This window comes from Pyxicephalus adspersus, chromosome Z, assembly GCF_032062135.1.
Source record: "Pyxicephalus adspersus chromosome Z, UCB_Pads_2.0, whole genome shotgun sequence".
Classification (NCBI taxonomy): domain Eukaryota; kingdom Metazoa; phylum Chordata; class Amphibia; order Anura; family Pyxicephalidae; genus Pyxicephalus; species Pyxicephalus adspersus.
Window position 1 is genome coordinate 79,729,815 of NC_092871.1, and position 72,089 is coordinate 79,801,903.

At 37.9% G+C, this 72,089-nt stretch overlaps 3 protein-coding genes across 7 annotated transcripts in view; 2 read left to right on the forward strand and 1 right to left on the reverse strand.

The window, feature by feature from the left end:
* Positions 1 to 9,626: 9,626 nt before the first annotated feature.
* On the forward strand, positions 9,627 to 23,096 carry LOC140343222 (blue-sensitive opsin-like). Its single transcript, XM_072429786.1, has 5 exons — positions 9,627 to 10,151; positions 11,586 to 11,754; positions 16,371 to 16,536; positions 18,309 to 18,548; positions 21,088 to 23,096. The coding sequence occupies exons 1-5, from the start codon at positions 9,764 to 9,766 to the stop codon at positions 21,211 to 21,213; spliced, it is 1,089 nt and encodes a 362-aa protein (XP_072285887.1). The 5' UTR covers positions 9,627 to 9,763; the 3' UTR covers positions 21,214 to 23,096.
* A 13,245-nt stretch (positions 23,097 to 36,341) lies between these two features.
* Positions 36,342 to 45,931, forward strand: LOC140343234 (red-sensitive opsin-like). Its single transcript, XM_072429808.1, has 6 exons — positions 36,342 to 36,597; positions 40,605 to 40,901; positions 42,071 to 42,239; positions 42,994 to 43,159; positions 43,638 to 43,877; positions 44,549 to 45,931. The coding sequence occupies exons 1-6, from the start codon at positions 36,489 to 36,491 to the stop codon at positions 44,660 to 44,662; spliced, it is 1,095 nt and encodes a 364-aa protein (XP_072285909.1). The 5' UTR covers positions 36,342 to 36,488; the 3' UTR covers positions 44,663 to 45,931.
* A 7,025-nt stretch (positions 45,932 to 52,956) lies between these two features.
* HUWE1 (HECT, UBA and WWE domain containing E3 ubiquitin protein ligase 1) overlaps positions 52,957 to 72,089 on the reverse strand; it is an 87,110-nt gene continuing 67,977 nt past the window's right edge. For 3 of the 5 annotated variants that reach the window (XM_072429806.1, XM_072429804.1, XM_072429803.1), the window contains 20 exons: positions 70,898 to 71,186; positions 70,107 to 70,209; positions 68,994 to 69,537; positions 67,304 to 67,823; positions 67,047 to 67,153; positions 66,199 to 66,355; positions 65,962 to 66,094; positions 65,676 to 65,878; positions 60,242 to 60,369; positions 59,768 to 59,849; positions 59,502 to 59,660; positions 58,817 to 59,062; positions 58,360 to 58,477; positions 58,088 to 58,228; positions 57,289 to 57,576; positions 56,822 to 56,927; positions 56,571 to 56,688; positions 55,769 to 55,950; positions 55,122 to 55,312; positions 52,957 to 54,387 (listed from right to left, as the gene is read on the reverse strand). In XM_072429806.1, the coding sequence (XP_072285907.1) occupies positions 54,285 to 54,387; positions 55,122 to 55,312; positions 55,769 to 55,950; positions 56,571 to 56,688; positions 56,822 to 56,927; positions 57,289 to 57,576; positions 58,088 to 58,228; positions 58,360 to 58,477; positions 58,817 to 59,062; positions 59,502 to 59,660; positions 59,768 to 59,849; positions 60,242 to 60,369; positions 65,676 to 65,878; positions 65,962 to 66,094; positions 66,199 to 66,355; positions 67,047 to 67,153; positions 67,304 to 67,823; positions 68,994 to 69,537; positions 70,107 to 70,209; positions 70,898 to 71,186 (3,918 nt within the window). In that variant the 3' untranslated portion in view covers positions 52,957 to 54,284. The remainder of the gene's footprint in view (positions 54,388 to 55,121; positions 55,313 to 55,768; positions 55,951 to 56,570; positions 56,689 to 56,821; positions 56,928 to 57,288; positions 57,577 to 58,087; positions 58,229 to 58,359; positions 58,478 to 58,816; positions 59,063 to 59,501; positions 59,661 to 59,767; positions 59,850 to 60,241; positions 60,370 to 65,675; positions 65,879 to 65,961; positions 66,095 to 66,198; positions 66,356 to 67,046; positions 67,154 to 67,303; positions 67,824 to 68,993; positions 69,538 to 70,106; positions 70,210 to 70,897; positions 71,187 to 72,089) is intronic. The other 2 variants (XM_072429807.1, XM_072429805.1) reach the window with 1 other exon arrangement.

Genomic DNA, 72,089 nt, shown 5'->3' on the forward strand with positions numbered 1-72,089 from the left:
TTTGAGCCCCTGAAATGAAGTGATTGTGTAAAAAAAAGGCTTTAGTTCCTCACATTTTATGCAATTTTGTTTGTTAACCCCACTGAATTAAAGCTGAAAATCTGCAGTTCAACTGCATCTGAGTTGTTTCATTTAAAATTATTTGTGGTAATGTACAGAACAAAAACTAGAAAAAGTTGTCTCTGTCCAAATATTTATGGACCTAACTGTATATCATTGTGATATACAGTACAGATGTTTTACTGTCGATTGTAACTGGTCATACTCTGCATATACTGTGCTGCTTTGCTTTTGTTTCGTTATCGATTTATTATATTAGAATTTTTAAAAAATTTTTAAAGCAGAAACTACACTACCGGATAACGGAGTTTACTGTAGGACAATACAATAATTTTTAATGAATATCAATCGTATAAAAGAACTTTACATAAGATTTCAGAATTTATTTGAAAGGATTACAAGCTGAGTCTCTGGACAGCTGGGTAACAAAGATGTTGGCATGTGATACTAAAACAATCACATCTTTATAAAATGTTGAAAAAAACCAAATTTTAATATAGAAAGCCCTACGCAATTAGGTTTTGTTCAAATAAGTCCTACATTCCAGGGTACTTTGTGATACAAAGCCTGAAAATTTGACCTGGTCACTGACTCTGACCTTTTCCTTCCCATGTCATGGTTCACCTCAATAATGACCAACCTTACTTACCTAATAAATGCAATTTGCTAATAAAGAACAAATCCTTCCTTCCTAAACTGATCTTTTTAATGAATTGGGTTGATCATTGAAACCTTCCTATAGTTTCAAGGTCACACACTTACTAAGCCTTAGAATACTGTTGGATCATTCATACATTTTATGGATAACTACTATACAGTTTTTGATGAAGTCTCCCACTTCTCTGAAAAAGCCAATACTGTGAAACATGTTTTTCTCCAGCTCATGAATAATTATCACTTTTATTTATTCATTTTATGTTTTTATTATGTGGCAGTGGAACTCTGTTTAGTATTTATTTGATTTCCGTTAAATTAGTGTTTTGCTGCCAAAGTCCCTGCTTTCTGAACCAATTTATGAATATAAGTATAAACCTTTTGGTTTAATACCATACAAAAAGCATATTCTCACCTAACGCCGCCTTAAAAATGTAGAGGTTGAAGACACACATGACCTGTCATTTATGACGACATCCTTTCACGTAGCAAACTGAGGATACTGTGAATGTGGGATGTCATGATGCCTCTTACTCGCAGTGCATTAACATAGAGAGTGGCACATGCTGCTTTTTGCATTGAAGGACTTTCCACCTCTGGATAAGACTGAGGAATACACGGCAGATCATCTGGCTTCAAGACTGTAAAAATGGTTACCATAAAACAAAAAACATGCAGTGGTGGGAACTGTTGAAAAAAATAGGACAGCTACAAGAGTTAAGGCTTAAGTACTTAATCAATTTGCTTATAGCCATGGGAACAGAATTTTCATTTCTTTTCTTTTCTGCCTTTCTTTTATGGATTTAATCTAAACATTTTAGTAAAAAATCTTTAATAAAAAAACAATAAATTACATATTTTTAACTTTACAAGTATAGCTTTGTTTAAAATTTCCAGGATTGTACAACAAGCAGCCACATTAACTGGCTCTATTTTTCCACACCTCAGCTAGTACTGGCTATGCAGTCCACATCTTCCAGATACCTGAAAACATATTTAAAAAAAATGCTAAATATACAAACAAGAAAATTATTTTCTCTACTTTAGATTTAGTTTTTGTGGCAGTCAGTGTGATATAGAATGAAGAAAAAGACAATAGGGTATCAGGTGCAGAGAAGCTGCTCCTCTACGGCAGGGGGGAGTATGTTAATATGTGACTTAAATTTTTTAATCATTTTAACATTTCCTCTTTCATAACTATTTTTAGGACCCTGCTAGGAGGTATTCCAACCACTTCTGCTACTCAAGAGTCCTTTTAGACTTGAACTCACAGCTGCTCCAGAAGGTAGACAAACTGAAGCCTGCTCTTATAGGTTCTTATAGACCATTCCTGAGGTTCTAGGCCACATTCCAACAGGGAAGTCATGCCCATGTCCTGCATGCATGCAGTCCAGATGGAGATTTCTTACTACAAGCCATTCTCCTGTTCTCGTGGAATTCTTCAGCCTTGCAAGTAGTATGATAAACACAGAATAAAGAGTCAAGATACATTAGGTAAAAATATTAGGCATTTTGGGTTGCTCTCTTAAAAATATGAATTCACTCAATTTCTTATTCTTGTTTTTTTTGTTTATTACAAGTTATTGTTTTCCCCTCTCAAATGGGAGGTTCAAACTCCCAAGAGAAATCCTGCTCATCCACAAGAGAAAACATTAGTTGTAAAAGTCATTGACGTGCAAGTTGAGGACCTTCTACTTTTATCTCCAGCTCCAACTCTTTCCCTTCATCTTTAGTCACTTCCTACTCTACTAACCATAACAGTGATGTAATTTCCTGTAAGAAAATTAATTCCAGAAAGATATCACACCCTTTTAAAGGGGAACTAGTTTATATATTAGAGAGAACACTAAAAGAATACACCTCTTTACAAATTATAAACATTTTAACTATTCAAAGTAAACACCAGTCAACTGTAAGTTGTAGCACAGCCTATCCATTTATTGGTTTTCATTTAATTCCTGGAATTTTTCTGGTACAACTAGCTGGCCTGTTGGATAAATTCATATGATGTAAGTATTCTTAACTATTTACAGTCCCTCAGTCTGAGCTAGGGAAATTACAAAAATATAGGTAAGTGTTTACAGTACCTCTTTTGTACACTCGCTAAAGCTAAATCTACACACCCTGAAACATATGGAAGTAGGTAGCATATTGAAGAATTGTGTCATGATGGCGGACCATATCATGATGGTGTATTCCCCATATGGCTACATTGCATTCCAGAAAGTTGTTCCTTTGGTAATCCAAGTTCCTGCAAGTATTTTTTGGAAGTGAAAAATCTGCAGGGAAAAAAATTGACAGGCAGTTAAGTTAGATAGTTCTTTTCCTACCCCCAGCAATCTGTGTAGTTGGATTCATTTCATAAATTATTGTTTTATTTCTGGGAGCCTTGAAAAAAATAAGAAGTCATTATGTGATTCAACATTAGTTTGGTTGCAAAGGTAACCTGACCTTATGATGGGAACTTCTGTACATGAGGTTTACTCCTGAATATCCTAATTGCTTGGTTGCCATGCTTGCTTTGAACAGCTGCCTTTGGAACAAGTATTATAATAAATACTTTTTCCTGACTTGCCTGGTCTTATATTTGCTCCAATACTGTGAATAAAAATGATTTAAAATATAGTCAGTATAACAGCTGGTCAACTAGTAATTTCAGAAAAAAATTATAAATGGCAACCTTTGTAGTTTCATCATGATACATGTACCTAGATTGCAAAACCCCTACCACCAATAAAGGGGTAAATACAATTTTTTGTCTTGTGGAATTGAAATACATTGAGATTCTAAAAACTTGCTACTGCAGACTTCCTTCTCTTTGTACCATCAGTCCCCGGGAGCTCCTAGGAACATAGAAGAGTGTAAAATAGCCCTATATCAAAACGAGTATAAAACCTTTTCAGTGGCAATGCTGACCTTTTCTTGAGTCATAAGTGCAGAAAAGGACCTCTGACTTTTCTTCTTATCCTTATCTGCTCACTGACTCTGGTTAACAATGGCTACTACGCATATACTACCCATTTTTCCTTCATTTTCCTAATATGGTTACATGGTTACAATTTCAGTATATTTGAGGCTTTGCTTCCACCTAGTGTACATGTAAAGAAAATTATTTAAGAACAATTACTAGAGTTTAGGCTGTTCACTTAGCAAAGTGAATTATAACTCTGCAAGGGATTAGTCACTTAGCGTAGTAAATGTGGTGAAAATTACCTTATATATCCAATCACATGCAGGGGAATGTCATTTGCTAAGCAAATTTTTTGCCAGGTATTATTACACAGTATTTATATAGCGCCAACATATTACGCAGCGCTGTATAAAGTCCATAGTCCTGTCACTAACTGTACCTCTTAGGAGCTTACAGTCTAATATCCCTACTATAGTCATATAACATTACCATAGTTTAAGGGCAATTTTGTGGAGAAGCCAATTATCCTAACTGCATGTTTTTGGGATTTGGGAGGAAACCCACACAAGCATGGGCAGAACCTGCAAACTCAATGCAAAAGTGTCCTGGGCAAGATTTGAACCTGGGAGCCAGCACTGCAAAGGCCAAAGTGTTAACCATTGAGCCACCATGCTGCCCCGTTTTATTATAGCCTATATTTTAGTAAATCATCCCCACAGTGTGCATATTGATGTATAAGAATATGTACACATTTGTCAGATTGCTTATGATAAAGTATTTTTAACCACAAGGACAAATACCAGAATTCTTGTCTGTGTAAACTGTAACAACACTAGGTTGCAGTTTGCCCTGGAGAAACCCTTGAAATAATTTACAAGATCCAGTGATGAAAATGACCTACAGCTTGAGGTACATTAGTATGATGAGTAAGTTGTAGAAAGTTTGTCCAGAAGGAATAAAAAATGGAGTACATGTGGAGTATTTGACACTTTTTAACACTTGCCTGCCGTTTATGACAATTGTTTTCCAAAATTAATCTTATAATAAATCGTATTGGCAAAAGAGATGTCGAAAAGACAAAGTGTTATCCCCTAACATTATGGCTAGGTTCAGGACGGCCCTGGGATCAGTGACCCTGTGCAGCCCCCAGGGACTGGCACCTTGGTAGTTACTCTCTGTCATTTGCACTGCAACTCTGTTCTTTAAAGAAATCTCCAGAAGAGATTCTCACTCCACCCTAGGCATTCTTTATTGGACTGCTGTGGGTAGATCCTGCTTGTTGTAGCGTGTCCCTCAAGGCAGCAGGTTACAGGCATGAGGAAGAAGTAACTGCCCTGCAACCTTATTGCCAGTCTGAACATAGCCTAATGGTTGACACTGAAGTAACTTCTTGTATTGGTGATCAATAGAAAACTGCGCCTCTAGCACTGCTGCTTCATACAGGTGGGAGAACATTTTGCCACTGCTCATTATTCAAGGAACCCCTAGCAAGTTCAGGATGCTCCTATGTAAACACAGAGTTGGTGCACAGAAAGAAAAGATGCTAAGGGTTGACTTTGGTTCTCACAAAAAGTGAGGTACCAATCCAGATTACGATTTGAGAATGTGTTGAATGTGTTTTTAGCTCACATTGGGATTCTTGTAGTCATCTTAAAAACCTTACAAATAACAAACAGAGAGATAAAATGCAAATACCTTTATTTACATCAAAGATAAAAGATAGACACATAACTACAGATAACCAATGCAAATAAAAGGAACATAACATGTACTTTTTACTAATGCAAAAAATGATCCACAGTGCAGCACGGTAGTAAAGTGGGAAAGACAATCGCAATGTGTTTCGCTTCTTATGGAGTAAGTACATGTTAAAAAATTGTAGAGTTGAAAAATGTAACTACAAAAAAAGTTAATAAAACTAGACGCCAACTGACAATCCTACCACGTTTGAAAAGAGTATTGAAGGTGCATCTGCCATATATTACAAAGCAAGAATGTAGGTAGAAACATAGTCAATCAAACAGAAAACTGGCCGAAGAAAACACTTGTATAGTCAAATGTAGACCAAGTAGAGAAATGCCTGCATGCAGCCAGGCTTGCAGGGTCTGTACAAAAACTGGTGTCTCTAAAGAAAAAAGGGAATTTTTTTTGGCAAGAACCAGAAAATAGAAAAATCTGAACTACTTTTTTCATGTACAAGAAAACATTCAATAAAAATTCAGTTTAAAAAAAAAAAAAATCTGAACTACTGAATTTTTTAATTTATTCTAAATTCATGTTTCCCATACAGTTTAACAATGGTCTTTAATGGTTTTAACAGTCATCACAAGAACAGAATAAAATATAAATAACAAAGGGATAGAGAGGAGGATTAATAAACATAGGGGATGAAGGGATAGCGAGTAGGTGACAGGTCGACCAGGACATCTCGTCGGGGAGTTCAATGGCGAAGTCCACAACAATCTATGTGAAAGAGTGTACGTCAGGATTAGGAAGCATGCCTGGGTAAAAAAAGAGTAAATTATTCCTGGTTGTACTTCAATCAAACATGGGACCAAAGGTAGGGTGTGGCAAGGTTGGGGCCGATCCACTGATGGGAATACAACATGGGGAACAAACAAACATGAGAGGTATGAAATAGACATGACAAAAAAGGGTAAAGATACTGGACGAAAGGAGGGGAGGAGGATCAAGAAACAGCCGAAATCTGGGGAAACACAAGCTGTGGCTTCCCAGACTTTTTAATGCCTCTCATCTCTGTACACCTCCTCACTTGGTAATCTCATATTATCCTTTGGTTTACAGTACCATCTTTATGCTGATGACACTCAATCTATCTGTCAACCCCTGACCTGTCTCCCTCAGTCCTGGACAGGGTTTCATGCTACCTGTCAGCAACCTAATCATTAATGGCTGACAGTTTTTTGAAACTCTTCTTACATAAACAAGATAACAGAACTCGTCATCCCACCTTAAATTACAAATCTTCCCCTGACATATTTCTACCTGTTATTTATAACTCCCTCCAAGCACATTATCTTAGCATCACCTTCAATTCTGCCCTCTTATTTAACCCCTATATTCGGGACGTTTCCAGGTCCTGCCACTTTCACCTGTGCAACATCCCCAAAATCCGCCCCTACCTGTCCCCTGAGACCACCAAACTCCTTGTACAGGCTCTTATCATCTCCCGTCTGGACTACTGTAACCTCCTCCTCTCTGGTATTCCACTAACCCGACTCTCTCATCTACAATCTATTATGAACGCTGCAGCCAGACTCATCCATCCTTCCCTCCGCTCCTCTTCCGCTACATCTCTTTGTAGTTCTCTCCATTGGCTTCCATTTCACCTTAGAATCAAATTTAAGCTCCTGTGCTTTGCCTTCAAATCCCTACACAGTTCTTTTCCCACTTACCTGGTAGAAAATACTCCCCTAGCCGTTCTCTTCGCTCCTCCAATGACCTACTAATGATTTCCTCATTAATTACATGACACTCATGTCACACGCACAGATACAAGACTTTTCTAGAGCTGCCCCGACTCTCTGGAATGGTCTTCCTCATGCTATTCGGCTTGCTCCTACTCTTGCTCATTTAAAAGAGCACTCAAAACCCATTTTTTCAAACTTGCCTACCCATCTTTTTCTGTCTCTTAAAACTACAACTCACTCACTACTTTCCACCACTACATATCTCCCCTCCTATTATGTGTAAATTCCCCCACCTTCTAGATTGTAAGCTCTCCTGGTCAGGGTCCTCTCCTCCTGTATCATTGTCTGTATTCGTCTGTCATTTGCAAACCCTATTTCATGTACAGCGATGTGAAAAATTGTGGTCCTATATAAATACTGTTTATTGTTATTATTAATAATAATAATAATATTAATTTGTAAGGACTGCTTCATTTTTGCCTTCCTTCATTATCCTTCTCTTTAAAAACACATCCAGCAAAAAAATAATAACAATAATATTACAATAGAAATCAGTACCAAGGTCTTGGGCTGTTTAAGGATTTATATTTTTTGACATTAGGTGTTTCATCCATGAGTGGGTGTAATCTATTATCAACATGTAAAGTCTGGAAACCTTTCCTGTTGTTAACATTTACAGGTAGTCCCCGGGTTACATAAGAGATAGGGACTGAAGGTTTGTTCTTAAGTTGAATTTGTATGTAAGTTGGAACAGGTACATTTTTTTAATAAATGTAATTAGGACAGATGTTTGTCTAGACATATTATTAGGCAGCATGGTGTCAGTTACTGTATAAAATTCTCACATGTGTGTTAATCACAAACAAAGCAAAAAAAAAAAAAAAACTTTATTGAGCCTAGACATTTATTACAATTCAGTCCTTATGATCACCCACAACCTCAGCTGTGTTTAGCAAAAAGATTTCTTCTGCAAGTCATGCAAACTTTTCCTTCCCCCCATCCAGCCTCTGTCCTGCACACAGGGTATCTAGGAGTTGTCTGTATGTCGGATGTCCTTAACTCGGGGACTACCTGTACTCCTGTGGTGAGAAACTACTAGAAGTAAAACTAGCACTTCTCATAGGTTGGATCTTTACCATTCTAGCTGGGAATTGTCCCAAAGACCACACACAGTATCGGGCTTGAGCTTTTTTAGCTTTGTTTCTGGCAAAAAAACATTAGGGTCTTTTCCTAGATGCAGAATAAAAAATGGCTAGACACTAAAGTGTCAATTTTTTATTTTATCTTCCAGTTCTATATGTGACCCTCGGTCAATAAAATATTAGGATATTTGTTGATACTGAACTGTTGATAATTCAAATCAGTTTAAATTGAAATCAGCAGTTGTTCAAATTCATTGAAGTAACAACCCTCTAACAACCTTACTTCCATTTCCACTTTCTTGTAATTAAGTATGGGCATCCTAGCAGACACAAGGGTGTAAACTATTAATCTAATAGACTTGGTCCGATGCCCCCCTCAACTTCCTCCATCTCTTTGTGTTGAATTGCTTGATAATATTCGGGGCTAGCATAGAACACTGGTTTGAAAGCACTGCAAGAAGAACATTTTTCACTAAACGAAAATTATATTTTAAACTTCCAAGCAAAATCATTATTTATAATGACATACAGGAGTACAGAATTATAAAAGGAAAAAATGGGGTAAGTCTTTTTTTGAGGTTTAAAAAGGGTCATTCTACCTATTTTCATTACACATTCTTTACATATTTGTATAATGCACCAGTACATTTGTAACCTGCCCCTACTGAATTTCCGAAGCAATATTTGGAATGAATACAGAAAAAATTAAAAAGTTCAACATGCAGCACTTCCCTGGGTGGTATTAAAAAATATTATTAGGAAATATCCCAAATGGGACACAGAATGCAATAAAAGCTATACAGTAGCATAATTCTTTAAATATTACAATATAGATTGTTTCATGTCAAAGGGTATCCTGGTGGATTAATTTTCTTTTTAAATTCCTTTTAAAAATCCTTTTAAAAATCCTTTTAAATTAATTTCCTTTTATATCATATCATTTTAACAGACATCTGTATTTTATATGTATCAGCTTGGTGCAGTCAATGACAGCTAATTGTTTTACTTCTATAAATACAGTATATGCAGTATACATTTATATGGTTTGAAGAACAAATAGCTTTATATGAGGCCAATTTATAATGGGTAAACTGTTTATATATTTTAACTGATTTATATTTTGTTAAACCTTATGTACCCTATATGGTTCACTTATGTGTTGTATAGATATGTACATATGTGAGAGTTCAGGATAATAATCTTAAAATACTAGATTAAAGCTTTCCGCCTGTGATTAGGTGGCTTTACAAGAGATTGTCTCGAAGATTATCCCTTACCACCTTCCCAAGCAAGTCCATCATAACAGTTGGATAAATCACTGAGCTCAGCTTTTTGTCGTCCAATGAGATTATGAAGAAGTTAAAAATTGGGGTCCATGCCAGGCCTTTTTTTTCTTTGCTGGACTATAAAAGATGGTTTTCCATGTCAGCTGCATTGTACTGTAGGGGAAAGGTCCTCTGTCTGCACCAGTGGACCATCGACGGTTGCAGCTCAGAGGGTTCCAGTTGCATGAGCTTGCAATCATCTTTTTTTCACCTGTCCAGATAACACCCCTAAGTTCCAAAATGAACAAAGGCCGACCAGATACAAGGATGGAAATGCCAGATGAATTCTTCATCCCCATTCCTCTGGAAACCACTAATATTACTGCTCTTAGCCCATTTCTGGTACCCCAAACGCATCTGGGGACGCCAGGCGTTTTTATGAGTATGTCAGCCTTCATGTTGTTCACCATAATCTTTGGCTTTCCCCTGAACATGCTGACCGTCATCTGCACCGTCAAGTACAAGAAATTGCGCTCCCATCTTAACTACATCCTGGTAAACTTGGCTGTAGCCAACCTTGTTGTAATCTGCTTTGGCTCCACCACTGCCTTCTACAGCTTCTCACAGATGTATTTTGCATTGGGCACATTGGCGTGCAAGATAGAAGGTTTCACAGCCACCCTTGGAGGTATGTTTTTTTTAATTGCTACATACTTACATACATCAACCTGTATACATTGTTGTTTTTAGATATACTGCTTTATCATAAAAACAATATTTTTAAAAGGAAAGAGCTCTATAACATGCAGAAGTACCTTCACTAATATCATAATCATCTGTTGTCTTTTTCACTCAGTCTTGTTTTTGGACTTCTTAGGTACACTTTTTGAATGGAGGTGGGAATTATTTAGGGTATTTTTCATTCAGTGTTTTTGCATTTGATTTATGTATTAGACAGCCGTTTTTTTTACTGTTGGTTCACTTTTATTTATTTTACCGTTTTCTGTGGTACGAATATTCTGATAATAGTCTGTTTATTTACAAGGTTTTTTTTATGTACAGGACTAAGATTGCGGAAAAAAGATACTGCAACACTCAGGATCCATTTAATGTCTTTTAGCAGAAATTTTACCAAAATCTCACGATTTTAGCTGAAAATATTAATTTAATTTATCCTTAGTTATTAATACATGCATTTAAAGCCTACATTAAAGCTTTATGCATTTTTATATAACATACAGGAAAGACAAATATCTAAATGGGTAATATTGGTAACTATTTTTGTAGTTTGATTAAATAAATCTGCCAAAGGATTTGTATTTGTCCATCCATGAAATATACATAGCTCTACCACACTTCACAGCCTTGTCTGGCATGGCACGCAAGAAGATTTTTCTTTACAGTGGACAGGTAACATTTACAGGTCACCTTCCCACCTCTATCCTGTGACTAGATTTCTCTTATCTTCGGTCACAACACAAAGGGACATTCCACATGTTCATATTGGAGCAGTGTAGGAACATTCACTTTCTGTAAAAAAAAAATTATTGAAATAAAAAGAATATATTGAATAGGATTCAAGACTGTCCAATATTTTGTTTTAATTTGTTTTAAAAGCAAAAGTATCATAAAATTCTTAGCTTCCACCTTCAGTGGAAGACAAAGTAGAAAGGGCCTTCAGCAGAATGCCAAAATGTTTGGTAGTAGAATGGTTCCCCTAAAACTTCTACTAATCAGAATATTGTTGGCAACAAGCCGTCTGACTACTCTTGTCTTGTCATATGGCTGGGAATAAACCCTGTAGCTATGACCTTTTAAACCCATATGTTGATATTTGCAAAGCAATGTTTCTGTGCACATACTAGACTTTTACCCGAGACAGATGGTCTTACAAATCTTGTGCAAAAATCGAGCATGTGAATGGCAGTTCCTGGAGATTAGACAACTCTCTTGCTCTCGTGTCTCTATAGAACAGAACAGTGCTGTGTGTACAGTGCTTGTTCATTCTCCTGTCACTGAAATTGATAAAAGAATAAGATCATCATGTGATAGGGCTTTAGACTATTCTCTTATTTTTGCACTGTGGAATACTTATCTTTGATTAACCCTTATTTTTTTTTAGGAATGGTCAGCCTATGGTCTTTAGCTGTTGTGGCATTTGAAAGATTCCTGGTCATCTGTAAACCCATGGGCAGCTTCACCTTCAGAGAAAACCATGCCGTTCTTGGTTGTATTTTCACTTGGATTATTGGGATTGTAGCAGCTTCCCCTCCTCTGCTGGGCTGGAGCAGGTCTGGTACTTTACAATTGCTTTTATAGTGTTAAAACTTTAGTTCTTGTTAAGATCAGATATACCAAGAGCAGAATTTATACCAACATTGTAATGGTATATTACATTTATGTAATTCTTTGCAATTGTTATCACAGCCTAGATACAAGGGGGAATATTTTTTGTCTTCCCATAGTCTTAACTCCTAATATTCACTGTATTTTAAACTAGGAGGGCTAAAAAAACTAGAATATTGTTAACAAGTGTGACTTCCCAGTGTCATAATTTGATGACTTGGCCATTTAAAGCTTTCTTGGAGGATGGGGTTAATGTCAAGCAGTAGAGGCACTATCGGCTTAACAAAGGTACAGTATAACGTTATATTACTTTTACTTCGATTATATTGATCTTGGCTGATGTAGAGAACTGTGCACATAACTGTGACTGTCAATGTGTGTAAAAAAACCTACCGGTAATCATTTTCTTTTCCTCACACGCTATTTTTAAAGCATACCTAAACTCCCAATTTTCACTTTACATAAAAGGGTCGACAACACTTTTATGTAAAGTAAAAATTTCTGTTTATTTGTTTTTTTGCAACACCCTTTTTGTGCAGCACTGCCTCCTAATTTTCAATCACCTAGGCGATCAAGAATGAATGGGAGCACAAAGCCTCCGGGATACCTATGTCATGCATCCCGGGAGGCTCTTGGGTGCTCCTTTTTGTGAAAATAGAAAAAAATTGCAGATCTAACGCACACGGATAGTTTTTTTCCCATCTACGTCACCTGATCTTGCTCCTGGGTTGGGTGACGTAGGAAGAAGAACCAGGAAGAAGAGGTGAAGATGGCGGTGCCCAGAGTGCCGACACGAAGACGGATGCCAGAACTACGCATGACCCGATGGAAGATACCTCTGGACTGATTGACTGCACTGCGGGATTAAAGGTAAGTGAATTTTTTTGTTTTGGGGGACTTTTGAGTGTAGTTCCTTTTTAAGCTGTTTTTAGATCTTTTAAAGCAAGATTAATTCTCATGCACAAATGCCATTTACTTACCTGTGAAGCTAGAACATTAGTTTTGGACTCCAAACTAATGAGATTCCACTGTGGAAATAATGTCATTCTGGGACACCAAATTATACTTTAGGATTTTATTTGTCTTCTAAACCACAGGTTTTGCATTTTTTCCCCTTCTGTTATTTTTTTTTCTTTCAATAGATTTATATTATATTTTCAAAAAATAAAACCAGTAGATATGACACGAGGGGTGGTACCAATCACGTGATGTCTGTAAGCTCATCAGATTAGATGTAAAACATTTTTGAACAGGGCACCCTCATGGAACTCATAACAGGCAATCCTGCTAACAATGAAACATCTAAGCCCTAGTGAAAGGTACTTAGCGGTCAACTTTAGCAACCTGACGAGACATGCATATAGGGAAAAAAGAGAGAAGAGGACATCAGGACGCTAATTCTCACATGTGTGTATTGCCAAAGAGGAAATGCATCCAACTGCAAAGTTCATATAGTAGGAGGAGAGACATCAAAATCTTCACCTGTGCCACGGAAGGCATGCCAGACCACCATGACTTAGCCAATGTCTGCTTCACAGCTGTGAGTACAAATGATATGAGTCAAAACTGACTTTTGGAAATTCCCAGGGGGCACAGCATCAAAAGAGCCTCAAACGGATACCTCTGCCCAAAAGGGTATATATAATTTGGTAAACATCTGTCCAAAATTCTCTTAATTTTAGGGCATTGCCACTAAATGTGGTATAGAGTGTCTGTCGACCCATAGCCATGAAAACAACTTCCAGTCAGTACAGTCAGGGCGATATGCCGCCAATCTTGTGGGAACCATATACTAGCTTATAGTTAGCTTCGTGGAACGGTACATTAAGGGTCGCCCAATACCTGTCCCCCATTGGGAGATATACGGTAATGTGTGCAAGTAACTTGCCGTGAGCAAAAAATGGTAAATCAAGGAAAGAATGCCTTTGCCTACAGGGACTCTATCACAAATTCGCTCATATTGAGTGGTACTCCTAGGGGTTTTGGCTCAGAGGATTTGACTTCATGCTTTTCTTTAATAGAGTCAAAGGGTCTTATTCCATTAATCGCCACCAGATCTTTGATGTTACCAAAACCTTGTATGATCATGGGCTGTAGACTTGTCATGGTTTACAGTGAGCCCAGATACTCCAGAAAAGTTATCAAGGGTCTTAGACAAATTAGGCAGCGATATTACAGGGTTGGTTATAAACAAAATAACATCGTCTGCGAAAAGGCAAAATTTTTTGCTGGTTTCCTGCGACCTCCAAGCCCCAAATAACTGGACACTCACGGATCGAGATAGCTAGGGGCTCTATAGCCAGAGCAAATAGCAATGGCTACAGGGGACTACCCTGCCCGGTGCCTCATTGGAGCGGGAAGTAATCTGAGTGATAACCAGCATTGTGTACAAAGTGTGGAGGAGTAGCCTTCCTTATGTCTAAGATAACAACATTGCAGATACCCCTTTTTTTTGGCTTGATTATCTGGATGCATTATGCAGCTAACATTATCACCGGCCTACCTCTGAGGCATAAAGCCTACTTTATCTTTGCCAATTAAAGATAATATACCGGAGTTTAGGCGCCGGGCCAATAATTTTACGTCTAGGTTTAACAATGAGATATGTCTATAGTTAGTCCAAGTGATGTGATCAGTGTTAAGCTTGGGCAGCATACAAATGCTACCTGTAAGAGTGTCACAACCAGAATGATCACCCAGCAGAAGGCGATTGAACAAACTGGCCAGGTGTGGTACTAACAGGTTGCCAAATTGCTTGTAATATGTAGCCGAGAAACCATCAGGCCCTGGGCATTTGTGTGGTTTCAAATTCCGTATGGCACGTTGTACTTCCTCCACAGGGATATCTGCCTTCAGAATTGTCTGCAATGTCTCTGGCACAGGGGGGAAAGGTATGGATGTCAAATATGTTTCCAAATGGCCAGTAGTACCCGCTTCCTGGGCTGTATAAAGAGAGCGAAGGCACTTCTGAAACTCTTCCAAAATTTTGGAAGGGTGGCTAGTTGGACCAAAGCTCGGATTGTTAAGCCTATAAAGTTTATCTGTTTTGGCTTGTAAGCGCAACCTGTTAGCCAATGGGGTGTCTGCTCTGTTACCCCTGGAAAAAAATTTGTTACTAACCGATCGGAGCTGCTTCTCAGCTTGGAAATAGGGCATAACTCCAACTCAGTACGTGTTTCCTCCATTTGTCTCCATCGAAGGGCCATTGAAGGGGAAAAGCTTAGCCTGGTCAACCAAGGAACTTTACTTCATCTCCAATTCAGCGACCTTTGCCATCCTTTGTCTCTTTTTACGTGAGGCCATTTGTATTAATTTGCCTCTAATGACCACCTTATGGGCGTTCCAAAGCGTTGCAGCCCCAATCTCAGGGGTGACATTGCATGAAAAATAGTCACGTAAATGTTGCCCCATTTGTAGCATTGTTTGGATTCTATCAGGGACATTTGGGGCCTTGGGGTCTGTGACTGCACTGGAGAGGGAGGAATTACAGGAGAGCCCTGAAGGGATGTTTCTGACTCACAGTGCTGGGGTCCTGAAGCCACACTATGCCCTGGGCTGCCGGGTGCCATCTTGGATGTCACGCGTTGCAGTGCTGCAGCTCTCTCCTGTCTAGCAGCATGCTTCTTGTGCTGCTGGGAATGGATACCTCTCACCTCCGAATGATCACAGGATGCTGTGGTGCTGCTCGGGTGCTTGTATTCTCGGTGCGTGCGGTGATATCTGGTGGCTGTCTCTTTGGCGGAGCCGAGCTTGTTCAGGAAGCTGCCATTACTGAGCGCGCACATGGGCACTCCCTGGTATTTTTTCATGGTATCTATGAGAGAAACTATGCCCCGAATAGTTACCTTTAGCAACAGCAAACTGCACCACTCAAAGAGCTCACTCACATTTTTCCAGCAGTCGATTTCTGGGCTGAAGAAACTTGTATCACTCAATATACAAAGTCAGTCTGCACTTCTTTCTCTTTCTTTATTTCAGTGAAACTTTATTGTGAATCCAATATTATGTATAGGATAGTGCCATACAAGACGCATAGCCTTGTCTCCGACACATTTTGCCCAATTGAAAAGGCTGCATACAAACGTTCAATATTTTTTATTGGAAAGATCTTGATCGTTTCCAGCGACAAAAGAGTGACAGAGGAATGGACGATCCCTAAACTCACAGCGCCATTCTGTTCTATGGAGAGATGAGGGGGAGAACAATTGAGCAGCACCCCACTGTGCTCTTCTCCATTGACTTGCATTGCAGTTTACTGTTGATCAGGATGGACCTATCAACAAATTCGGGGGACTGCTATACACATTTTAGGTTAAGACAAGCCCAACCATTCATATCAAGTGAAAATAAACTGACGTGTATACATAGCAGATTTATTTCTCTTTTGCTGTCTGTAAATGCTTATGTTAGCCATTGACTCCATGTCCTTGTGACCCACACCTATTCTAGCACAATTAATGTCTGAGCCTGAATTGCCCACTGAAGTTCTAGCAATTTAAAATGTCATATTGTGGACTCCAGAAGGGGCTTAATCTGTTTTTCTTCTTGTTGGTCTCTCCAGATACATCCCAGAAGGTCTTCAGTGTTCCTGTGGGCCAGACTGGTACACTGTCAATAACAAGTGGAACAATGAATCCTATGTACTTTTCATCTTCTGCTTCTGCTTTGGGTTTCCTCTAACTGTCATTGTATTTTCTTATGGACGATTGCTTCTTACGCTGCATGCTGTAAGTGGTGCTTTAAGATATCAGTAATAAAAAGATGTAATAAACTTATTTTCACACTTTAGGTAAATATGTATCAATATAATATATATAAAATATATATACCATAATAGGTGGTTTGTAACATTTTATGTAACTGCAGATCTACAATGGTGGAACAATAGGGTGTAAGATATAATGAAACTGTAAATTGTATTAAGGGCATAATCATTAAAAGTACATTCCATTGAAACTTTAAAATATTATATTGAGTTTGTGAGTTAGAGTGGCTGCATCATGGAACTAATTTACCTAAATCAATAACCTGAACCCAGAAAGGTAAGCCCTGCAGATGTCATTGGTAGTGCACCCCTGATTGTATAAATTGTGGGACTTGGATGTCAGTTTGACAGACAGGTCCTGCCATTTGAATGGGGCATACTCACAGCAGATCCTGAGGGAAGGAAGCCTAGAAAAGTTTCCCTTATTTTGGTGAATAAAAGTTGTTCCTATCTTACCCCTTATTAACTCCCCTCCTTAAGTAACACCCTACTGTATAAACTTTATTTATTTTTTATTAGTGGCTTTTAGGTTTTTTTATTTGCTTCCATTTTTTTCATCTATTTTTACCACATTAAAAATATACAAAAACAAAATTATTTAATTTGTGAAAAATGGTCCTTTTGCACTTCAAAATATTACAGGATATGCTAAAGCTGATGATGCTAATTCATTAAATAACAACAAGTGCTAAGAGCCAAAAGAAATTTTGTTTTTGTTTAAGTGGTTGAAAAAAATAGGGACCTGTACCTTACTTTTGTAATCCTGATTGCCCCTTATATATATATGGAGAAACAGTTTTATAGTTCTTTGGTGATTAGAATTTCTAAAGGTATGACTGTCAGTACTGTACACTATATTGAAGAACTTCATTGACCTAACATTTGGAAGTAGCGTATGTGGCTCATTCAATTTCATTGGAGCTGTGTACACTATTTTTGTGAAGGGGTGATCATGACAAAAGTGGTGAACAGTGTGTTTAGAACAAATATCACTGCTTTCCCTTAGTTCTACATAGGTCCTTATAAAGTGATAATCGAGATTGATTTTTACTTTCTATTATATTCGTAGTAGTAAAAGTGTTGGCGAACATTAAGTTTATTTGTTAACTGGTGGTCATACATAAAAGTGATGTTAGCTGACTGCTACTTTCACAAAAGAGAAAATTGGAAAAGTTCCATAAAAAGAATACCAGTATGTCCTTTTGTGTTCTTAGGTTCTGGGCATTTACTACTCTTAACCTATTGCAACCTTACTTAAATATTATGCATTGCAAGGAGGTTACAGCACTTGTAGTAATGTGAAATAAACCTAACTTATATTCAGATTGAAAAGGCTGATGAATCTGGGTGCAATGAAATGTAGAATGCCAGGATCAGGAGTATTGACTGCAGAATAGTTGAGTAATGTCCTGAAATACATTAGCATTTTTTCAGCATTTTATTGTCACCTACTTTCTGGTTGTATCCGAAATAATAGCTCTTAGCAGTCACCAGGCGAGCCAGCTGGCAGTGTTGCAGATATTTTCCTCCTGGGGACATGTGGGGACAATTGGTAATACCAATTTGGCAGGAGGTTATTTAACTCTTTCAACCATGAACTGAACATTTTTTTTTTAAATGTTCCTTTTTTAAAGAAAATCTATGCAAAAAGCAGAATAACACCTAAAATTAGAGGTAATATTGTATGTTTCATTTTTGAATATTTCAAACTTACAATGTTTGTTTTTTTTGTAGGTTGCAAAGCAACAGGAACAGTCAGCCACCACCCAGAAAGCTGAGCGGGAAGTCACCAGGATGGTAATTGTGATGATCCTTGGATTCTTGGTGTGCTGGCTTCCCTACGCCTCCTTTGCTTTGTGGGCCGTAACTCACCGTGGTGAAACTTTTGACTTGCGTATGGCTTCCATCCCATCTGTATTTTCAAAAGCCTCCACTGTATACAACCCATTCATCTATATTTTATTGAACAGGCAGGTGAGTTTGTCTGATACAAGTTTTCTTTGTTTACCTTTTATATTTTTGCAGTGTGTTGTTTTTCCGAATTCACAATGGAAACCAAGGCAAGAAAAGCTTACATGTGGAACTTGAGGGCTTGTCCACACCAGTCGGTTGCTTTAATGTCCATTAAAATATATTTTGAATGGCAGAACCATTAGAATCACCAATGATGCAGCAATGATAATATTTTAATGAGATACACTGTAGTGAAATGGGAATTGTTTGTGTGAACAAACTGCAGTAAAACAGCATGCTGCAATGCAATGTAAAACCTGTTGGCAAAGCACAGGATAGTGTGAACATTCTATAAAGAAATACATTATTACCATTTTAGCCTTCTCATATTCTTTTTTTCTCTGTTGGTCAAAAACGACCTGACTGGGATATTATGGTATTGCCATAATGTGCAATACTGCACTGATTGTTACCCATCCAGCATTCCAGCATCATTGGGTGGATTTTGATTGTGCTGGACTCTATTCTCCATATTGCACATAAAAACATTCCCAGAAAAAATCCAATTTTTTTAAGCAGAAGAGACATGCAAACTCTTGGCTAATTTTACCTAATGTTCCTCTGACCTTATCCTAAAAGTACATAAAGTAAATGTTATTAAAAGAACCGGCATTGCTAACATCCTTTGAAACATACTAGTTAACTTCCTGGTATGCTAACCCAACGGTTTTAGTACATTCCGAGTCAATGACCTGGAACAGGATTGTAAAATAGAATGTCAGAGTGAAGAACTCCAGACCATCATACTTCTTCCAGATGAGAAAGTAGTAAGTCTAATTGAGCAGCATGACAGCCAGAGAACTAGAATTTTTAACAGTGGTCAACAAAAGCAGCTTCTGTCCCTTTTGGTTTTCTTTGCTACCCTCTTCCTTCTCTTATCCAAACACTGCAAAAAATAAAAATAATAAAAAATACCTAATGTAGAAAAATGTTTATCAACCTAGCCAACTCTAGAGTTGCAAATCTTGTGAGATAACACTTAAGCACAGTGCAGCAGAATCTTCTCTGGAGATATCAATCATTTTCCTTACTAGAAAGAGAGTAACCATACCTCCCCATAATGTCACAGGTAGAAGCTGGAAAAATTGTTGGTATATTAAGTAACATTTTTTTACAGTGTTTTGGAAATGGGGGAGCAAAGTAAATTAGCAGATTGTCATGTTTAATGTAGGAGTCTCTTCACTAATGTAGGAGTCATTTTCACTAAATTACAGGTGACCACTAAAAGATGTAATGAAATACCTGTATAAAAAATAAAATAATGAATATGTGCAGCAGCAAACAGGAAAGGAATGTTTTAACGGTGAAAAGTTTTACCCACTTAACGTGCTTTTACCTAAAATGCACAATAGTATACCTGTTTGCTACTTATAGACAATAGATGATTGATTGTACCAGGATTCAATAATGATATATTAGTAATCCTATAATGATCTGAGAAAATCCTGATTAATTCAGCATGGTTACAAGGTACCTTAGTAAAAAGTGACAACTGGTTAGTTTAAATTTTATTCAAATACATTCTTGTTTCCCACAACAAGGCCTTTAGAAAGGCTGTACACCCTTGGATAGGTATTCACAGCTTAAAGAGTTTGAATTGAACATCGTATGGATAAAGGTAATCTGTCATACAAAATGCTTGAACATGTAGCAGCCTACTAAATTGATAGTGAAATAGGATTCCTTTACATGCGCTTGCAAGAACACTGTGGCTGGGAATATATTTTAAATATGAATTATATCTTAAAACATTTTTCCATATATTTCATCTAAATGGTCTAGAATTTGTCAAAACATTATGTGTTTCAGTGTTGTTATTAGAGAACTTGGATCTACATTGACAATGCTAGCCTGATGGTGCATACAGTTAGTCCCCGGGCTACATACAAGCTAGGGACTGTAGGTTTGTTCTTAGGTGGAATTTGTATGTAAGTCGGAACAGGTACATTATTTTAATAATTGCAATATGGACAGATGTTTGTCTCAACATATTATTAGGCAGCGTGGTGTCAGGTACTGTATAAAATCCCCACTGTGAGGTAATCACAAAGAAAAAAAAACCTTTATGGAGCCTAGACATTTATTAACTTCTGGAGCAAGCTGTGCTTTGATATGCAAAAAGAAACAACTGCAGAGTTTGTCTTGGTCAATTAAAGAGTTACAAGAGGCTCAGAAAGAGCTCACCCCCCTAAGATCACCCACAACCTCAGCTGTGATTAGCAAAAGATTTCTTCTGCAAGTCATGCAAACTGCCCCCTCCCCCCTTCAAGCCTCAGCAAGCAGGGAAGGAGGTGTCTGTATGTTGGATGGCCTTAACCCGGGGACTACCTGTATTTCAAAATTGTTTCACTACAGTGCACACTTTTTCTAGGTGAGATTTGTACTTCTGTAGTAGTTACATCAATAAAAGGATAAAAAGAGAAATGAGAAAATACATTTTTGGTATCTCTGGCAACATATGTTGAGGCCTAATATTTTGGTTAATGCTCTCTTCCTCCAGTTCCGATCCTACATGATGAAGCTGATCTTCTGTGGAAAGAATCCACTTGGTGATGATGATGACACCTCTGCCTCTGGATCTACTCAGGTGTCTTCTGTGTCCAGCAGCCAGGTGGCTCCTGCATAAAGCCGGACACACTCCGCTTCTGTTCTGCCACGTTTACTGCCACGGCTGTGTGCCCTCAAATGCTTCCAGGTGACAACGCTATCCTCCAGGAACTCAATTACTCCATAAGCTTTGAAATAATTCAGTTTCTCAGCTCCATGTAGCCACGAACCCATCAGGCAATACCTAGTCCTTTCCTCCTTAGACAGAAAACATGGGACCCAAGCTTCTGAGTATATGGTCATAGGCCATATGAGAGTATACAATAACACATAAGGCATAAAATATAAATTAAAAACAATTCCAATTTCTAAAGCATGCAATGCCATCATAAGTCCCAAATTTTCCCCCTCTGCTCCATGAGATGGAGCTGTCACATTGGCATTCCATTTGATTTATTGCTTTTTTGGTAAACACAAGGTGAGGTCTTTGAACTCAAAATAAGTGCGTTTTTTTTAGAACTGATATCAGCAAGGGAAGGGGTTTTATAGATACATGTAGGAGGTATTATCATATTTGTTAACATGGCATTATTTTATGTAACCAACAAATGCCTCTCTGTCTTGTACTGGTTCTATCTCGATGAAATATGGTAACAATTTTTGTTATTAATTGAAGCCCCCTACTTACTTAGGTAAGAAACCATTATAAAGATGAGCTTCTCCAGTAAACTGTATTAGATTTAATAAAAGTAAGAATGTTCTTTTTTTTACCCCATGTCTTGATTCTCGTACAACCATGGTCCAATACTATGTCACATCCGCTCCTACCATGTTATACCATGTCATAAATAAGAAAGTCTAGTTGATACTTTATGTATACCAGCATCTCCCTGAGTACATATAATATGTACCGTGGAAAAAGATGATGTGGTTGGAATGATTGGTTAAAAGGTATACATGAAAAATACATGTCTGTTTGGGCAGGTCTGAGCCATGGACCATGAGAGTTTTTCAATACTGATATGTTAAAGAGTTGCAGAAAATCCAGTAGATAGATGAGAACTGTGTTCTTTTTTTAAAGAACAGTCAGGTGTTTCTCGGTTGAAGAAAGCCAACTAGTTTAGCCTTCTAAACTAAGTGTATCAGACCCACCAGAATAGGTGTAAAGATCTCAGCAAGAGAAACCTCATCACTAGGATTTCCTCATGCCATTGGGGAGTTTCTTTCCTTTCACTCTGCTTTCTTTGAAGGTGGATGGATACCCTTGTTTGGAAATTCCCTTTGGCCTTTAGAACAGCAAAGTATATTATCTAGCACAGTACATATTCCAATTTGTGCTGCAAAAGACTTAAATGAGACTTAATCCAACATGCATTGTCTGCTTGCAATATAAACTAAGACTAAAATTGGATAGCAGACACCATTTATGTACCTTCACAGCTCATCCACCACCAGAACATTGTTTGTCCAAGCACATCAAAATCATCTTCAGGAAAGGTTTCACTGACTCCTGAGCTTTCTGAAACACTGAAGAGAAAACGCCCAAACCATGCTGCATCTGGGGAGACATTCTTATTTTTACAGTACAGTAGAATAGATCTTCAAAAACTCAGAATGGTTTTATGACCTATATGAAGAATGAAATGTTATGATCAAAAACATGTACCAAATTTTTATTATTTATTTGTTGTGTTCATGTTATCTAAATGTGTTCTATATGGAGGCAGTTTCTATATTATGCCAAAAATGAGCCATTCCTCCTCCAATGGTCATTAACATTTTTTTTTCTGTAATGCTGACGCTATTTTGCATGACCTCAAGAAAGAAATAATGTGTTTGATACTGTAAATAACCTTCCTCAGGGCTTCCAAGCTTACATCTCTAATTCTTTCTGTGTAGGGTCACTAGTTTAGTGATGAAAAATGTAATTTCAATAAATAAACTATCAGATGCATCTGTAAAGCGTGCTGTCACAGTCTCTTTTATTCTTGCTGAGTATTATATTCAAGTATAAAAAATTTCTTTGTGTTTTCAATCCCTACTGGGTGTTCTATTTTCAGTGCCAAGATTTTAACAAACTTTGTTTCGGAGTCTTTCTCTTTTTCTTCTGTTGAAGTATGTTACCTCCCTTTCATAATTCCTAAATTGGAGGGTGAAACACTGTGTGAATTATCAGTGTTCTGATGAGGAAAGCTGCATCTTCGGCGTCTTTTGAAGACTTCACTTTTTCAGAGTATCCTACCTTAACTAAAAGGGTTTAGTTATTTTGCTTTTGACTTAGATTTCTTGGAAAATAATGAGCCAACTACACAAGCATCAGCTGCCTCCAGATTGTCATAATACATAGAATTACATCGAATATTTGAAATCCCTTTCCTTCCAAGTATTACACAGTCCTCGGCCCATCCTTTTAATCATGGAGACCTTATGTCACATGGAGGCATTACTTTGAGTAGTCTGCATGGGAAGGGTGGTGATTTCAGTAAGGATCATGATCCCTCCCACCAACCAAGAAGTATAAAAAAATGGATATGTCACTGAGTCTACAATAGAGAATATAATTTAAATTGGAGAGGTTTAATTTAAAGATGATGTTTATTATATTGATAAGCAGGGAGGGATAACCTCAGAAGGCAAAATATTAGCAGATTAAACCTCACCTTTAAACTGAAAAGTGAAAATAAATGCAGCCATCATATCTAAGGACATGTAAGCAATATATCATTTTTTTTTGGGGGGGGGGGGAATTAGAAATTTTTTAAAGTTGGTCATTGAAAGCCTACAAATGTTTGTGTTGTTGCCCTCTAACTGAAGCACCATATGGAATTTTGTGAATGAAAGAATGCCCCTATATATATCTTCTGAATAGCAAACGATCAAATTCCAAGCTTTACAGTATAAAATAAGAACTCACCAAAAAGCATCATCTTCTTGTTACAGAGGAGGTCTAAAACGGTCATGGTAGGGAGAGATTATTGAGGGTCAAAGAAAAGTGAAGTATGTCATGATACAACAGGTATTGGTTAGCATGGGAAAATGTGGCGTTCCTAAAAAGGTATGGTATACCTTTTTACCTCTTCCAGCACCCAGCTCTCACAATATGGCCATATGACATCTCAGAACTACAAAAAAACATTGGTAGCTGGCTACTTTCCTCTGCCAGACACTGATAACAGGTCTGAATGGACAGAAAAGAAACAAATGTTACCCACCATGTGTTACTGACGGTGAGTCCTTCTCTTATTAATGTCTGAATAAATATAAATATTATTATTACACAGCGCTGTACAAAGTCCATGGTCATGTCGCTAACTGTCCCTCAAAGAGGCTCATAATTTATTTGTTCCTACCATGTCATATGTCTTTAATACAGTCTAAGGTCAATTTTGGAAAGGCCAATTAACCTAACTGCTAGTTTTTGGGTGGAAACTGGGGGAACCCAAATGAAAACCCACAAAAACATGGGGGGAACCTGCAAACTCCATGCAGATAGTGTCCTGGTCTAGATTCAAACCTGGGAGCCAGCGCTTCAAAAGCCGTGCTAAAAACTGAGCAACCGTGCTGCCCAAATTGAGTGTTTCTACTTAGGGCCATTAGTCCAGCATATGTTTTCAGTGTTGGCCCTAAAGGGCAATGTCCACAGTACAGTCCTTTCATGTTGCTGTACATGGTAAATATGAAATACTCAAATCTAGTATGAATGAAGGTGGATCCTCCAAGAAATCCCTAAGCCAGTAATATGTGATGGGGGTTTGCTAAGAGTAGGCATTATCATCAGACCAGTGCATTTGGTTGGAATTACCAGGAATCTGAGAAAAGGACAGTTCTAGACAAAATTAGGCCCTGGGAAAATGTGAAGGTTAGGGCCACAAATGCACAACATTTCAGCTCCTTGCACTACTACAGTTCTGTCACTTGGGACCCTGGAGAAGGTGGGGGCCCTGGACTAATTTTTTGTACCCTAAACTGTTTCCGTTCCAAGGGTAAGAAAAAAGAATCACACTCTCTCTGATTTCCAATTGTAAGAACATATACAGTTAAATATGTATAATAAAAGTGTATTCAAAGTGCTACGCTAAAACAGTGTGTTCCTTTTCATGTTATAGTATTTCATAAAAAAAGAAAATTCATAAAACCCTATCATAGGGTATTAAAAAATAGCCAAATATATTCTCTGTATACATAAAAGGAAAGGCCACAATGACCTTTCCTCAGAGAAAGAGAGAGCTAAGCAGCAGTAAAATATTCATCATCATCACATTCATATCATGTTTTATAAAAGCTAAAGTGCTGGGATTAAAGCCATTTGCATCAAATCAATCATTTGTCTTTCTATATTCAGCATTTTGCCTTTTAAAGGCAAAACTAGTCCAATAAATGGGCCAAAATTGTTGAAAGAACTAGGAAAAATTCCAAGATGGAATTTGATTCCGGGTTTATAATGATGAATATTGAGCCAAAACCAAAAAATGTCATGTTTGTGGAATACTTTTGCACAAGATCTGACCTTTTTTTTTTTACCACCACCATGTCTTTCCATTGTAAATGCTTTAGAGACACCCAATATTATTGTCTACTAAAAGGTAAGTCTCTTCAGGAGAAAAAGCATGTACAATATTCTTTGTGATTTGACTTTTATAATAGGGATATCACAAAAATCAATGATATATGTAGTATATATGAAAAATGCAGCAACGTTTAGTGCATTTAAAAACAAAATTTGATGTTTAACATAAGCAAATAACACAGGTAATGAAAATATTGAATACATTATGCTATATTTTCTTGATGGTAATGTGTCATAACATACAGCAGCCTTTCTCAACCTTTTAACCCCAAGGAAACGCTTGAAATTATTTTCAGGTTTTGTAAATAAATATGGTGGTCCTTTTACTTACCTAATACCCTGAACCTGGAGTCCGTATTTAAAATTTAAAAATCTATTTATTGATAATATTACATTGTAAGCTGTTTATTGTAGCACTGTAGATCCGTAAATATCAAAATATTGAAATATAAATCGATTTATTGGGTTTCAGTGTGGAAAAAATCCTGTAAATTGGTGGCCAGTGGAAAGAATATCTTAAAGTGGTAACTATAGGACCATGCTTATAGACAACTACAAACATATTTAAAATAACACAGCTGGCTCTACCAAGTGGTTTTGACCTCAGAACTTTGCAGGCATTGTCAAATGGGAGGTCAAGTGCCAAAGTTTAAGGAACCCTAACAACCTCTCAAGAAATCCTGGTTGAGAATGGCTGGTGCAGACCATACTGGGCATACTGACAAAACACATTGGGCCTGATTTATCAAAGCTCCCCTGGACTGGGGATGTTAGGCTATCATGGGTGAACTTGGGTCATCCAGAAAACCTGTAATAGATCTAGACACCCACTCCAGTCTTGGAAAGCTTTAATAATTCAGACCCATTGTGGTCTATTTATAAATGTTTTTACCCATCATTTACCCAGATTTTACTTTTTTTTCACATTGGAATAAATAAGAAACATGTATTATTAAATCTAATGTAAACATTGTGTAAACTGTGGTTAAAATTTGGGTGAATTTATAAGTAGACCCCTATTGCCTTTTAGGATCATATCAACAGCCTCAATGATCGCTTAGTTAAAAAACTTAACAAAGTTTTACAAAGCCTTTTACATGAAGGTCCAAAATAAAACTGTGAGTCTCATCTATAAAAGTGTCTAAAATTAGAATTGTCTGTGTTTATCATATTAATCCTATTCTTCTTTCCATTGTAAGGCCAGAAACATGAAAAGGAGAATTTGATTAATTGTTTAACAGTTCTGTAAGATACTTTTATACATGAGGCTCAGCTCAACAAGAAGCAGATTTAGCTTTAGGTTTAATTTACCTTTATTGTTGCCTATGGTTTTACAGTTAATGTTACATCACAAATAATGCACAAATAAAAGCAACATTATGAATCCAAAGAAGGCAGAATGATGCAGACGATTTATAGCAGCAGCCAGTCCAGCCAGAGCCTTGAATTTGATACACAAGGATCTGGTACCCAAACCTCCTGCTCAATTCAAAACAGATGTCTTGATTTCCCTTGAACGTTCTTTTACCCAACACAGCCTGTGGTTGCTGGTGTGGTACATGACCGAGTTCTGCTAGTAGTGAACTTTTGTTTAGAAATTGGGAATAGTTCAGAACTAGCGGAATTCCTGCCAAGCACTCACAGATAGGAGGGAGGTGGGTACTATGTTCACATTTAGTCTGCTCAGGGTAGGGAAAAGGTAAGCAAAATCAACAAGAGGCGTTGGTAATACAAAAACATAAATCTCCTTGGATCATACTTGGATTAAAGCCTACTGTAATATTGGACAAAAATGGGCAAAACCCCAGATTTATCAAAATAAATAATACTAAATCAGTACACTTAAAAAGTCAGATTTATACTCACCTTACTCACCCATATCCCCAACTGCTTTGAGTGACATCCAAGTCCTTCTAGGAAGATCCATAAATGTATAGCATTACAAATTTTTTTCAATATGCCCATTGCAAGAGCATGCTTTGGTGAGATTTTTGCTGCTCTGTATAACCCAACTGAAAGGACAATAGCATCATCCATACCTAGATGCCAGGCCATTGTAAGAGTGTTCTGGTGAGATTTTTGCTGTTCTGTATTATCTATCTATGGAAAGGACGGTGATGTCATCCATGGTAAGACACCATGGGTAAAGGACAAGGATAAGTATAAATCTAATTTCTAATTTTACAGGTACATTTTATACCTACTAATTATTATTGGGTGATTTATGAAAGGGGTGGGAGTCTGAACAGTCTAAGCAGACTTTATATTTTAATGCAAAAAAAAGTATATCTAAAAATAAACGTGTAATATATTGCAGTTTACCAGCCATAGATGTGGTGCTTGGTTTTATTTGTCATGCATTTTTCCTTTAATCTCCTTTATTTTTACCTGGTAATCCTGCAAATACCATATTCCTGTCCCTATGTAGCTATGCTCTCTCCTCCACTATATACAGAGAGGGAAGCATGGTTATCACCCCAACTAGTTTAAACCCATCTCTGTCCATCTCCATTAGATGGTATTTGATAGAAGTGGTTTACAAAAGAATGATAATACTGTATTTGCTGTTCATGCACAGGAAGTGACAAAGACACTGCATTTCTGGCAACATCCACAGGTATTTTCTGTATTTGCTGAAAATGAAAATCAATGCAGCTACCACATCAAAGGTTTGATAAGCTAAGATATATCACCTTTGTTCCTTGGCTAAGTTATTTGTTATTTTTAGCTCTGACTTCATATATCTTTCTGTTTGCATACTTTAATTACCACCTTTATTACTCTGAGTTGCTTAACAAGAACCTGGTTCCAGCATTATCGGGCTTTGTTTTGCAAAGAGTATCTGTCATTCAGGGAGCAAAAGCTGATGCAAATACCCTCCTATAGATGGAACATTGTTACCAAAGTCATATGCTTAAAGCCTAACTTTAGACAGACATTTATATACACAAATGAAATCAATATATGGAAACTAATTTACAGTGCACAGTGGAAGGAGGCACACAAATGCAAGTTAAGCATGCAAGCTTCATGTAGTTAGTAGATAGGAAGTGCTTTTCAATGCAAAGATCATAATAGAGGTGATGTAAAATATTGATGTTATAGTATTACACTACTGTTCCATGTTGTAATACATTCGCTTGTATTAACAAATGATATTCATATTCAAAGTATGCAAATATCTGAAACCTTTGAAAAAAAAAAACAATATATGATTAAATTCAGTAATCAACTTTGAAAGCATTACACATTCTTATACGTGCACATTTCATAGAATTAAAATGTTTTTAAGGTAACATTATCTTTGGGTTAAGATGTACAGATCATTTCTTAATGACCTTTTGGCAAAATGTACATGCAGAGCTACTGGTATCACAGGTGCATCCAAATACATAAAACCAGTTATCCAATGTTATAATATAGCTGCGTCGAAAACCTTAATAGAAACATAAACGTTAACTCTACCAATCTATGAGCATAGGAAAACAAAATACTAAAGCACTCAGTTTATTATCTAAAGTGATCAGTCATTTTAATTTTAAACTATTTGGTCAAAGATCTGAATGTACTGAGTTATAAAAGTGGTAAATATTTGTTTAAAATGATAAACTATTCTTCAAGAACATTACCAATAGTAATTCTATTTTATAATGCTGTCATATGTGTCTTTCCGGCATTTTTGCGTTAGAAGAATTTCATTTTTTTTACTATTTGAACTATACTAAAATTAATTAAAACTTACCCATAAGGATTGAAGATGAGCACCATACCTTATGCATTGTCCATTGATTCCCCTTGTTTGCTTTTCAACTATAGGACCAGTCTTCTTGAAAGACCAACTGCCATCTGAGATGCAATGTCCAGTGTCCCGGTTTTTCATTCCTTTTCTCTCTCCATTCACTTTCCTAGGATGCATTTCCTTTTTCCTCCCATCACTTAGCCTAAATTTCTGCCCTGCATGGACAGATTATACATTTTCTTAATCTGCCTTCCCTGGCCTGAACTAAGAATCCCTTGGGGGATTAGTGACACTCACGGACATTTGATGTCAGTTTCCATCAGTCTCTCCCAGAAAGTGTGACACGTTTATAAGATTTTGGGTTCTTTACACTAACTAGTTCCCAGTACAGCACAGAAAGCAGAGATAATCTCAGGTGCATCTGTCAAAAGGCATCTGCTAAGACTCAGAAATAAATTAGCACATGAATTAGGACTCAAGGTGAATGCTTCTCGTAGACTCATGCTCTATATTTACCATTTACTCAGTTAATAATAACAAAACACTTACAAACAACATGTTACAGATAGGCATTGGTTTCTAGATATATTTGTGCCCTGTATCTGTCTTTTATCTGTCCTTTAACCTCCTGAGCGGTTCATTTCTGTCTGGATTTTTTATGTCTAAAAGCGGTACATTGTTTTTCATAAAAATGTATTTTATAATGTAGGCCTGTAATTCTTAGGCATAACTCACCAAAATATGTCTAAACAAGGGTCTGAGTATAATAAAGTTTGAAACACAAAATCATGTCAAAATATTTAAATGTAATAATTAAATTTAAATAAAAAACACAAAAATAGCAGACCAATTATTTCATAAACTAATAAACATCCTGCGTGTGGTATATTTTAAAACAAGGGACAGCACAGAGTCCAAGGTCACAACCTGGGCAGTAGAACCGGGTTTCTTTTCTAATTTTTATCCTGGCGTCATCCCGCTTAGAGCAACACACCAGGCACATTCTTGTTAGCGCTTGCTTACTTGTGCTTGGTGGTACATGCTCAACAAAGTAACGACCAGTCAGGCCTTCTGGGTTCACCACTGTAATAGCACGCCGTCCAACTGGACCTGTATCCATTTGTGGTGTTTGGTGTTTCAAACATATGGCCTCACAAACCTTCCAAATTAAATCAGGATGAGGTACAGGCCTTTCATTCTGTTGTTTGAAAAGAATGTATGCATTGCACAAACATTGTTCCATAAGATGTCTGAAGATCTTTATATAGTACTTTCTTTGTTGCTTTCAAACGTCCGGATAGAAAGTCATCGCCTGGTCAGCTCTGTCAACACCTCCCATGGTGCTAATATAATCCAAGACGACTTGTGCTTTCAGGATCTCTTTCCTCTTGTTCTTGTCATAGCAGTGGCGGTGTTATGCACGGTGCTCAAAAGGCAGACATCCTTCTTGTCATGCCATCGCAGTGCTATCATTTTGCCTTTCTGCCAGGCAACTATTTCCCCAGTCTTGAGCTTCTGTATGACGAACATGGATGGCTTTTGGTGCCGGTTAGTCCTAAGCCGGTTCCATAAGCATCTGTTTTATGCTGAAAGAGAAACTCAAATAGTTCAGGGGAGCTGTAAAAGGTTTCTGTATTGACCTTGATTGAGCAATGGCTCAAAAAGTTACAGGACAGATGATGTTGCCACTCCATAGCTGCTGAATCTAGGGCTAAATTTTGTGCCTTTCCAAGTGTATATCACAGAGTTCCAAATATACCCTGTTGCTGATTCGCACAGCATAAATGATTTCACAACAAACTGTGCTATGTATTGCACCCAGCTGAGCCTCCCCTTGTAGGCCATTAAACTTTCGTCCATACTTATTTCTCTTTGTGGCACATTGCTGCTTTTGAAGTTTTCTAGGATCATCTGATAGACCTCCCAAATTTTTTTCAGTTTAGGTGTAGGATGAGTTGTCTCATCAAAAGTGTTTTTGTAATTATTATTATTAGAAAGATGTAAGTATTTCATGATCAAGCCAAATCTATATTCTGACATGATTGTGGCAAAAAAAGGTGTAGCAATCAGTCTATTCATGGACCAATACCACTTCTACAGGGGTTTCCCCACCACTCCATGGAGAATACCTAGGCCCAGAAAAAGTTAGATGTCTTTTTCGGTGACAGATTCCCACTTCCTGCTTCTGGAAAACCTGCTGTGTGTAGCAGCTAATTGTTGCTTGGTGTACCTGTTGGTTTCAATTTTAGGGGTTCTTAGGGCTTCAAAATGATAACTGATTCGAAGTAAATTTGAAGTAAAATGTACTTTTTGTACCAACCAAGAGGTCCACACCCAACATGTACACAACAACTATCTGAAAAGAATATATTGATTGATTCACTGAATTCATTAATTTATTGTTCTTTAAGTGCTCTATTTTGTGTCTATTTTTTGGTAATAACTGTGTCATTACAAAGAAATATATATATGTATATATATATATATATATATTTATTTATATACCCAATCCCCCCCCTCCCCCGAGCAAACAACGCCTAATTTTAATGTACATAAAAAAGAAATTTCAATAAAAGTAACCTAACAAAGGAGGAAAAAATAACACAGCTCAATAAAAAAATTTTTTTTTCATTTGCAAAGGATTTTTCAGGTCTGTTGAATCTAGAAATGACATCAGTTTAATTTAATTGGCTCTAGTTTTTGTGATACAGGAATCAGAATAGACTTTTTTACCAACAACAAATGTTACCACAGCATATTATTATCAATCTTTATTTACACCAATGTTTTTCATTTTATGTAATAAATGTAGCATTATTTTCATAAAACTTTCATTTGCCTTGCCTTCCCTTGCCTTGCCTTGCCTTTCATTTGCCTTGCTACATTTGTGGTGAATATTCTCAGCAAAAACAGAGAAGAAACATTACAGAATGTGTGAAACAAGCATATCTTGCATATTTTAGTATTAAACTGAGGGACTAAGATAAGTATTGGGCTCCCCATATGGTATGCAAAACATGTGTAGAATGTCTATGTCAGTGGAAAAATGGAAAACTGAAAAGTTTGAAATTTGGTTTACCTATGGTATGGCGAGAGCCCAAAAATCATCATAATGATTTTGTGCTGTGAATGTAAAAGGTTTCAATCGTTACAATAAAAACAAATGGGAGTACCCTGATTTTGAATCAGCAAGACGACCTGTGCCGCATGGTGCTGATGTTTCCATACCAGTGTTCAGTACATTCCCTGATATTCCTGTACCCGACATTATTATTATTATTAATAAACAGGATTTATATAGCGCCAACATATTACGCAGCGCTGTACAATAAATAGGGATTGCAAAAGACAGACGAAATGTAATTGCCTTAATTGGCAGATTCGCGACCCCTATTGCGCATGGCAGAAATCCGCCCGGCAGATTCAGGATGCGATTGTACGCGCGCACTCGAGTCCCGGACCGCGGTAATCCGCGATCGCTGTTCGCGCGTATTATCGCGCTTCCAGCGATCGCGGATTTTAATGATGAATCAGGGGCTTTGTGTACTGTTGTAACATCCCTGCACTACTAACCCATATGGGAGGACCAGAATACTGAGCATAAGACTGGCAGCTTTTCATAGACTGTTCCACTCGAAGTTTGAAATCTGTTTTACTGCATAATGGCAACTGCTATACATCAATTCCAATTGATCTCCCAACAAAACTCTTAGAAGAATATGAAAATATCAAAATGGTCTTACAAAACCACCAATGATCCATATGTGTTGATTAAAAATGGTGAACTTCCTACTTGGAAAGCAAAGTGGATACACAAAGTACCCATGTTTCATCTGCTTGTGGGATGGTAGAGGAAAGCAGGATCACCGGAAAAAAATGACATGGCCTCCAAGGGAAAACATGAAAAAAGCTGCAGTGAACATCAATAACCCCCCAAAATTGGTAATTGCGAGTCATACTCTGGGGAGCTTTTAACTATCCAATTACCTTGTTCTGTTGCTGTTCCCTGCAGCTCCTGGGGACACGTCCTTCCTCCTCGATCTCCAGCTGCGAAGTACAGAGACCAGATCAACGGGGTTTCCTGGTGATGTCGGTGCAGGTGCCGGTTCATGCGGGCTGATCGGCGGGAGATTCAAATAATTTTGTATTGGATTCAATACAAAAAAGCTGTATTAAGTCCAATACAAAGAAATATTCATATAATATATATATATATATATATATTATATATGCTACTGTACACTTACATTACATGTTTAAATATTTTTTTAATTTTTTTTAACAGATTTTTGTGTTTTGTTATTTAAAGTTTATTATTAAAATAATTAAATGTATCAAATATTGGTGAGTTATGCCTAAGAATTATAGCCTACAATGAAAAATAAATTTCCATGCAAAAAATTGTACTGCTTTTTGCGTGGAAATTTGGAGGTTGATGAGCCAATGGTTGACAAGGAAAAAATCATTCTCCTTCCACTACACATAAAGTTAGGAATAATGAAGCAATTTGTTAGAGCTCTGAACAAGGACGGTGATTGCTTCAAATACATTTGCAGATTCTTCCCTGGATTGAGTATTGAAAAATGAAAAGCAGGAATCTTTGATGGACCCCAGATTCAGAAAATGATACATGATTCAAATTTCACAAGTTACATGACTGATACTGAAGCTTCTGCCTGGCACAGCTATGTCATGGTTGTCAAGAACGTCTTGGGTAACCATAAAGCACAAAATTATGAAGAACTGGTACAAAACTTGCTCCTAAACTTTAAAAATTTGGGTGCTACTATGAGCATAAAGTTACACTATCTCCATAGCCATTTGCAAACATTTCCAGAAAACTTTGGCAATTTCAGTGAGGAACAAGGGGAGAGGTTCCATCAAGATAATAAGGTGATGGAAGAAAGGTATCAGGACAGATGGGATAGACACATGATGGCAGACTACTGCTGAAGCCTTCAACCTGATTGTCCTGATCATCAGCATGAAAGGAAATCATACAAACAGAGTTTTTCAATGACTTATTTCTGAATATTTCTGTAAATATACTGAACAAAGAATATATTGACATTAGGTATTTCAAAAAGTTAAATTTTGTATACGTAGGCATATCTAGTTTAATTTTGCTCAATTTTCATGTTTCATTAGTTTTCTATGAGGTTATTATTGAGGTCATTATTTCAAAATCCAGAGCCAATCCATCAAAACCAATACTATATTTGGAATCTGTGCATCAAACATACCCTAAAATGTTTGTTAAACAGTGTAATTATTAAGAGTAGGAGGAGTAGGGCTAAGAACAGTTACCAAAAAGTGACAACAGATGCAGATCTAATGTCACTCCTGTCATCTACAAATGAATGAAGCTGTCTAAATACACTGTAAGAATGTTACTACATTGTATTTCTTAATCATGCTTATAATCAGTGTTCTGTAATTAGAATTCCAGTTGGTCAACTGTCAGGAGAGGTGAATGGAACAGTAGCAGGGGAATAGATCCTATGCTCTGTGATAATTTTTTAATGTTTTTGACTTTGCCAAATGCCTTTGTTCTTTGTTTGATTTTTTTTTTGTCGCTTATTTGTTGCAGTATTTGTTTGCTTTCTGTATATATATATATTACATCTGTACACCATCACTGATTCCATATAGTTCACCCACAAAGACCCTAATACTAGGTTGCCTCTATAAGTATAGTGACTGGTTTCTCTGTGTCTTACAATTGGGACATCACTCTGATCCAAACATTACTGAGACACAGGACAAAGGAGGTTCAGTAATCCCATGAGTTGACCACTGTTTGGATGCCAACGAACTCTAGTATTGTAGTGTCCCAAACATCAGATATGACACACTGGGACCATGCATGATAATGCATGGGACTCTTATAATATAACATGATAAGTGTTTGACCTTGTTCAAGCGTCATCGTGTTACTTATTGGTCAAGATACCATTGGACCATTCCTACAAATATCCGGTGGAATGTCCTGAATTTCTCCAGTCTTTATATAAAATAAGTTGATCCAACAGAGATACAGAGATTTAGAACACGGCTATTTTTGGTGTATGTAGGGCACCCAACTAGGCTTCGCGTTATATCTGCTCATCCTAAAGCCATAATCCCAACTCAAAGAGGCCAGCATCACTGCCCAGAACAAATCCATAGTCTAGCCTCTTCTTACATGAAATCAGGTAATGGCACTTCCAAAAAAACACAAACAACATTCCAAAAATACCTTGTAAATTTATAAAATTATTATTCAAAATAGTTAAAAAAAATCAATCCCCTGTCCAAATGTTCTTTGTTACAGTATAGGGTATACCTGCTGGAGGAGAAATCCAGATAACAGATGGTAGGTCAGATATTAGTGACTCCCAAACTTTCTCTGAAAGAAGATAATTTTCTGGTATTAATCACTATATATTATTGTTAACGTTCTAAGGAGATGTTATATGGATTAGGTAGATGTTCACATGGATTGAAGGGTATGGTTCTTCATCATTTCACAGCATAGTGATTTTTATTTTATACACAATTTTTACTTCCTCTTATTAACACAGGGACCCCAATTTTACAAAGTGAAGGGTATTAGCAAATAGAAAGACATGGAGAAGATGAGATTGGATTTGGTGGCTAAGAAAGCCCAAGCCTTTCCCCTCCTCCTCAGCCTTTCATTTAAGCAAGCTTTTATCCTGTCACCCAAAGTGTCCGGAAAAGTCAACCTTAACCTGATCAAGTGACGTAAAACCTCAGCAAGCAGCCAGAAAGATTGAATGTGGAGAGGAGGGGTGAAGTTAAAACTCCTGTTCCAATTAAGAGATAAAAAGTTTAAGGTGGTTTGAGCTGGGCTGTGGGTGTCTAGGCTAATCCATCTCAGCTCAGTATATAACTGGAGAGAGGTCAACAAATCACCCATCCAAGTGACAGCCAGAAATAGTAAGCAAGAAAGGAGATTCTGTGTGGGAAAAAGGGAGAGGTGGTGGGAAGGAATCAGGGGTAGCTCATACCAGAGGCATCAATCTGGTAGCAGGGGCATATACAGGTTATGGCTGCAACATGGAATGAAGCTGTATTTGCCGCTCGAAGAAAACAAGATGATGAAGAAACCACAAGAAGTAGCGTTTTCACATATACAAACAGCAACAACACTCGGGGTGAGTAATGAGTGAGCCGTAGCAAAAAATAAAGTTGGCCATAGACATCCTAGAAAGTCTACTGGACAACTTGTAATTCATGTAATGTTTTGTGCAGCTGTTACCTCCATAAACACAGAGAAACGGAAAAATATCTGCCATTAGTATCATCCTTTCCGTCTATCTATAATTGAGCAGATATGTTTTGCCCACCAATATTTCATATTTGTAACACTTCCTGCTTCAAAAGTTTGTACATGCATAGGTCACACAAAAGATCCTTCCTCAAAGTCTCTTTTGGCAAAATTCACCTAAACATGCCATACTCCAAGACCAATGTCCAATGTAAAATGCAGCTATGATGATTATCAGATTGGCAGATATCAGTCTTTTTTATGTTGGGTACAATAAATGTTCTTTAATGTCTATGGGCACCTTTTTTTGGGAATTATGGTTGTCACTAAGTTTCATGAAACAGTTATCAGTGTTACCTCCCTAAACCCGCTACTTTTTTTTTTTTATGATAAATTAATAATATTACGTAGATATTGCAATGATGACCATTGTGAATAAGTTAAGGACCACTTGGTGCACAAACAAACTAGAAAGGACCAAGCCTACCATTTACCTCCTAGTAATTTATCTGCCATCCTTTTCAGGAACCCAAAAGCTTGTCTTTGGTCCCTTTTCACCCGGCCCTTTGAAAAGGTCTGCAATAGGGGCGTGTCAATTACCCAAATTCTCAATATTGGTTGACTACTGAAACGGTAAAGCGGATAGTTTATTACAACTCATTTATGTCATGAGAATTATCCACATTCCCAATTCACAGATTTCTGACCTTCTTTGTAAGATATTTCTACACCATGTATGCCCTATGTTTCTTTTTAGTCCTTTATTAGAGGAATCAACTTCTTTCGGTCTGAATAAATCGCGCTAGACATGACCATTCTGATATCACAACTCATCTGAGCAGGTCTTTGGAAAATGAGAACTTGGATCGTTGCTTTGTAGTGTCCTGGTATTAAAGCCTTTTTTAAGTATTTTCAGGCAAAAATTCACGTTTCTTAGATATTACTTTGTAATATCTTTTCTGTAGCCCTTTTAATTTGTATATATTTATGTTTTTAAAGGAAATTGATCATTGCTGTTTTTACTTTTACCGTTACTGCCTTGTTGCACAACTTTCCTACACCGCACAGCATCTAGCAATAGCTTATATTATGTATAGGAATGCGAGTCTGCTTGCAAAAATATCAGATTTCCAGGCTGCTATTTTAAAGGTGGAAAGGGTCAATATCATGTTCTGGATAAATAATAATCTGCAGTTTGGCAGAAAATTTTTGGCATGCATTCTACTTATCTGACTACTTTCCGTCAACATGATCAGGAACATTCTGTTGAACAGAAGTCTCCTGTTCATGAACACTCTTGGTGGTCCCGCTGCCTGGAAATATTTGCTGATCTGACATCCAATTTTCTGTTGGAGGTCTTAAGGAAATTTAATATAGGCAGTGCTAAGAAAAACTATGATAGCATATTTAAAAACTTTTTTGCTACATTGCTTCCTTATATTGATCATGTTAGCATTGTACATTCAAAATTATAGAGTCTACTTATAAAAAGTATGAGTAACTTAGAAACTGCAAGTACAATAATTTTGTTTGCATCAACCAGCCTTCCCCCATTAGTTTTAAGGAATGTTTATATGATATATTAAACTTGTGGCTGATGTGTGATTGGGACAAAATTGAATGTTCTTGAAGCAAATGCTCTAATTTTTCTAACGATCAAATTTTCTTAGGCTATTTCTTCTTTGAAATACTGACACATTTACACAATTATTATTTTAAATAGATTTTTATTAGGAAATGTATAGAAAGTACAACACAAAAATAATAATGAAAAAACAAAAAGGGGGATGGGTTCAAGAAAAAAATGCCATTTTGTTACTATCGGAGTCCAGCCATCACTGTTACACAATTGTATATGGACAAAGGTTACAGATCTATAGTATGTTCTGCTCTATCCCTAGGCTGTCAGTGATTATTATTAATACATAGACCCCATGTACTAGTGTAATATTGTAGTGTACTATGTATATTAAATTTACTATCATATAGGAGTGTCCTTTACATTGAATATTTTATAAACTATGATGGAACAAATTACTTTGGTTGAAAGTTAGTGAAATCTAAACATTGTCCCCTGTTATGACAGCCTAGCTCCTGCAATTTTTAAGACATTTCAACAACTTTTAGTTAGATTTGGATTGCAAAAATTATTGTTTTTGATAAGAGAAATTACTAACAATGTCTTCTATTAAATACATGATATAATTAAAACCGTTTGTGGTAGGTGGGTTAAAAGCAGCTAAAATTGATATAATACCATGACACTATCCAGGGCATATTGCTTAAATGAAAGGGTAGGTCTATTCGAATGTGATATACTTAATCTATAAGTGGTGCCTTATGAGCTTCCTGAATGTATTGCATTCAACTACAGTGTTATAACTTGCTATATTTCCTGAAATTACTTCTGCTCTTTTTAAACTTTAAGTGTCCCTCTATTTGTATATGTCCCAGCTATTTCTGTTGTATTCTCCACAATATAACACAAAAAAAAAATCCATCAGGAAGAGTGGGAACCCTTATAATACCTGAGCAAATAAACACAAAGACATGTAGAACTAGAGTCATAAAGGAACTGGCTGTTGGTTGAAGTGTCCAACATCTATCAACAAAAAAAACAAAAAGGTATGATTTAGGTAGACCAATCCTGAAAATGGTATGCAAATGGCAGTTACCCAAAGTTACCTTTTAATTACAGTAATACAGGCCAAGGAAAGATGACTTCTGATTGGTTATTATGGGCTGCTGCACCCTGAGCATGGTACTTTTCCTTATTGGATAAATCTTTAATTCTTCACGGTTGGTCTCTCCCTTGATGACCTTCTGCACTTTCTGCTTATGCTAATGCTGCCATCTGTTTAAGCCCCATTCAGTTGGAAATCTTTTGACACTCAGCATGGACAGTGCAGGCAATTTAGAGACTGAGAAAGTAAATTTGGGACATTAGTGCAGCAGATCTATAGAGTAGAGCTAAGTAACAAAAGCCAAGTAAAACCAGTATATTGTTTTCTGGATCATCAATTAATACAGTAGACACTAACAATTTGAGGGACTTACTGCATAGAGGTAGTTCCAGATGTACATACAAAAATTATATGTTTCTCTATCACCATCCGGAATTTAGAACCTCCCCTGGATATCACAGTATTTGCCCTACAAAAATTTATTCTGCTTTTCTTACCAGAAGCACCATCTTTTTTCAGCATCTACTACGGTATTTGGATTAAGAGGTTGGCTCAGGAATTACATTATCATGCAAATCCCGTGTTGTTATTTTAGAAAAAGAAAAAATGTAAATTCCCAACTTGATGACATGATGATCCTGGAACTTTTTCTGAGGGAGCAGTGATCCCTCTACAGAGGTCCACACATTCCCTGATGAGTCACAGTCAGATCTCGTTGATTAGCAGGAAGGATACGTTTTGGTAACTGTAGAGCTAAAGGTCTGCGTTAGTGGGGAACATGCCAGACCTCTGCAGAGAGATCACTTCTTCCACAGAGCAAAAGGTCTTTCTCTACAGCATGCTGGTATGGGTCAAAACTCATTTTCATACTTAGAGAGCTCTAGCTCTGAGTTAACATGGGATGGGTCAGACTTATGCAGCGCAATTACTGACAGTCTATGAGTTTGCAGCATGCTTGTAGGGGACAAGCTTTTCTATTGACGATGTAGCTACATTCTGAAGAAAACAAACTGTAGAAAGAAATTTTCAGAATCAAGGTTTTTTAAAGAATGATGTTTCATTATTTAGATTCACATTCACATATACATACCCATATACTGTATATCTGGACAAAGTTTAGCTTATGTTAAGCCTTATATTGCATAGTAAAATGCTAGGAGTTGTGGTTGTAATGTATCTCCAGTGTAACTCTATCCTTTATCATTTTCAGGTCCCTTTGAAGGTCCAAATTATCATATTGCACCAAGATGGGTCTACAACGTCACCACACTCTGGATGATTTTTGTAGTTATAGCTTCTGTTTTCACCAATGGTCTTGTCTTAGTAGCTACATTTAAATTTAAAAAGCTTCGACACCCTCTGAACTGGATTTTGGTCAACTTGGCTATTGCCGACCTTGGGGAGACTGTCATTGCCAGCACCATCAGTGTTATCAACCAGATTTTTGGTTACTTTATCCTTGGCCATCCCCTATGTGTGATTGAAGGGTATACTGTTTCAGTGTGTGGTAAGTATTTAATGAGTATTAAAATGTATTATTGAGCATTGCATGCTGAAGTGACAGTGAAGGCTTTGGTTGATTGCGGATGATCGGACAAAGGCTGCGTACACACATGCAATAATTGTCGTTGGAAAGAATCTTTAAGGATCCTTTACAACAAACGACTGCACGATGCATGAATGTGCTCTGTACATACAGCACCATTCAGCTCTATGGAGAGGGAAGGGGGAGAATGACATAACAACACCCCGCTATGCTCTCTCTCCTCACTTTTATTACCATCTTTTGTCGTCCATCATCCGTGGATCCACCAGGACGGTCGTACTAACAATGGACGACGAGCACTGTACACACGCAAGATTCTTGTCCGATATCATCCCTGAGCCAATTATCACATGTGTACGTAGCCTTAGTGCCCCCATGCATTGTTTTCCTGCATTGAAACACACCTCAAACGCAAATGATCAAAACTCTATAGGTTTCCACTTAGCAGGCTTTAACCTAGTACAGGGCTGAATGAGGTGCATTTTAACTGCAGTCTAATGCAAATGTGTTTCAGTAGCAAATGCAATATTTGGAAAGAAAGTTTGTGAGCATTTAGGGTTATTCTTAGTTTTTTTTTTTACATCTATATGATGTGTTTGCAAACTTAAATTGATTTTACCTTGTTGTCAGTAGTTTGAATTGGCTTATAGAGCACCATTTATACTGAAAGATGAGGATATAAAACTGGGAGGAAATCAGGAGGGCTGCATGCAAATGTGTTGACATTGAATGCTTACTGGAGAAGGGAGTAGAATGAGCATATAAATGAGCAGATAAACTACCTTATCAGTCTGCTGCCTTTCTTATACTGCCCACTCAAATAGGGCTTGGAAAAATGACACCACTATATTGTGGTACCACAGTACAAAACTATGGTTTGGTTACCCCACTTTCTCTGAATGCAAGCCACCTGGCAGATAATTTATCATACTCCCCGATTCAACATCCTTCACTGAACCAGGCACCACTCAGCCTTTACCATTTTCTTTGCAAAAGCTTTGAAGACCTGTACAATACTGTACAGTGCAGATCATAGGAGGAAGGAAGGTATTCTACCAAGCAGTCCTCACTCACAGAAGCCGGGGTTTACTTTTTATAGATTCATGTCTAAATTTTTGATCTTTTTACAGGTATCACAGGACTTTGGTCATTAACAGTAATTGCTTGGGAAAGATGGTTCGTTGTGTGCAAACCATTCGGTAACATTAAGTTTGATGGAAAACTGGCTATTGCTGGAATAGCATTCTCTTGGACTTGGGCAGCTGGCTGGTGTGCACCTCCGATATTTGGTTGGAGCAGGTAAGATCTGCCAAATGAAATACAAATGTAGCTCGTCTTTTTCTTCAAGCCTAACGCTAAATATATTCCAGGTCCATGAAAACCAAAAAATGATTTTTTGTTTTTTTGGGAGGGGTTTAAATTTTTGGTTTTTGAAGGAAAATAAACACATGTCAACCGGCAGAAGCCTGCGGAGTGGAACATTTTCTTGTAGCACAGAAACAGTGGTGTCTCTGTAGATGTCCAACATGGCTGAAGATCCAAGAAATCTGAGCTGTAGAGCTATGGGTCAACTCAACCATGGGTTGGGCTAGACTTCTAAGGAGAAACCACTGCTTTCGCAAGGGTCTTTCCCTGTAGCATGCTGGTAGAGGACAAGTCTTTCTACTCTACTTTACTATGGTTAATTTCTCAAGAACGTGAACTGTTGTATATATCTGAAATGTATTTTTCATATTTAACAAAGCGGTCTTACAGTATCCTACTATGCAATGTATATAATTATCTGAGTAAGGCATTGGTTGTGGGATCTTGTGTTCATGTGAATGTTGCTGAAAACAGACAGATTGCTATTATAAAACCCTACACACCCTCCAAATCTGTACAGTGTACAGCGCACTACCAAACTTTTCACTAAATCTAGGTCACCAAAAAAAACTTTGCTAGATCCATATTTTGTTGCTTAGTGGGACATGTTTGAAAAAATCCAAATAGTTCACTCAATATTTGGAAACGAATTCCATTGTAACTTAGATCTTGTTCTGTTTTTCTACAGATACTGGCCCCATGGCTTGAAGACATCATGTGGTCCAGATGTATTCAGTGGTAACAGTGATCCCGGAGTTCAGTCTTACATGATGGTGCTTATGACCACTTGTTGCATAATTCCTCTGTCAATCATCGTCCTTTGTTACATACACGTTTGGTGGGCCATCAGAAAGGTGAGCAAGCTAGCATTAGAGCCATATAGCATGAAGAGTAATTTTTTGGTTTTCATGTGTGCATGAGTATCTGTAAGAGAAGGAAGTGCTACTAAGTTGTTTCTTTCAGGGAAAATACAAATTCCCTAGAACCATTTGTGCATCATCATTTATTTATGACTATGAAACCGGAGGACTAAAAATATTACCCAAGCATAGCATTAAAACCCATACATACATGTGGCTCCACATCTGTGGCCAAGTCAGTTCTTTGGAAGGTGAATCCTTTTGAAAAAAGAGCACAAAACAACATGTTGCATGGCAAAAATCAAAAAAAAAAAAAAAATAAATGATAGTCCCTCATATAGTTTTCCCAGGTACATTTTAGCAGCAAAACACTTGTCTGTATACACAAACATTAAGAGTGTTTTACAATTAGAGCATGTCAGGCTTTTTTTGGAGACCCCAAATAAGCTTTTAAATATTTTCCATTCTCTAGGTAGCCCAGCAGCAGAAGGAGTCTGAATCAACCCAGAAGGCTGAACGTGAGGTCTCTAGGATGGTAGTTGTCATGATCATGGCTTACTGTTTTTGTTGGGGACCGTATACGATTTTTGCCTGCTTTGCTGCTGCCAACCCAGGCCACAGTTTTCATCCCTTGGCTGCCTCAATGCCTGCCTATTTTGCCAAGAGTGCCACCATTTACAATCCGGTCATCTACGTCTTCATGAACAGACAGGTTGGTGCACTAGTGAAAATATCTACTAAACCATACACAAAAATACATAAAGATATTGGCTCTATCATAAGGTGGATTGGTTATGTCTGTGGAAGGTCAAGTGAACATGCTCCCATGTAATGCAGCCGATTACTAGGTTCAGGTAAAGAGAAAAGAGGTTACATGTCCCCCCCCTCCCATGCCCAAATTTGCCTGGTAATCTTGATGGCATGAAGGCTCAAAGATTTGTGAGGAGTTTAGTTTTGGTAAATAAAGGGTATCGGAGGATGCCCGTTGCAAAAAGATTGAAACTTTTCCCTGAGTGTTGGTGTCTGGAAAAACGAATAAAACGCTCTTGTCAAGTCACTTTATACACTTCTGTTCCAGGACATTCACTCCATTGTTGTCCAAAGAACCTTCACACCTCACACACCAGGAGGTGATAGAAAATCTCTTCAATGGCGACACAATTTTAATAGAATGATGAAGGAACTTTTGAGAAAATTCAGGTCATCTGTGTCTTTTTTTGCTGACACCATACCCAATATCTTGCTCTAGTGTTGTAGACACCGCAAATAGGGGAAAATGTAGCTGAGGGTTCTACGATAGATTTACCAACACCCAATAAAAACTTTCAATTTTAGTATATTGGTGAATAATCTTATAAACCTGTTGTTTTTTACTTCTTTTAGTTCCGGAACAGCATCTATCAACTATTTGGCAAAAAGGTGGACGATGGCTCAGAACTTTCTACATCTCGGACAGAAGTATCTTCGGTTTCCAATTCTACTGTGTCACCTGCATAACTTCCCAGGAACATTCCTTCCTAAATTTCCTCTTCTCATTTTCTGCACATATTGTATATACTTTATGCAAGAAGAGCTATGAGTAACTCTCCTATCCACACACGCATGAATAATATTTGTATCTATATGTTCATTTTCACCTTATATCTTCACTTCATACCGTGACTGTAATTTTTTTTTCATTGTTATATAATTCTAGTAACTGTCTTGAAAACTATCTATTAAAATATATAACAAAAATGAGAAATAGACAGCGGGACTGTCCAAAGTGTGACTTAAATATTTGAGCAATATTGTTGAATTAGGTAGTGTAACATAAGTTACACCCCTTTCAGAATTGTGGTTGAAATGTAAACGGTTAGGTGCTCTCGGCCATCCCTCGTCAATACTGTGCAGTTGTACCCTGCAGTTGTTGTGTTAACCACATTTCAACTGGAACCTTAACTTTTGTGTCATGCAGTTGAGTGCAATTTCATTGCAGTGCAGTGTGCTCTGGGTGTTGATAGTTAAAATAAACCAACCACAACTGCATTTTAACTGCATTGCAAACGCAGTTATGATCAAGTCAATAGAAGCGGCTGGCCGCTTTTGGATAGCCAGAAACAAAATGTTGTGATTAGGAACCACAGCCGCAAACCACTACAACCGCATGCACAAAGTGCATACAGTTGAATGGGATAGACTGGCTGTGTGGTTGACTATCCAGCAGACTACTGTGGTCAACCATGGGTATTGATATTACCCTTCAAATGAAATCATTTCATAATTAGGGAGGCTGCTTTTTTTTGGATGTGGCAATGTAGAGTGCCTGGGTGCTCTACTTGGGCATTGAGCTACTTCAGAATCACTGAATAGAATTATGCAGTCCTTGAAATGGTCAAAAGTCCCTCACAATTTCTGCTGTATTGGAGGCTTATGGCATTAGAACCAGATCATAAGGTGTGAGCCATTTTCAGAAGAACAGCTTAGCAATGGTAACCTCATTGGGTTTTCCCAACAAGTGGGTGGTTTTGGGAAGGAAAATGGAGCTTGATGAGCAAAGGAGCATGCATGCCTACAATAAAAGGATAGGTATATGGAAAGGGAAAGTTGTTTGAGATTCCCTCTTGATGTTCTGCTGCTATATAAAGAGTTTTGATGTAATGATATTTCTGTATTCAGAATAATATTTGGCCTGTCTTACGACTTTATTATTGTATACCAAGAAAATGTCTGCCATGTTTGTTTTAACACATGTACTTAAATAAAGAAGTGTTGTGATCTACCAAATGAAGAGCTTAATAGTGCAGTTTACAAACTAAAATGAAAGTTTCAGCCAAATGCCCATCCTCCCATTCTGCACATTTTTATCATTGAATGTGGGCTTCACACTGGCCAATAGTCCATGATTTCCAAACACACACCACTGTCTTTCATAGGAAACAGCTTGGAAAGTGAGCAAGGTTAGTACAACTTCAATCCAGGTCAGTGTTGTTCAGTGTGGGTTTATTGTGGGTTCACATGGGCAAATTTATTTTTTTACTTTGAAAATATCAGTTGCAAAATTGGCTAAGGATCTGCTCATGTGTATCGGGCCGTACATATATTTAACAAATCCTACATAGCAGTGTTCATCCCGGAAATTTTTTTTTAAGCTGGGTGGGATGAAATTGTAGGCGGGTGGCAGCCTGTATTGTGACCCATCTCTTTAGTAACCACCCAAAAACAGCCGTTAGTTACTGAAAAGTGCCGGGTGGTGCGCCCAGCTAAAAGGGGCTGGGGAGAAAACTGCATATGGTACTTAAATCTCCTTTGAAACACACCAGGTTAAAGTGGAAGATAGAAGCATGACATGTTTTATGATGTCTGCACACACATACATATATTATGAGTTTTTGATTTAGCAGCTTTCAATTAGATTTAGCATTAAATGTATAGTAAAAGCTTCCATTTTTTTGTCTATAGGTCACACCATACTTCCTGAGCTTCTGAACAGAAACTATGCAAATCTTGTCTTCCTAGAAAAAGTCAGCCATCAGTCTTGTCTCTTTATGTGTCTCATTACAGGCCAGGGATGGGCCGATAAGCACCAGCTTTATCTTGGCAGTTGGTGTACTGATCTTAAAGCTAACATTTTATATGCATATCTTTTGTTTTCCCTTTAATACGAAGAAATGAAGATAAAAATAGTGGTTTAGACATATAGATTAATTATGTATTCATAACACATGGATTTCTACATAATTATACAGCAATCCTATTTTAAATTGTCGGTTCTGTTATAGCATCACAGAACTGAGACATTGCTACTAGACAGAAAACTGCTAACGTATAGTTATAAATAAATTCAGTCTGGTTTGCCGGACACGTTTCACCTAAAGTGGCTTCCTCAGGGGTAGATGTAGGACTTGAACGATCTAGATAAATTAATTGTATACAATGTGTCAGGTCTCTAGTATGGTAAACATCAGTATATTATTATTTACACCATAACAATAATCATATATAAATTTATGTAGTGAAAACATAGTTGTCGTTCATTTGTATTTATACCAAATCTATCATAGATTATTAACTAGCCTATTACAGTGAACATAAAAAGGTTATCAATTTTAACGTATTCATGTAATGATTTTGGAACAAAGCATGCCATTATATATACAGCGTAGTAAATATTAGTTTTACTTACTTTATGTTATTTGGCTGCTCAAAAGGTTTCTACTATTGCAGAGACAGATACCTTATCAGTGTCTAAATCAGAAATAAATAATAGGGGTTGTTAGCCTAATAGGTAATGTTTTATACATATGGTAAAAAAAGGAGGAAAGATGTAGTAACAACTAACATAGGTTGAATGTGACAAAGTGAACATACATTTTGAAATGGCTATTAAGACAGCTGAAAATCTAGGCATTATCAAGGGAGTTTGCTGAAAATGCATTTTAGGAAGTTGGGTAATGAGAACTCCACTTTAAGGTCCATCTACAACTACACTGCAATTACACTTGTCGGGGAGCCAGTCTTAAACGTGGAATACCTGTATATGTTTGTGAATTTTGAGGTATGATATCATGCCTTTAAAAGTCCTTAAGCTTCGTTCCTCATGTTTGTCATTACTATTATATAGCACCAACATATTATGCAGCACTGTGTATTAACCTCCCTAGCGGTTTATTTCTTTCCGGTACATTGAAAGCGGTACATTGTTTTTCATGAAAATTTATTTTACAGTATAATATAATAGTATGAATATAATTAAGTTTGAAAAACACAAAATCATTTAAAAACAATAAATTGAATAAATTAAAAAATCTATATATTTAAAAAAAAAAATTTAATTAAAAAAAAAATTTTGATTAAAAAAAAAACAATGTACTGCTTTTACACATAAAAATCCAATGTATTGCATTCAATACAGTTATTTTGTTTTGAATGCAATACAAATGGATTTTGAATTTTCTGCCCCGCCCAGCCGGGGCGTACACACGCACCAACGTCACCGGGAACTCCCCGGGTGACTCATCAGATGCAGAAGCAGGAAGAAGAAAGAAGACAGAGATTGCAGCGCTGGATGGCGTGGGACCCCACGGATCAGGTCAGTGCTCTATTTACTAACTTTCCCTAGGTGTTCTAACCCCGAGAGTGACTCGGGGTTACCACTTGTAGCAACTTTTTTCTACCCCTCTCGAGTCACTCTCGGGGTTACCGCTAGGGAGGTTAAATAGAGGTTGTAAATGACAGATACAATGATACAGGAGGAGGATAGAACCCTACCCAGAAGAGCTTACAATCATCGTGGTGGGTGTGCTCTGCTCTCAGGTGTGCTGTGTCTGTGCTCTTCCAGAGCAGCCTGGCCTGTTCAATTTTGCGGGATGAAAAAACATGACTACTCCTGGGCAAGGCCTCACCAAGCATGAGTTAAAGCAGCTAGAAAATGTAATTCCTAAGATGAAAACGCCAATGGAAAAGCTGTAGCAGCACAGTGGTTCATTTAGAAGACATGAGAATCAATGAGAGTGTTCCTGGAGGGTCCAAGGCAGCTGAGGAGGAACCTGGAAGGTCCAAGGCAGCTGAGGAGGAACCTGGAGGAAGCCTGACTTTCCACCAGGAGGAAAAGGTGTGACTGCAGAGGGACTGCTTGATCTTCTAGTTGAATGACCCTCACCTGGCAGAAGACAAGGTACCTAGCACCGCACAACAGTTGTTGCCGTGTCACACATTAGAGGGAGAAGCAAGCAGTGTTCCCGGTGATGGGAATATACCAGCATGCGGTAAGGCTAGGATGTGTTACAAAGATGGAGGGACTGCTGGGACCAGTAGTCCCACTGTGCTGCAAGATTACTAGGAGACATTGAAGTGCCTATCAAGACTGTTGGGGAATCAGCTGCCCCCGTGATTGACTCTGCACAAGGTGCTAATGTCGAAGTTATTACAGACTAAAGCATACCAGGAAAAGTGGCAACTGAGTCTGCACCTAATGACATAGCTCCATGTATGAACCCTGTTGCTACGGGTGATTTCAAAGTGAAAGGTGCACGGCCAGTCCCCCGAGAATGTCATATGCTGCTATGGTGGGTGCTAATCCTGTTATGAGAGAAAGACTTGGGGGTTTTGTGCCTACATTTAAATGCCAAATTCTAATGCAATTGAAATGGACAAGAGGGCTTTCTACCCGTACTAGGAATGCTGTGATTGATCTAATTTTGAAAATGGGTTTTTCTGTCTGAAATTTTTGCTTTTATTTCTCCCGTAGGCAGTGGAGAATATGACCTTTGTTTTGTAAGTCTCCAAGGGCTGGATGCTATTTGGGAACGTTATGAGGCCTATTGTAAAAATGTAATAGGCTAGAAAGGTCTAATACCACATAGCCAGTCCAGACAAAATATGATAAAACCATTAACTCTTTTGGTGATGAATGAGTTAATCCCCTCAGCAGATTTGTCGATATGGTTGAGGAGGTATGGTGAGCTTGTGACCCCTTTAAGGAAGATGTGTGATAAATATAGGGTTTGGATGGGTGCATGGAAGGCAAATGTATGGTTTAAAGTGATTGTTGTATAGCATGTTCCCTTCTCAGCTTTAATAGCCCGAGATAGAATTGTGGCGTTTTACCCCAGTCTGCCAAAAGTGTGCTACATATGTAGAGAGAGCGGGCATTTTGCTGCTGGGTGAGGTTAAAAAATGTTCGTGTCAGGGGCTGGGTCACCTTGCGAGGGATTGTAACATCAAAAGGTGCAACCTCTGTGGTCAATAAAACCATTTCTATTAAAATTGTGCAAAAGCTGCACATAACCTGGCCCCTGAGGTTGTGGAACGTTTGCTGTGATTGGATAAGGAAGATATGAGAGATGTGGTGAATTAGCCCTATCTGTCTGAAGAAGTTTCTACTGAGGGTAGTGTGAGTAAAATTGTTGCTTGCCCTTCTCTTTTAGTTAGTTTGCCCCCTCTTCTTATGTTTCTGTTGTGTCTGAGATAAGATAGTATGGGGAAGACTTCAGGAAGCTAGTGCATATTATTAATATTACACAGTATTTATATAGCGCCATCAAATTACACAGCGCTGTACAAAGTCCATAGTTGTATCACTAACTGTCCCTTCGAAGGAGCTCACAATCTAATGTCCCTTCCATAATCATATGTCATCAATGTAGACTAAGGTAAATTTTTAGGGGGAAGCCAATTAACTGCATGTTTTTGGAATGTGGGGAAAAAAACAGAGTACCCGGAGGAATCCCACGCAGGTACGGAGAGAACCTGCAAACTTCATGCCCATAGTGTTCTGGCTGGGAATCGAAACTAGGACCTAGCGCTGCAAAGGCCAGAGTGCTAACCCCTGAGCCACCGTGCAGCTCGCAGATGCCTAGAAGATTGGGTAGAAGGTTGGGGCAGGTGGAAAAAAAAAATAGGGTTGCAAGGGGGAAAAGAAAGGATTCAGCGATGCAAGAGGAAGAAGATGGGTGAGGTTGATGATGAAGGGGAGGTGGCACAGAAAAATGAATACAAGGTATTGCCAGATGGGGAGGTGGAACCAACAATGGAATCGGGAGGTCCATCTTTAAAACACTGAAGTTCCTCGGGTAATTTTGAGTAGAAGTAAGGCCAAGAAGAAGCTACACCAATCATCCTGTAGACAGTGTCCACTCCATTGAAGGTGGCGACCATTATTGTTGCCAGCACTAAATCTGGAAGCATAACAGACATGGCCCATGGCCTTTCTCAAGTTTGATATGGAAATATTTGTTTGCAAGGGACTAAGTTCAGTTCTCAGACTGATATCCATCTAGCAAAAAAAAAAAAAAGGAGTAGAGGTGCAAACTTTCCTTCTGGTCTCTTGCTGCTGAGCCTTACAATGGAGTTGTGGTTCTTAAAAATGGTTGAAATAGAAATGGGACATGTATGGTCATCATAGACGCCTTGGTGGAGGGGCAGGACCTGCTCCCTATTATTATTAAAAAGGATTTATATAGCATCAACATATTATGCAGCACTGTACATTAAATAGGGGTTGCAAATGACAGAAAGATACAGACAGTGACACAGGAGCCTTTCCAGAAGAGCTTACAATCTAGGTGGGGGAAGTCTCACACAATGGATATCAATTGGCCTCAGACAAAATGAGACTAGAAATGCCTCTTCTACTAGGTCAAGTCCTTTCTATTTACTTTTAAGCAAATTGTCCTTGGAGGTGATTTTTAACACCAATATTGGTCTTAAAGACTGGAAAGGTTTCAGACCAACTAAGATGTGATAGTCTTTTTTTTTAAATAGATATGGTTCTACAGGCAGGTCTCGTGGATGCACAAATTAAATTATAATCTGCTAAATTGGGAAATTAAACTGGAGATTGCAAAAATCATGATGATAAAGTGGAAGAATTAGTGAATGCCTTACCAACAGGGTTTATCTGATCAAAACTTACCTGGTTCCGAGATTCTTGTTTGTCAGCCTCCTTGTACACCAGGATATGCAGCCACTTCTTCCAGATGCTCTGGGGAAACAGGATGAACCTGGTGAAAAGGAATGTGACCTATCTTTCCAGAAGGGAGGGTGGCATAGGTATAGTAAACCCGGTATTATTCTTTCATCTGTTTAAGTTTAATTTTCAGAGAACACTCCTGGATATGTGGGAATTTTCCAGTCCGGGTTCAAGCCTTTCTTGTGGAGGACATTAAAAACCTTTCTTGGAAAATTCTAGATAGAGGGTTTTGTCTTCATTCTTTGATGGGTCATTGGCATGAGGGGATTGCCCAAGTCCAGTTTTGAGGGAGAGGCAGAGATGAATTGATTCCCATGAAGTTCCCTGACCTAGCTCGCCTTTCACAGTAAACTTTACTTGAGGATTCCTTAGCACTGACCCTCAAGAGACCCTCCAGCTTGGGACCCAAATGAAGATAATCAGAAGAGACCATGAAAGCACTTTCTGTTCCAATGTAGAAATTTACAAAATGGTAAGGAGGGCTCTATGTATTCCCTGCCTCAGTCACAGTTATACAGAGTGGGTATATGGAGCATTTGAGACTCATCTGGATTATGATTCACTTTTTTTTTATAGTTAGTGCAGTGGTATTTTACTTTTGAGTTTGTTATGATCGGTTACTTGCTCACAAAATAATCAGTTGTGCATGGGAATTGCCCCCCAGAAGATGGTGTTGTTCCCTCATGTCAAATGTTAGTCATAGATGACAAAATACTTTACATGAGGACTGAGTGGTGTCTAGTAAGTAGAAAACATTTTTTAATGGTATTTTAAAATTTTAAAAAAATTGATACATACGCACATACATACACACGGTCATGGCTAATAATATTGTCACCCTTGCCTTTATGTCAGAAAATGCACCATTTCTCCCAGAAAATTGTTGCAATTACGACAGTATGGTCATGTTTCTTTTGTTGGCACTGGAAAAACACAAAAAAGCAGAGAGAAAAAATGGCCTGGACAGAATTATTGGCACCCTAAACTTAATACTTGATAGCATATCCTTTGGAGAAATAACTGACATTAATCAGCTATTTTGCTTTCTGTAGCAATTACATCAGAGTCTTTTACATCTCTCTACTGGAATTTTGGACCACTTTTCCTGCAAGGGTGCCAATATTTTTGGCCATGACCTCATATATAGGGGTTTATGTTTAACAGTGTGAGTACAATATGAAAAATAGAAGAGAAGAATTTGCCTTTTAAGTTTTATTGGATATTCAAAGCACAATATGATTATGGATATAGTATATATATATAAAAAAAAAAAAAAGACCAAAAGATGCAGGCAGGGAAAAAGGGTTTTCTCAAACACACACACAAAGACACCAAAGGCTTGTTGGCTTTCAAACTAAACCTTTATTTAACCAACTTCTTTATTCCTCCTGAATGGTCTAATTGACACAAGTGCATTACTTTGTGCACAGCATGTGTGAGGAGTGAGCTAGGAAAACCAGGTTGAAATAAAACACTTTTTCTGGCAAAATGACAAGGTGTCTGTCCCAAACAGCCCCCGCCCGACTTCCCTCCCGCGGTATTCAACAATCATGGTAGCCAAAGCTTTCCCAGTGTTTCAAAACTTGCAGCAAAGAACTCTTCCTATAAGTCTTTTATTTCTTATCAAAGTTTGCATTTTTAAAAGAAATACAAAAAAAACAAACCAAATTAAAAAAACAAAAAAAACAAAACCCTAGCAATTCTAACCTAATAAAAAAGAAAAAAAAAATTAACAGGGAATGGGTTAGGGAGGGAAAAAAAATAAATATGGGGTGGGGGGGGAAAAATGAACCCTTGGCTATATTGTGTGTCTGTGTTTACATTTTGCTATCCTGTTGCAATTTATCTGCTCTTCTCTGCATCTCAGGTGTCCTAATACTTCGCACTCTCACAAAGTATAGCTCTAATAGGAGGATGGGAAATGTCTTCGCAAGGTCAAAAGGCCACACAACATAATGGCTGTCATCCCTTCTTACCCCAACATTCTTTCAGCCTTCCTAGGCTCTATCGTTTCATCCTACCACTTGCGTCTTTCAAACACTCCTTCCCAAAACCTTCTCTCTGAATCCAACCACCACCCGAAAATGGGGAATGAATAAAAAACTGTATTATTCTGGTAACTTCATTCAGTGGTTTATTTACAAGTAAACACCTCCAAATTTTTTATTTGAAGCTGAAAAAAATAGCGTAGGGAGTAGTGGCTATTTCAAAATGAGAGTGCTTTAGTTTTCTCTTCTTCCAAAGGTTCTTATTTTTCACATATTTGCAGAATTGGATACCATTTTCACCAGCTTCTCTACCCTGCGTTCAGAGGTTTTTTTTTTTTTTCCTTTTTTTTTTCTTTTTGAAGAGCTGAACATATCAACTCATCCTTAGGCAAAACTGAAGAAAAGCAAAACAGAAAAATATATATATTTATATACTTATATATAATTTTCCCCCTGCTCCTCTCCGTTCTCTACATTCCCCAGAGCAGTGATTTCAAGTCTCAGCACAGCCAGTTCACCCATTGGAAGGGAACTGGAGACAGACGGCAGCTTTAGAAGGCAAGTCCCCCTTCTTGGTGCCAGCAGGGTGAGCAAGATAGATGCATGGCTTGGTTTTGCTTTTTATTCCCTCTCTCTTTAAAAGTCCAACAGTAGAAAAACATTACACAGCGGGGCAATCCTAGGCTAGGCCAAAACCCTCAGAGCACTCCTGAATGGCCAAAAGCAGCATGTGACGTAGCTTCTCATAACTCTCATAGGCTGGTAGATCCAACTGGTTAAAACTGAACAAACAAGACACATGTTAACATACAGCAGTGACAACTTTATCGTTCAGTTATGTTATCTTTAACTAGTACCCCTATCCTAAAAACTAGCAGTACTATAAGTTTACTCAATTACAAAAGATTTATACCTTTTTAATGTCCAAGTTAATTATAGCCTTCATGATCAGAGCACATTTTAGGTTTTAACTTGAAGCATTTTAGAAATCAGTGAATCGTACAGTAGAATGTTAGTATACAGATTGATGGGAAGGACCAAGGATTTTTTTTTTTTTTTTTTTTTTTTTAAAGGTAGGCCCAACTGCACTCTACAAAGCTGTTAAGTTAGAACAGAAAGCACCCATGCATACCTGGTAGGTCTTTACTAGAATAACCCCTTAACTTTTTTTTTATAAATAGTATTTATTAGGGTGGAACTAAAGTCCCCCTTAGAAAATTCACAGTTTAGGCAGGTGGTTAGTGCAGAAAAAGACAAGCAAATTCCCTTCAGTAATAACTATTCTTACCAGGCTGATCTCTGTCCAGCTGTCAAAGTTTGCTAAGCTGCCCATACAAGAAGGGAGTAGAAGGCAGAACCGGTGACGAACAGGGACAGGTGAGTATCTGAGTTTAGTTATGCTTTATTCCTATGATTTGTGACGCATGACCTACTTGTCTGTGTAATTTCTGGGATTGTGAACATCTGCCCACCTGACATTACCTAAATGCATGCTACATTGATGTCCTTTACTTACCATGTGTGAGCAGAAGGCAGCCGATCTGTAGAGCGGTCATCTCTGTGTATCTGGAATTTCTGGATGCCGTTCATCCCCTCAAGTGCCGCAAAGCCCTGAAGAGGTACCTTGGAGGTTCCAGTGACAAACTGAAGAAATTTGGCTCTATCTGCTTGGTCAAAAGAGCGCAGCGCCCTCCAGAACCACTGAATCTGCAAAAACAAAAAGGACAACATATTACAGATATTACAGTCTGTTCATGTGTTTTATTCTTACTGTTAACCTAGTAAATAACCTTCTATTAAAAAAAAAAAATATATATATAAAATATAAAAAAAATCATACTGTCAGTCCTTTAGGTAAAAATGTAATAATGCAAATTACATAGTCACCTATCCAGCAGGGTAATTTCCAGTCTTCTTTTCTCTAAACCTATAGCTGTGCTAATATTTAAAGCCAGTGACTCCAACCCTATTAGAGACATTTACACAAGGGGGCACAGGCTGTATGACGACATTTCAGGGACCAGGTCTATGAGAGCTTGAGCTCAGTGGAAGAGGCTTAAAATACTATTTTTGTAAGTGGAGTTCAGCTCTGCATAATTTAAGTACTGTCTGTGGAAGCGACAATAATCACTATTTGTTTGTCATGCATTAGGTAAAACTCACCTGGATAGAGTTAGATTGGTATTTGTGATATTCTGTGTTGGATTTCAAGTCATCAATGTCTATAGTAGGCAACCCAGATATTAATAACTCCAGTTCCTGTTCTGTGAAGATGGAGATGAGTCGCTTGGGGATAATTTCATAGAAACCTTCCAGGAATGCAGCCAACTGCTTACGAATGGCACCTGCAGGAAGACAACATATATATGTTATACATAATAACAAGAATTTTAACACAGGGTTCAGTGTTGAGACATTTACACTATCATACAAGCACATACAATGCACTGTTTCAATGGGCAGCCATGTGGCAAATATTTAATATTGATAGATGTAAAGTTATGCACTTGGGGGATAAAATGCATGCTTCATACATTCTAGGGAGAGTCAAGGGGGTTCTGGAAGATCAAAGAATAGTAGCATGCAATGGTAGGGCACAATTTGTAAAGCAAGCAAAATACTTGTTTCTTAAATATTATAATGAAACCCATAGATGGAGAGGTCTGGGTAAGTGGTTTAAAGTACTGAAACTCAGCCACAATTGTAGAATGTTTAATAATAGCAGCTTACAATCATCCCCCAACAGGTTTTCGTTTAGGTCCACTCTCATTTTAATACTACAAACACCAGAAATATCAATTTTTCCTAGTTAGCAACTGGAAAGCAGTGAACACAAGGCATCTGCATGACAGCCAGTCACCTTGCATTCCCATAAAAAAATAGTAATGGCAGCTTAAAGGATTTTTAAATGCTTCCAGTGCTAGCTTTACAACAGCACAGTTGCTAATGCCAAACTGCTCCTTACCAGTCATCTTCATCTGGCACACAAGGTGGACATATTCCTTCTTGTTATCTTCTGTAACTAGAATGTTTGCACCATTGGGCTTCAAGTCACGCACTTCACACACTCCAAACTCCTGGACCTAAACACAGAAAAGAACATGGACTGAATGTGTGAACTCTTAGGGGTGGAACTTATGGATGGTTATCTATTGAACAAAATATCCAAGACTTTTTACACTAATTATTATCACTCACACAAGAATATCATCTTACCTCGGTGCTGAATGTCAAATCATATCCCAGTGTGGAGACATCATTCTCAAGCAGGTAAACTAATCCCTGGTAGAAGTGATAATCCTCACTCTCCATGTCAGTGTATCTGCAAGGTAAAAGTTGTATGTATTGTGAGACTTGAAAAGTGAAATCTTGAAAATTAAAAAACAAAACTTTTTACCTAGACTACCTGGACCTATAATTTGGCACTTTTACTAAAATAAAATATTAAAACAGTTTGAGAGTTAACTGTACTTTATCAATGAAGGAGCAAGACTGAGCCTAGGTTGCTCGCTTTGGATTTGTGAGGTGTTCTGTAAGATCTGGACAGAGCAAAAGATTGTATTTTTAATACAATAACTTTTCTAGAAACAAGCAGAAACCAAGAAAGTGACCAATGTATCCTAAAATCTGTATTGTTCCAAACTTATAGCAGAAATCATACCAAAGAATCAAGTTTTACATACCTGACGGATTTGCCCAAGATGTGCTTGTAGAAAGATCGAGTGAAGTAGCACTCCAGTAGCCTGTTGTCATACACGGCCTTTGCAACTATCCGACCAACAAACTTGAAATAGCTGAGGTGGTTGGGGTTGCAGTGGGAGGAGGGGTTAATTGTGTAGGTGACACGGTCCCCAGGAGATGTGCGGAACAATGCGTACATGGGATTAAACATTTCCCTGGAAATGATCATGTACCATTCTCTGAGGAGTCCTCCAGCATCCTGACCTTCTTCCCCTTCAAATACTATATACCTGTACACAGGAAAGACAATGTATGTGTTTTTTAATGTCATGATACAAGACACAAACAACATTACAGGCCTTACCCAGAAACAATTAGTTTTCATTGCACAAGTCTGCAAATCACTTTACCTGCACCAAACAACTAAATGCCTGCATTATATACATACACACCATAAATGACAACAATACACACAAAGCAGAGCTGCAGACATTTTCCCAATTTGGTACAAAGCAGGGAAAGATTCAATCTTCTGCTGTTTTTTTTTGTTTTTGGAAGATTCTGCTAACCACTGATTGGGACAGAATATCATTTTTGCTAAAACTGTAGTAAAGGAAAGTTACCAAATGCTTTAGTTATAGCATTGAGTTTTTTCCTCCATTTGGGGGACAATGCCTTTGCCTTTCTGCTCTGCCTTACAAACAGAAAGTCAGGTGAAGTTTTAACTTTTCCCATTAACCAGTTACTATTAACTGTAAGCTTGGAAAACAAAATCCAGAAACAATGCCCCAGATAACTTACAATCTGTTCTTCATTTCTTCTGGGGATTTACGGTGCAGTTCCCGGTAAGAATCTTCAAATACATGGTCTCGTCTGACGTGTACAGCCATGTCCTCCTTCCTCAGTCCTTCATCTAACCGCTCAAGTTCTTGGCGGAAATATCTTTTTGGAACAACAAGAATAATTAGTGACAAACAAAAAATACTAACTAACTATAACACTAAGCAGATTTCCCTTAATGCTTTATGACTAGTGTATTCAACCAAAATTGTAAAAGTTTTGATCATACATACTTGCGTTTTACATCAAAGTCTAGGACTCTGATATAATCAACAAGAACAGCGAAAGGTCCATCAGCTAGATGAGTTGTGGACTGACGGAGGATCTGATTTAGCACAGTACGGTGAGTCTCTATAGAAGATATAAAAAGGATATGTGAAGTGTAATATTTTAGAAAGCTGGAAAAAATACAAACAAAAAAAAAACAGTATTTATTGTGAACACTAATGCACCAACTATGGAAGAACAAAGCAACATTTTAATTTAAGCAATATAAAGTTAGAGTGTTATAATTTGCTTTTAGTTTCCCCCTCTACATCTTAGTAACTAAGCAAAACAACCAAAATTAGAAAAAAAGTCTGCATAAAATTTAACACAAATTTAAAGCCATTGCTAATTTTTTCAACAATTCTAAGAGATACTTCTAACTTACAAAACTGGTACAAATTAGCATGCTTTATATGGACTTACCTGCAAATCGAAGGAACTTTTGCGTGTCAGGAGGCAAGCTGGATGAGATGTGCATAGATGAAGGTTCCCTTGAAAAGAAGGGATCTAAAGAAGAAGGCGTTGCAGGGGTAAGAGGTGCTGGGGATAAAGGAGGAGGCTCATCTTTTATGTGGGCCAGTTGGCTTTCCCGAGTATCCCGTACAGGTGGTTTGCTTTCTCGTTCTGTTGCATGGACCAAGAAAAAGGCCTCCACAGCTGGTTGAAGTACTGAGGGGAAACAGACACAAACACTTTGGTTCTACCTGCATACCGTTTAGAAAAACAGATCTAAAAGCAACAGCCTATAAAAATAAAAACTTCCTGTTGAGTGACTAGTGAATTATATTCTTTATAAACAGATAAATGTATTGGTATGGTCTGAAGCTATGCACATTTATGCTCTTAACCTCCTAAAATCTGTAAATCACCATACCCTACACTGGGCCGGTGCCAACAGGTTTTAGGCTTGTGTCTTTGGCATCATTTTGACATCAGTTTTGGTAGCTTCTGAGATCATTGAGAATTTAAAGAAAAGTGCATCTGGCCTGCTAAAAGTGAGTTTTGAATATTCATAAACTTGTAAGAAGAATTTAAAAGTCTTTTCAAACAAACAAAAGCCTATTTCCAAAGGTAAATTGAAATTGGGTAAACACAATATTATTTTTACCTAGTACAGCATGTTGGTCATGGGACTCCTCCAGCTCTTTTAAACACTCCCCTAACATGTCCCACAGTTCATCTAAGCTCAGTTGTTCACTCAGCAGTGGCAACTCTGGTAGTCTCTCCTCCTCTTTCTTTTCTGCTGCAGCTTGAGATACCTCGGACACTAGGGCAATAAAAGAAATTATTACAATCTTCTAGATGAAATCTGTTCCCTCAGTAACTTCCCAGACCCAAAAACAACTCAGGTCAATCCACTGGTTTCACACTGACCAACTGACTGAGTATCCTGGGTAGCAGGTGAAGGCTGGTCAACATCCATTGGAGACTCCTCCCTGCGTGCAGAGCCTTCCGCCTAAACAAGACAAAGAAGTCAGAAGGATGTTTAACACTTTGGTGGTGAAACAAAAGTGGGTTGGGAGGTGAGAAGATGGGGGATACAAAATTTAAGCACACAGTATAGCATCATGCATTAAACATACAGCATATATTTGCAGCAAAGCAAGGTGCTTCAATGCCACTATAAACCTAGGGAAACATGCAAAAGACTGAACTATTCAAGATTTATTACACAACACAAATAAGATTTAATAGCTTGTTAACAGGCAAATTAAAAGCTGAGAAAGAAAAAGGCTCTCACAAAAAAACAAAACAAAAAAAAAAAAAAAAAGACAAAAAGAAACCAAAAACACAACAAAGAAACAAACTAAGAATGGTTGTTCTGCCAGCGCCAGTCATCATGCTAACCGTTGCAGTTTGCAGCTGTCTCCGCGCCCTTTGACCCTCACGTACCATTTGTATAATGGCATCAGCCTCAGCCTCAAGCTGCTGCACAGCTGCCTGGATGCTGCTAGCAGAGGCCAGACTGGCAGATCCTGCAAGAGGGGAAAAAAAAAAAGTTAGTAATTGCAGTCAAAACACTATGCTCAGCTTTTGCCAATTTTCTCAAAACAATACATTTCAGAACGCGTAGAAAACAGTAAATAATAGGTATTATCTTAATACGGGTAAATATTTGCAAATAAGTCATAAACGACATGTAAATGACAGCTCAGTTGTCCAATTACCAAGAGGGATGAACTGCTGACAGCCTGATGGAAAGGAAGCGGCTGGATAATGTTGTCACTAAAACTGCAATAACTGCTGCTAATGCATACAGCACATATACTGGCAGTCTTGCAGTCTGTTCAACAGAGGAAGCTGTACATAAGTATGTCATGTATTGAACAGTGCTAGTAATACATGGGATCTCCATGTCACAGTTGAAAACAGGTTTGGGATATTGCTGGCAAAAAGGTGAGAACAGAGACATGACTCCTTTAATAAAATGACACTATCATTAGCTTCTCTTGGGGTGACATGGTACACAGGGATAACAAATAACATTAGCAGTAAACAATGGCATACAGCATAAGCTTATACAATTTAAAAAGAGACAAAAAGATGTGAGTAGCAACATGACAAGTCATTACAGGTGACATCAGTGAGCAGCACACCGATAAACTTAAAGTGAATTCTTGATCATCAAGAACATAAGTAACAAAAACTACAGAACAATAAGGGGGTATATTAGCAGGGCTGTGGAGTTGGTAGATAAATCCTTCGATTCAAACTCTCCGACTCGTCAGTTTCTGATACCCGCGACTCCAACTCTCCGACTACTATGTATTTACAGGCTCTCACATTTTATCTTCACACTTTTGCATTCAAACGTCACAATAAAATTTAGACCCCCTATTATTCATAAATCAATAAATTTACTATAAAATTATTCATAACACAATATTTTTACCATAAAGTTTTTCTCAATAAACATTCATAAAATATTTTGAAAATAAATTGATGATTTGTCAATGTTTTTTTACTTTATATAATTTTAACACTACTTCTTTATTTCAGGGATTTATACTAAGTTTTAAGATAACAGTTTTATTCATCTTTTTATCTTCAAAGTTATTAGCTTTATTTTTAGTATTGCACTTACCCTTATGGCCAGTGAAATAAGGAAAGCAGAAGGTCAAAGAGTGGTAGACAGTTATCTGAATGAAAGCGATGCCTCAAAGATGGATGATGGTTTTGGGTTGTAATCGTACAACCATAACCAAAATTGTTTGAGTCTTCTGGTCGAGTGGAAAATTTACCAAGAGGAGGTCTGAGAAATTCAAAGTTGGATGAAGCCCATAAGGAGGAGTTAAGCAAGTTAATGTGCGAAGATTACAGAATAAGCCTCAGGGGAATGAAGGATCAATTATTTGCCAAATTTAGAATTATTGTATCTACTTCAACAATAGATAGATGCATCAATCAATTCCAATGGTCATTAAAAAGAACTTCTTTAATTCTTGCAAGGTGCAATGATTCCCACTCTATTCAAGAAAGGCTTAACTATGCTAACAAAATCCTTGATCTCATTACTAAGGAAGATGGAAAAAACGTCTACTTTCTTGATAAAGTAGGTTTTAACATCTCAATGAGAACCAAAAAGGGAAGATCTCCTATTGGGCAAAGGACGGTCCATGTTATAGCTGGAGTGCCTTCCAGAAATTATTCAATTTGTTGTGTGAGGGGAAAAAAAATGGAACCCTCCACTAAGTCACAAGCACGAGCATTTAATCAAGAAGCATTCCTCAATTTTATTGATGAGGTTTTGAATGTTTTTAGTGAACCAAGTGTTCAGCATGCCATCCTAATTATGGATAATGTCCCCGTTCATAAAACTAGCCAGGTAAAGAGCTTGGTTGAAAGTAAGGGACATCAACTCATTTTTACCACTATACTCTCCATTTCTTAATCCTGTTGAGAACATGTTTATTAAATGGAAAGAAGTAGTAAGAAGAAATAGGCTAATTAATTTGGGTGATTTATTAGAAAGCATCAATAGTGTATTTTTAACAATAAGCAAGCAGGATTGCTCAATATACAAAAATGTTTAGCTTTTTGCCTGAATACCTAAGAGGAGAAAGCGTTAATGATTAATAAATCTTTTAATTAATTACTACATATTTTTATTTAATGCTTCTTGAGAAAAACTTATAGTGAAAATATTGTTATAATTAATTTAAAAAAAAAAATTGATTTATGAATAATTAGGAGGTCCACATTTTTTTGTAAAGTTTGAATGCAAACATGTGAAGATAAAATGAGAAACCCTGTAATATGCAAATGTATTTTCCATGTTGATTGAAGGAAGGCAATGTACACGCCATTTAACCACAGAACTACCAGCTAGAAAGCTGACGCTTTACTGTATTTGCCAGTTTAAACAAGAGACAAAACATTTAAAACAATAAGGTTTTATTTATTGTTTTTATCAAGTGGCTATAAAGTATAAGCATAGCATGCATAAAAATCAGGAACTTTACCAGTTTAAAAATATGAACCACATTCTTGGGTAGTTTTAAAACAAAAACAAAAGGTGGAAAATCTAAAAACAGTTTATACAATAAACTTGGAATATAGTTGTAGAGTAGAATAGCTGTTAAATGCAATCCAAAACTAACTCAATGTAGTGTTGTTCTAAGAAATAATATTGCTTCTGCCAGATCCTCTTTCATAGTATTGCTTTCATAGAGGCATTGCTGTTACGGTTCCAGCCACATCACTAATAATCTCAGGATAAACGAGGATGGCTTCTTCTACAGTCAGTTTCGATGAGTGATCATACTTTTCTACTTCTTTTAATACTTTAAAAAACGCCTGCTGGAATCTCTTTATTTGGACATTTTCTGGTTGTTTATCTTTCACACGTATGTGAGGTCTCTTTACCGTTGAAAGTACCATTTTGTCCAAGTAGGAATCAAAGTCTAATTCTTCATTTGAAGAGGATGATCCTGAGCTACCAGTGCCTAAAGCTTCAACCAGTGGTGGTGTTTCAGGTAGTAATCCATTCATGCAAACTGCTACATCATCAAGGGTCTTTTTTGCAGTATCAGTCTGGTCATCGCTCAAAAAAATTTGTCTCATTGGATCAACATAAATAGCAGTTAACAAGATTTGATTATCCAGTAAGATTCTCTTTTCTTCTTTGAAGATACAATGCCATCAGCTATTAACCCTCCACTTCTGTTCAGGCAATATATCAAGGTCTTCCATTTCAAGAATAATTTACCAGATGTTAAATCTTCAAATTGTAAACTCTTGGTGACAGTAAAGGAGTTAGAAAGTACATTTTCCAGAGCTTTTACTTGTGTACACAGACTTTCAGTTAATAAAACATTTTTCTTGTTTAGTTCAAGAAAGTCTTTTAGTTCAAGCAAACGCTTTACCATCAAAGTGCTTCCCTAGTGTGTTGATTGATCCAAAATGGCTCCTTTTCCTGCACATCTTTTCAAAATGGCATCTGTTTTAGGGGCCCTGAATGCAACAGTTACTTTCCTTAATCTGCCAGAGTTGCAGAGTATGAACAGCACAGCGCATATTTGAAACATCAGAAACATACACACAATATGCACTATACACAACCATTCATAGATTCCTACACACAAACATGCACATAGCCCTGCAGTTTTATCCAGAAACATGCACACACAGCCTTCCATCATAGTACACACCAGCAGCCATGCAGTTTTAAAATAAACATGAACACTTACAGTTGAATCCAAAAAGCTGTTCCTTCTTCTAAGCTCTTTCAGCAGACAAGAAAAAGTTGACCAGACGCTGCTGCCTTTATTTTTGTTTGCTGATCTTCTGCTTAAGACAGGGCAGTGGGAGGCTCCAGGGCCAGGGGGCCACTTAACTAACTTCCTAGTATTAGGTGGTGTGCAAAATGATGCAAGTTCAGCCTTGCATGGGAGCATATATGGAGAGTGCAGACAAGACACCGGAACACACATCAGGCCATAGCACTCACCTACACCTATATCATTATACTTGTTTACACTCAAATGAACTTGTTAAAGACAATATATTTGAAATAAAATGAAAACACTTTTTGTAATGTACATAATCCAGATTACAATAATGTGAATGTCAGGTTGTATAACTTCACACCAATAGAAATACAACTATCCATTGGTCTTTATTCTTACATGAGCGAAGTACCTAATTATGACTATTGTTTGTGAAATAGGACATTTGAACGTGCTGTATTTTTTTTTTTTTTTAATTTAAACTTATCGGGAGTCATGGGAAGCCATGTTTTGGCCAAAATTAGAGAGGTTTTGTATGAGCAGCCCCAATAGATGTTGAACCACAACTATGTTTATCTAGATCCCAAATATTCCAAACAGGTCATTGATCAGTTTCTAATAAGTGGTTAAGATTAGGCATGTTCAGCATATATGGTACAATGTAGCCAACCTGCCTCTAACACCTTCAGCAACTCTCACTAGTGGTGGGAAAGATGGTGTGTAATCTGTCAGGGGTGATATACCAATGCATCAAGATTTTATGCATTTTTTTCACTGAGTTGTACAGAAAGAACTCTTCCGTGTGCTGCTTCATATAAGCCCCCGGATCTCCAGGGGAAGCTCCATGCCTACAATCTGCTCCCATTTCCTTATGTAGGAATGCGTAACAAAAGGCATTGCCAGCTCTGTATTTAAGACAAGATATATTTCTGAAATGAGGGCTTTTTGGGCCGCCCCCCCCACAATAATCCATTCAAAGCTGGTCATATTAGAGAAGGTTAGGTAATGGACTGCACATTTTTCTTCTTTTCTAACCAGGGTACAAAAACACACAAATAGCAGAAGCTGCAGGCTTTAAGGTTAAAAAGCTTTAGGCTCACAGAAATGAGGTTAAAGAAAACTGCAGCACCACTGATGAAATAGGAGAAAAATATAAAGCTGAATTGAATGGGGAATCAGTAGGTGCTAATCTCAAACATTGAAATTTGTGATGTTCAGGCTGCGAAGCATAGTGTCAAAGTTACTTGGCAGTTTCAGGAATGTTTAAGGTGCACACTCAATTTGTCATCTCTGGCCTTTATAATATGAAACAAGCAACCAGCTTAGAGAGAACAAATGATATGCATTACTTATCTTTAAAGTAGTAAAGGAAGGATAATAGTCAGAGCTATCAAATATAATTCAGCGGAAATTGTTGGCAACTGTCATACTATTGGGAAGTTTCTTTTAATTTAGCAGCTCCGCTGTCACAAAGACAGCAGTCTTAAAACAGATTTTCTTTTCTTATGATCATCACATTACTTGCTGGATGAAGGCAAGGATGAAGGTCCTACCTAGTCTACTGGTCTGCTTGGCTTTCTTGTTGGCTCGTCTGGTGTCATCTCTAAGTTGGATGATAACTTGTAGCACTCGAAGGAAGAACTTCTGTGTGGAGGTCTTTGACGTCAGCATGGACATAGAGGGTAACTGGAGCTCTCGTCCTCCCAAAGGTCTTTTGTGTGATGCAACAATCACAACGTTCTCTGCAATATCGAACCTGTAATGCAAAAATAACCATATCACAGACTAATTTCTTTTACTCTGGATAATAACAGTAACAACCTCAGGAATCATGCCCACCTGCTTTGCATTTTACCCTTGGCTTTGGTGTTGTGAGGCTGCTCTTCAGGCAACCCATCAGGAGAAAGTGCCTCACACTGTACTCTTCTCTGCTGGTCAAGGTTATACTCCCGCAATTCAGCTAAGAGAGTACCTGGTAGAGAAATTAGTAACATATTAAAAAAATAAAACACATCAGCCTGAAGTTTATAGCTTATCTTACAAGAAGTAAACCTAGGTTTCTGATTTATTGCTTACCTATCTGCTTGCATAGGGTGTAGCCCAAATGGTGGGCTCCATTGAGAAGCAGCTTGAGTACAGTGTCTCGTGTCCCAGAGTCACCTCTGGACAATTGTAACAACACATTTGCTGCATCCTCCAAGCCTTCTTCTGAACATGAATGAGATGTCAGCACCTTTAATAAATGAATTGGATGTTAAACACAGCACTAAAACACCTTGTGTTCTTTGCCTTTGTTCAAGTCATGAGGTATACAGTTGCAAGCCACCTCCGAGGAGGACAGAAACCCTCACTACTAAGCCATGGAGAGAGGTAAACTAATGTAGCCACAGCATTTAAGGACTAGTAAGTTACAATATACTGGGTGTTTTTGTCACACTGAAGGGAGGATTTGGGAAACTAGACATTATTTAACCCAATTTTAGAGGCGTTTCAGGAATGTGTTTCCATGTCATCGCTAAATAAAATGCAGACGCACTGGCATTTTAAGGCTTGCAAATTTAACCTCCCTGGTGGTATTGCCCGAGTGCGGCTCGGGGTTAATTTTCAGTGCCAAAAGCTGCAACCCCAAGCCACACTCCCTGCTTCCAGCAGTGCCCATGGCCCCTGCAGTGATGCCCCGCATCCGCTTCCCCTGGCGATGCTGGAAGGGATCTGCGCCCCCGTGTGTAAACGTTGGGGACGAGAGGCCAGGAGAAGCAGATGCTGGCTGGCAATCTGCTTGCGAGCCTTGAGCTGGAGGGCAGGAAATTTAAAATGAGGATTTTTAAATTAACCACTTTTACATTTAAAAATCCTCATTATTCACAACGCCAGGGAAGTTAATGTCCGTACAGAAAATACATACATATTCACAATAACCTCACCTCAACAGAAAGCTGTAGCTGTTTTTCTGTAAGCCCAGGAACTGTCATCTTGTCAAACACATTGAGCTCGCTTGACTTTGCTGTACACTTGTAACCTTTCATCACAGCTTTAAAAATTGCAAAATGAAAAAAAGTTTAATCATCATACAAGTAATTTTTATACTCATTTTATTAACTAGGGTTCTAGAAAAAAAAGTGTACAATGAAGTAATGACAACATAATAACAGAGTGATGATAAAGATAAAGTCATACTCACTTGTTACTAAACTTTGGTTCAAAACAGTCGGCAGAGATACAGCAGGTACAGGGAGAGGTACTGGTGCAGTTGCATGAATTGGGGCAGGTGCAGGAGGGATTGCATTGCTTGGATTTGTCACACCATCAGGCAATTTGTTATCAGGCAAGGCAATGGAAATAAGGGAGAGGAGTCGAAGCAGTTTCTCTGTAAGCAGCGAACTTCGTCGAATGACGGGATGAGACAACATATTCATGAGCTGTCCCAATGGTGAAGCCTCCAAACTGCACTGCAAGCTTTCTGCTTCTGCTCCAGAGCTCACAGGCACGGACTTTACAGAGGTTTTCCCCTTCCGGCTCACATTCATGTTGTCCAATTTAACTAACAAGTCCCAGAAGTCCGTAGAGATATTGCTTGGCCCACTGTTGCTAGATGGAGTAACACAGGGGCTACAAGTAACTTTTATATTCCTTTCCTTATTTTCAATGTGTTCTATATTGCACTCTTTGGTCCTCTGCTGTGTGAAATGGCTGGGGAACACCTGCAAGGATAGGAGAAGTTCTAATAGCACCAATTTAACAAGCTTTGATAGGATATGTTGTGCATTTAACATATTTGTTGCATATTCTTTATATTTTTTTGTATATATATCAAAATCCTCTTTGTTTTCTACGGTTGCTAACGTGACATCCCAGCAGCATTACCAATGATATCAAATCAAACTCTTCCTCATAGCTCCTGTCTCAGCAACTACATAAAAGGTTATGTCTGTATGTAAGGGATGTGAGAGCTGGGACAGCATTGAGAGCAATTAGACACCCACCGAAAAGGGCTATAATGCACAGGTGGGGGGATGCCTACAGTTTTATTCACCGACATGTTCTTTGGAAAACTGTCAGTGAATAATTTTTAAATACTTTTTTTAGAAAGAAAAAAAAAACAAGTAAAAATAAAACACAAGTATCAGTTCTTTTGTTGTAAATGATATATATGGATTAGTACAGACGCTTTAATTCGGGCAGGGTTCCCAATGCAAAGTAGCATTTTCTATATTACAAATAAGTTGCCTGAGCCTGTCCTGCTTTTAAAGGACTGGGGGCCCACACGCGTATACACATGCCAACATTATGCTATTATGCCAGGTAAAAAAACCAAAAACTACTGTTCTACAAATTCCCTTCCCAGGTCACTCACAACTAGGTCTTCTGCTAGCAATCACTAGTGTAAGATTTTGCTGTGTGTAGTCAAAATTTACATTAAGGCAATTGACCTTAATAAATTTATTAAAGCTGGTCTTTTGAATGACCAGGTAAACAAATATCTGATATCAATTGTTTAGCTAGATTATTGCTGTGCTCCACTATCAATGGATGTTTAGAAGAAATATTACAAATTTCATCATAACTAGGGTTTACAAATTGCAATGAATTTCTAAAGCAGACGTATTTTTGGTGGCTGATGTTTGTCAGGGTTGCGCTGCTATAATGCTAATTATTACCGTTTGTTATCATAACATTCGATTTTTTATTAAACCTCACCTTTTTTTTTCAATTAAATGGGCTAAAGTGGAGGCCTGGGCCACATTTTTTTCAGTGGTGTATAAAGAGAATCTACTTTATTTCAGGTTCCCCTACATATTTGCATAAAACACATTTTGACAGTACACATTCACCAAGAGGTTTCAACAAACAGCAACCTAAATGTATCTTACCTTGGCTAACTGTATTAGGGTGTCCAACACATGCCTGCACACCACAGGGGCAGCCTGAGGGTGGATGTGAACAGTAGAGCCGCAAGCAGCATGCTTCTCTGTGTGCTTGCGTCCCAGTGACCTCTGGATTTGAAATATGTTTGTTCTGCAACCAAGAGCAGCATCCATTGAAACAGAGAGCCAGGAGAGCTGATTTGAGTTCTTAGACTCCATTTTGTGGAGCAGTTCTAAAGGACGACCATCGTGGCTGGAAGAACAAGACTTGACAGCCCCCCTTTTATCAGGGCCACTTAAAGAGCTTTTGGGACTCTCTATGCAGAGTTCACTCTCACTGCTGCGTTGCAAGATCGACAGAAGGCTTCTGATAACCCAGTTTCGGGTTTGAGCATGGTAACAAAGGTTCCTCAAGACTCTGTGCAAACGGCTGGTGTTGAGTTTAGGCTCGTCCACAAAGAGCAGCACAAGCAAACATGAGAGAGCTTCGTGATCCAACAATAGTCGCCCTCGTAGCCGGAGCAAACTGTCCACATTACTGCCTGCAGGCCTGGAAGGGGAAAAATTGTTGGTGCAATTTCATCTACTACAATTGTCATCCTTATTGATTATTATACAGTATTTATATAGGGGCTCACATCCTAATGTCAATTTTGGGGGAAAGCCAGTTAACCGAACTCCATGTTTTTGGAATGTGGGAGAGCATTCAAACTCCTTGCAGATAGAGTGCTGGCCAAGATTCGAACCTGGGACCTAGATCTGCAAAGACCAGAGTGCTAACCGAGGGTCACTGTGATGCCTTTTACATTAACATTTCTACACGAATTGGTCAAACTTTCATATCTGAAATATAACATTAAATAAACCCTTACAATTAGACTTAGACAATGTAAACACAGCTATACACTGGACATGGAGATTTATCGCCTTGGGACACAGCACCAAAAAAACACTATGGAGTCATAATGTAAAGGCTTGTCTAAAGCAAAAGTACATAAACTGGGAAATACTGGCCAGATTCTTGGCTTTCAGTAAGGTTTCTTTTATACAGTATGTTACTTTATGTCTGGGAATTTAAGCAAACCTAAAGTAAATTAGTTATCTTATTAATTATTTTACCTTGTGTGAGTACTGCTGTTTCCCATCTGGAAGGTGCTTCCTCTCTGCACTGCCAGCCGAGTATACTGAACCCCTCTGTTACCACTTAGGCGACTTGTAAAAGCTGTGAAAAAGAACAGTGAAATGCAGGCTTTAGAATCTTACAACCTTTCTTTAGGCTTTACACGATTGTAAAAGACCTGAGGAATGGGTTCATAGTGTCTGAAAAAAGTTTATTTAAGCCCATAAGAGGTATCTCAGGAGCTAAAAACTTTATGCATTAACAGGCTTCTTAAAAAAGAAAACCGTACTTTAAGCTACAATACCCAAACTATTTAATTCTACCTACATATATTTTAATTATTTGCCCTGGTTCTGACTATTTATCCATCTTAGCTCAGTCACCTACTCATGAGAGATTTGGGCATTTCCTAGCCCTGGACCATTACACCTAGAGTGGTTTAAAACAGTTTTCTTTGGTAAGGTAGAATTTTATGCCTTCTTGTTAAAAATACTTTTCATAGCTGCAGATTCCGAAGTTCCTTTCCCTTTTTTATATTCTGGATATATGACACTAAAATTCCATATTCACCATGAACATACAGCTACAATTTATATTATACTATAAATAAAGCAGGCTTTTGCATGTAAAAGCCTGCTTTCCTTCTTTCCTCCTTATATTATAGAAATATTCAGACTAGGCTTATGTAACTTTCTTTGATATATAGGATATTCCTCTTGAAAACCCCCTCCAACTACAGCCACAAAATACCATTTAAAACTACAAACGCTGTTTATGAAATCTGCATTACCCGGACTTCTGAGGATAGCGGAGAGTGCAGAAGTGCTACTGTGACCAAAAAGTCTTTCATGCATAAGCTGTCTTTGCCGAGCCTCTTGTTCCCTACGCAAAGCCTGTGCTTCTGCTGCAATGTCAGGGGGCATGACCGCTAGAACACTGTCCTCCATGTCTTCTAGAACACTGCGGCGTAGATCTGATGGCAAGGTCTGGATAAAAGTAACTGGATCCATTGGGGTGTCCGAGGTGGTGCTTTGGGCAAGTTCGCGTCGTTGCTGTTCAGCCCTCTGCTGTGCAAGGACCTTTAAAAAAACACTTAATAAAACCAAGAGGTGCTTCCTAAACCTAAATAATCATGTACTAACATTACAACTTTTACTGGTTAAAAAAAATAAACAAAAAACAAACAAACAAAAAAATCACATAATGTGTATGTCGGGAATTTGTTTTAAAAAAATTGTTTAACCACCAGCAGTAATCCTGAGTCACCCTCGGTTGCCTAAAACTTAAACAAAAAAAAAAAACACTTAAAACGTGTTAGGTTGTTGTCACCCGGCGTCCTGCTGGTCCACGCAGGTCCTAGGAACACTTCCTCTTTCTCTGACCTCCAGACACGAACTGCAGAGATGATCTCTGGGGTTTCTCTGACATCGGTGCGGGCAGGAGGAGCGGCAGGAAATTCAAAAAATTTTGTATTGGATTCAATACTAAATAGCTGTATTGAGTCCAATACAAAGAAATCGTCATAGAATATATATATAACTATATTATAAATACAGTGGTACCTCCGCTTTGGAGTAAGTCCAACTTGGTATAAGTCCTGTTTTGGACACAACAAATTTTGCTTGGTATACAACCTTTGTGCTAGAACTTGTATGGGTCAAAATGTCATTAACACCGCGCGCTACCCTTATTTACCTCTATCGATACAAAGCCACGACTGCCCACGAGCGTCAGTACGCCAGTTGCTACCATTCAGTGAACAACCCGCGCTCTCTCTGTGAATTACATAACATCTCCTCCCTTCTCAGCACCATCCTAGTAGGCACTCGACTTTTCTCAGCAAGGTAAAAATTATTCTCAGTAATTTTCCTTTTATTTCTTATAGGAAAAATTTGTTTGGTATAAGTCCAAGGATCTGGAACAGATTAAGGCCTTATACCAAGGTACCACTGTATATGCTTCTGTACAGTTATATATTATGT

Excerpts from the sequence above, each read along its gene's own strand:
- LOC140343234 (XM_072429808.1), top strand. The coding sequence starts at position 36,489 with ATGGCTGCAACATGGAATGAAGCTGTATTTGCCGCTCGAAGAAAACAA. Across the intron at positions 36,598-40,604 it reads AAACAGCAACAACACTCGGG|GTCCCTTTGAAGGTCCAAAT; the intron begins GTGAGTAATGAG and ends TATCATTTTCAG. Across the intron at positions 43,160-43,637 it reads TTTGGTGGGCCATCAGAAAG|GTAGCCCAGCAGCAGAAGGA; the intron begins GTGAGCAAGCTA and ends TCCATTCTCTAG.
- LOC140343222 (XM_072429786.1), top strand. The coding sequence starts at position 9,764 with ATGAACAAAGGCCGACCAGATACAAGGATGGAAATGCCAGATGAATTC. Across the intron at positions 11,755-16,370 it reads CCTCTGCTGGGCTGGAGCAG|ATACATCCCAGAAGGTCTTC; the intron begins GTCTGGTACTTT and ends TGGTCTCTCCAG. Across the intron at positions 18,549-21,087 it reads ATATTTTATTGAACAGGCAG|TTCCGATCCTACATGATGAA; the intron begins GTGAGTTTGTCT and ends CTCTTCCTCCAG.